At 38.4% G+C, this 72,089-nt stretch overlaps 3 protein-coding genes, 1 long non-coding RNA gene and 1 pseudogene across 4 annotated transcripts; 3 read left to right on the top strand and 2 right to left on the bottom strand.

Annotated features, from left to right (window-relative positions):
- The first annotated feature begins 1,587 nt into the window (after positions 1-1,587).
- Positions 1,588-2,843, top strand: LOC125470926 (transcription factor MYB44-like). Its single transcript, XM_048570732.1, has one exon. It carries the CDS (start codon positions 1,719-1,721, stop codon positions 2,625-2,627), a length of 909 nt encoding a protein of 302 aa, XP_048426689.1. The 5' UTR covers positions 1,588-1,718; the 3' UTR covers positions 2,628-2,843.
- Positions 2,844-6,673: 3,830 nt separating this feature from the next.
- Positions 6,674-7,607, bottom strand: LOC125470918. Its single transcript, XR_007253287.1, has 2 exons — positions 7,230-7,607; positions 6,674-6,921 (listed from the first exon to the last, which is right to left on the bottom strand). It is a non-coding gene; the product is annotated as an uncharacterized LOC125470918 (long non-coding RNA).
- Positions 7,608-21,284: 13,677 nt separating this feature from the next.
- On the top strand, positions 21,285-26,792 carry LOC125470996 (protein unc-50 homolog). The gene is made up of 10 exons (XM_048570852.1): positions 21,285-21,538; positions 23,246-23,313; positions 23,431-23,456; positions 23,667-23,757; positions 23,968-24,063; positions 24,702-24,770; positions 25,000-25,058; positions 25,144-25,266; positions 25,953-26,024; positions 26,113-26,792. The coding sequence occupies exons 1-10, from the start codon at positions 21,449-21,451 to the stop codon at positions 26,181-26,183; spliced, it is 765 nt and encodes a 254-aa protein (XP_048426809.1). The 5' UTR covers positions 21,285-21,448; the 3' UTR covers positions 26,184-26,792.
- A 2,653-nt stretch (positions 26,793-29,445) lies between these two features.
- Positions 29,446-31,681, bottom strand: LOC125471013 (cinnamyl alcohol dehydrogenase 1-like). Its single transcript, XM_048570864.1, has 5 exons — positions 31,420-31,681; positions 31,114-31,227; positions 30,773-31,000; positions 30,092-30,531; positions 29,446-29,871 (listed from the first exon to the last, which is right to left on the bottom strand). The coding sequence occupies exons 1-5, from the start codon at positions 31,506-31,508 to the stop codon at positions 29,669-29,671; spliced, it is 1,074 nt and encodes a 357-aa protein (XP_048426821.1). The 5' UTR covers positions 31,509-31,681; the 3' UTR covers positions 29,446-29,668.
- Positions 31,682-47,561: 15,880 nt separating this feature from the next.
- Positions 47,562-48,917, top strand: LOC125470950 (annotated as a pseudogene).
- Positions 48,918-72,089: the final 23,172 nt, after the last annotated feature.

Below are 72,089 nucleotides of genomic sequence, written 5' to 3' on the forward strand. Positions count from 1 at the left end.
AAAAAAATCAATTTAGGTTCAAGAACTGGACCTAATCGTTTATATCGATTCCGATTACGGTTTTCATCTTGAAAGAACTGCCAGAATAGGATCAAACCGTTTTTTTATTTTTTAAAAATCTAATTCACTTATCCCATTTTTTATATTTTCCCAAAATTAGAATTTATTTTATTTAAGAGCGTTGCAAGAAGTAGTGTCACATCCCGGCTCAGGGCGGATCATTTCCCCCGCCCGCTCTACCACCGTAGCACGATATTGTCCGTTTTGGGCTTACCATTCCCTCACGGTTTTGTTTTTGAGAACTCACGAGCAACTTCTCAGTGGGTCACCCATCATGGGATTGCTCTCGCGCGCTACTCGCTTTACTTCAGAGTTCCGATGGAACCCGAAGCTAGTAAGCTCCCAAAAGGTCTCGTGCTAGGTAGAAATAAGAATATACATATAAGGATCACTCCCTGGACGATGTGGGATCTTACAAGTAGTATTGTTAGATATTAATTGAATTTATATTTCTTTCTAGCACATATTTATGTATTTATGGCATGCTCTAGCTCAGTATTGGGGTGGAGTAAAATTAAATAGGGGTGGGCATAAAATATGGAGAAATAGAAGATTTGTCTAAATATATATAATTTTGGTTGAAACTGTAAACTAACATGAATTGAACCAGAATCATCGTGAATCGAATTGTATGATTTTATCAATAAATTTGAGCAGACTGCACTTATTTGAACGGTTAATATTTTACGATTCCAATTCTTATTTGAAAGGGGATTGAACTGAACTGGATCGTGCCCTCTCCAAACCACATTCGGTAGGCAGCTGTATCAACTCAAATCTGGTACTAATCCCTTCATGCTTATCATCTTTTAACTACTTAACCCATTAATTAATTAATTAATTAATTAAATTCCCCATATTTGCACGCCCCCAACCCAATTCAAATTTTAAACGCAGAAAAACGCCATGGCGTGGACTGTTAGAATTTAAACCATGACCGCCTGGTGTCGGTCGACAGTGAAGGCCGTTGGCGTCTCACAGTCTCATCCCAGCGCCAGGTATACAGCTGGACTGACAGCTTGTCAGTCACGACCCGATTTCCCATTTCGCGACCGCTCTTGTCGTTTTCTCCACATCAGCGGTTTCGTGCGCCCCAAAAGAACAATAAAAACAAAATAAAATAATAAAGTTTACGAAACCGAACCAAAAATCTTAAAATCTTTCTCACGTAAATGCTCTCCAGCCTGGCTCAGTCAAACTTATCCTCAACTGACACTCCAAAATCTCCCCAATTTGTCGCGATATTATGATAAATTTGTTTGTTTTTCCTTTAAGTAACTTAAGCCAAAACGGGAAACGAGGTCCTAACGCTGTCACTGGAGAAATATCGTGGCGCCGATATTTTAGGGGAGGAGGATTCTCAGCAATCCAGAGGGGCCGACGTGGCAACGCGTGGTGGTTATACAGCTGTAGAGTGATGTAACGGGTAACGGGTAACGCAGCAGTACCGGTTGCCATAACGCCTTTTACCCGATTCGGTTACCCTAGGCCCCTCCTTTATAAACCCCTCCTACTCGTCTCTGCCTCTCTCACAACTCTCCGAGCCTCCACGGCCGAGACTCTCTCTCCCTTTCTCTCTCCTCCAATTTTGTAGATTATTTATCCCCTTTCAAATTTTGATTTCGTTTTTATCTAGGGTTAGGGTTTTTCATTTATTCATGGATCAACAAGAGTCGGCAGCAATGGAGTCTTCTGCGATGGTGCAGAGAGAACTGGATCGGGTTAAAGGTCCCTGGAGCCCCGACGAGGATGAGAAGCTACGGCAAATCGTTCAGCGTTACGGCGCTCGCAACTGGTCAGTGATAAGCAAGTCGGTGCCGGGACGATCGGGCAAGTCCTGCCGGCTGCGGTGGTGCAATCAGCTATCGCCCGAGGTGGAGCACCGGGCGTTCACTCCCGAGGAGGATGAGATCATCGCCGGGGCCCACGCCAAGTACGGAAATAAGTGGGCCACCATCGCTAGACTCCTGAACGGCCGTACGGACAATGCGATCAAGAACCACTGGAACTCGACGTTGAAGCGGAAATTCTCGGCTCTCTCGCCGAACGAAGACGGCATGGCGATCGACGAAGGTTTACTTCGTCCGGATAAGAAAACTGCGACGGCGGCGGTGTCGTTTCCTGGTCTCTGTTACAGTCCGGGGAGCCCGTCCGGATCCGACGTCAGCGAGTCTGACGTTCCCGCCACCTCATCCTCTCAAATATTCCGGCCCGTGGCAAGAACCGCCGCTATCGTAACTCGGGAGTCGCCTCCGAGTCAGACTGAGTGGTGCGAGCCGTCGACTCTGCTGACTCTGTCATTACCGGGAGCGGAGGCGGCGATGCACGAGTTGCCAACCGATGAATCGGCCCCTCGCCGAGGACAGAGAACGGCGTCCTTGCAGCCGGAGAAGGAGACGAATGTCAATAACAGCAATACGATGTCGTTTGGGCCGGAGTTTATTTCAGTGATGCAGGAGATGATTAGAAAGGAAGTGAGGAGTTACATGGATGGAGTAGTGTGCTCACAGAGTGAGGGCGTGAGGAATGCTGGGGTTAAGCGCATTGGGATTAGCAGGCTCGATTAAAAGTCTAAAACCAGAAACGAAAACAGGGGATTAGGAAGTTAAGTAATCAGGATTAGGGAGTTGATGAGAAGACGACCCAGAAGAAAATTTTTAATTTTCCCTTTTTCCTTGGAAAAAAAAATAATTTTGAGAATGTACAGAAGGCTATCTATTACTTTTTAGAATGTACAGAAGGCTGTAGAAATTTGAATTTTCTTTCGATTTGTTGGACCCAAATTTCGGTTGTTGATTTGATTATGGCACTGTTTCGAAATCTCGAAATGAAGTAGCTCACTGTTGTTTTAATCCTATCCCATCGCTTCCACCCCTTTCTCCATTCCACCGCACTTTGCCATCTCAATTGAATCCAAAATTCAATTGTGGAGGAGAACGGGCTTCCGATCTTCACGACGGAACTTCTCTGGAGCCTTCATTCTTTTCTCCACGTCCACTAAGCTCATGCAGTTATCCGTGCATAAAGCAGTATAGGCTTGCTGGAACTTGTCAACAGTAGAGTTGATCTTCAACATAGTATCTCATACATGTTCCATAGTATGGGGGGCCTATTAGCATGAACATCGTCACTCTCTGGGGTGGTTGCGGCCTTAGGAGTTTGATAGCTCACTCTCGGACTGGCGGTAACAGTGTCGCTGGTGTGGTTACTGCTGACCTGCGCAACAGAGGTATATGCAGCTGAGCCGCCATCATGTGTTTTGTCAATGCCAGCGTTGACAAGCTTTCTTCAAGGTTCATCTTTAAGGGGTAAAGTGATCTGGTCGAGAGGTTCTTGAGTTCAACTCTCAATGAAAGCGTCAATTGTTGGAACCAAATCCCTGCACCACCATGAGTAACAAAGATGCTCGAATCCATTTACTTGTAAAAGAACACACAACCGTAAGTAAGCCTAGAACGGGGGGATGGGGGTTGTGGTGGTCAAAAGCTGTCTGACGGTCAAGTTAGTAAGCAATATTATGATTCAAGCAATGGGTAAGAGAATAACTATGTAATACATTGCCAGAGATGAACACTAGAAGGATGTATCTATACTAGTCGAGGAAAAGACCTTTTAGGATATTAGAATCCATATTAAACCGAGAGAATCTATAAGGATATCTAAGAAATAAATATTGCATCCTCTTAGGAGTGTGATTACTTGCGGTGCACGCCAATCCTTATACAATAAGGACTCCAAGATTATAGGAAACATGTTGATTTCTTGTTGGATTAGGTTCTCGAATCTTGCGGAACAAGAATGGTCTCTCTTAACAAAGTCGGCGGACTTCGCCCATTGATTCCGGAACAAGATGATGGTGGCATCAATGACCAATTTAGTGAACAGGATGATGGTGGCATCAATGACCAATTTAGTTAACTCCATTATACAAGTTGTTTAGTCCATGACCAGACTTTAAGGTATGACCATAGAAAATCATGGTGTCCACAAGGTGGGAACCTCTTGTGATAGGGTCGGACGGCTGATGTAGTAGAGAATTCTTATGTTAAGTCGAGCACTATTTATAGTCTTGAAATCAATACAATCTGAGTGACACAGTGGATGTAGCCTAGTTATATCTTAAGTCCATCCCACTTTAGTTTCTAGCCGCAGCTTACCAAGGGCTTGTTGTTTTAATTTGTTAACTAGCAAGTTTTGAGCATTAACATTCTCTTCTGTTTTGAAAACTAAAGCGTTTGAGATGCGACGTCATCATCCTGCCGATTTGTCGCCATTTTTCTAACAGTTGTGATTAGTTGATCAGGGATATATAAACTAAGCTTCAGAAGTTCTTCTTTATTTTCCTCTTCTTTTGAACCGAAACTCTGCCAAATTTTCTTCTGCATTTTTCTTTGATTATGAAGAACTTGTGCCTACAAATCTCCAACATTCTTTATCAATTTTCTTTAGGTTTATCCCACAAAATGGTATTTTTCTTAGCCACTATATAATGTAAATCAGTCGTGACTTTAAATTGTTCTCTTGAATTTTGCCTTGCTGGTTGTCATCGGCGAGGATCACCATCGTTAAACCTTCATAAGATCGAGTCTGGGTAGATTGCCCAATAGACCAACTAGAATTATGACCTTCTCAATCGTGCACCTATCAGCCCTAACACTTAGGAATTTGTAATTTTGAATAGACTACCTTCATATTTCTCTTTTCTTTTCTAAAGTTAAAACTATTTGTAGATACCGAGCACACACAATGTTGACCATTCCAGACTTTAAGAATTGTTAATGGTGGGCCCATTTAGGCCCACCGACAAGCATAAGCCCAAGGAAAGGTTAAAGAGCGTAAAGCCCAAAGAGTTTAGAGATGGCCGACCCAAGTGCTCAGGTTAATTGAGATGAAAAAAGTCCTACTCGACTGAGAAGAACACGTGGGTGTGCCGACAACTTTATGGCACAAGTCTCCAAGAACAGAACTACTCAAGTACTATTTAGACTACTCAACAACGTGTAGACAGTAGTAGAGGCCTAGGATGGGACATAAGAGCAGTCAGGGCAGTGCTCGCCAAGGCAATTCAGAGTAACTAAGTTTCGAGCGGGACGCTCGGGCCACCTCAGCCTTAAAAGACATGCAATCTGACTACTAGAACGTCACTTCGTCAACAAATGCTAGGGTAAGTAGGTGAAAAGCTGTTAGTAAGCTAGCAAAGGTGGTTGACACATTAAATGCTGGTTTAAGAGGCCTTAAGAGGGAAATACCTATATAAAGGGGTACATAACTTCATTATGGAGGTCAGATGAATCAAAGAGGATAGACTGAATATATTAGCCGAGTGCTATTTAGATTTGAAATCAATATCTTGAGAGCAACATAGTGGGTGTAGCCCAGTTTTGAAGGGTGAACCATTTCTATCTTTGATACCATCTTATGTCATTTAATTAAGTTTTTTAACCTTACAATTTTGATCGTTAACAAGAATGATGGCTGAGAGGCCCAAGATTACGAGCACTTAGTTGGGAGTTAATGCATTGACTTTGAAGCCATAACGGACCTCACTAAAGCACTCAAGGATGATTTACCGTAGAAGACCTGAGTTGCTGACTTCAACTTCTCCAAGTTCCTCCGCTCATGGCAAGGAGCAAGGAGAAAAGTCAAAGGATTTAAAGACAAGATTAATAACTAATCCCTATTTTAAGCTTTCCTTATTTAAGACGAACTCAATTAAGGAATCACAATCAAATCCAATCAAGGATACTACGAGATAATCCCAAGATATTATTATTATTATTTATTAAAAAAAATGCCAATATATTATTAACTAGACAATATCTTCAGATTAATTCTCTACTCTATTTAGCAGACAACACACCTTGGCCAATTGGATGTCGACACGACATGAAAAACCTTGCAAATGTGGTCGGCCCTATGCTATATAAATACCCCATTATAATTAATTTATGGTAAGTTTTTACTATGCAACCTAAACTCTCTTAGAAAAAGGGGATAAATTTGTATGTAAATCTTCATTGATACCAAACTCACATCTATGGAAGCATTTCGACTTTGTCAAGAATTAGATTCAATGATAATAAATAGGGTATATATATTACAAATGGTTCCTAAAATTGACCCACACCATCAAGATGATCCCTGAAATTGAAAATCCTAAAAATCACAAATCAACGTGGCCCTTCCATCATAATTCTGTCAAAAATTCTGTTATGTATTGATGTGGCTAGGGGTGGGCACGGGTCGGGTTGGGTCCAAATTTGGAGGGATGAGACCAGACCCGTTTTAAAATGTAACAGGCCGAGTATAAGAAATCTGAACTTTAGAACCGAACCTAACCCGCCCCGAAAAAAGTGGTCGGTTCGGGGCAGATCCACGGGTCTTTTTTTTTTTTTTTTTTTTACAAAGTTTCGTTTCCATAAATAGCTATATATAAGTATATTTACAGCCATCTTCCCTTACATATATCGTTGCCCAGAAAAAAACCAAACTTATTGATTGACGTTTATGATCTTTAAACGAATTCATGATATGGACTGAGATTAATCACCAATTGATTCATGTAAACATCTGAAAAGAGATGCCAAACAAAGAAGACAACATGAGGAAGGACTGGGAAGAGAAACCATATAGCATTTTAGAAATTCAAAACTTTGAGCCTTGTAAACCGAGTCTTTGAATTATAGTCTCACAAATAGTTTCCACTATCAATAAAATACTCAATTTACTTTCAAGCTTGTAGATTCAAAGCAGAGATTGCACATTGCACAGGTTGCTGAACACTTAAAGATCGTAGCAAGGTGTTGTACATTTGTAGATTTGGACAATAAATAAATTCCCATTCAGTGCTATACAACAAGTCTGCAAGTTTGAACAATACATTAATTCCCAATTCAAATTTCAAACATTATGGAATGCCCAGTAGGTACGATATGAACATTTGAACACTAAATCCCTAAATTCCAAAATCCCAATTTCTACGAAGGAAAATTTATGGATTGTGTTTGGGGTATGAAGAACTACCCAATAGACTGAGAGATTGTAGAAAACCCTAACTCTCAAATCTAAAAATTGATCAGAGAGAATTAGAGATTGCAGATAACCATAAATCCCTAAGTTCAAAAAATTAACTAGAGAGTTAAAAATTAAGAGTTCAGAAATTATATTACCTTAATTTGTAAGGAGATGAGATGACGATGGTGGTCTCAATTCGGAAAGATGATGGTGTTGGTGGTTGTTGGGTTACCACCACTGACATTTGAGGGAGACGAAGATGGAGTTGAGGGTTGTGGAGTCTAAGATGTCAAGGACTCATCTCGAGCCCAGTCTCATGTTCTTCACTTTTCCCTCTTTCTGTCGAGAAAAGTAGCAGCGGCTGCGAGTCCAAGGTCAAGGACATGTCCTAGGCCGACTTAGGCCGCCTCGAGATCGAGCTTGCTGAGGTCGAAATGCCTGGCCTCGTCTCATGCCGCACCGAATTTGTCTATTGTTGTTGCTACTTTGATGGATGGCTGCTATCGAAGACTCGACTCGAGCTCAAATCGTGAATAAATGGAGAATGGGAGACTAAATGACTTAATCTGTGAGATGAAAATATTGCAATTAATGGTGAAAAGTAGGACCCAAACTGCAGGTACCCGCCCCGACTTGTGGGTACAGAACCCGTTTACCCACTCCTAGATGTGGCACATAAATAAGGTCCACAAGATGCAAGAGTTTTTATCACAAATGGTCCTTAAAATTAATCCACAAGATCAAGATGGTATCTGAAATTAAAAATTGATCAACGTAGTACCTGAAATAGGTGTCGTAAATCAATATGGTCATTCTGTCACAATTCTGTAAAAAAAAAATCTGTTATGCACTGATATGGGTTTAATAATTAATTAAAAAAGTTGTCAAAACACCTTTTTCAATAGTTAGATTATCTCAAGGCAGAGCTTGCCGTTCTTCGCGTCACCAAGATCCAGGGAAGCACCCAACAAACTCTCCAAGGTTAAGGTTGTGAAGTTGTCAATCGTCCTAATTTTGATGATGAAGTTACAAAAGTCGTCACCAGTCCAAGCTGTCACCAAAGGTAGTCTCGATTCTGGTTCAATTTGACAAATGATCTCAACGGGTGTCAAGGTAAGTGTCTTAAGAATTTTCTTTTTCAGAGACAAGACGATGAAGGCTACCATAAATAGAGGTAGAAGAGTATGGGTTTGGATTAGAGGTGATTGTGGAACCAAATTTTTGGATTGACAATTTTTCTAATTAATTATTAAATTATGAGTTTTTATCACAAATGGTCCTTGAAATTTACCCACCCCATCAATATGGTCCTGAAATTAAAAATCAATCAATATCATCCCTGAAAATGAGTCGTGGAAATCAATGTCGTCTTTCCGTTTAAATCCGTTAAAAAAATCTGTTAATGTGCTGACGTAACACATTATGAACCTCTCACTTTAATATTATAATGACATGTGGATTAAAAAAAATTAATTTTTTAATTTGGCCTTTGCATTAATTAAATAGAAAATAAAAAAGGAAAAAAAGGGGAAACAAAACGACTCTATTACAATGAATTGTTTAGTTTAACCTTTGAATTCCTCCATTTCCTCCTCTTCTCATTTTCGTCTTTTCATCAACAATGCTCAGAAATCAACAATATCCATCCCAGTAACAATAATAATAATAAAAGCCATCATACATAAAAGAAATCTTTATACATCCATAACCACCAGCTACTAAAACAACATTTGCTTCTAAAAAAACGAACGCGAACTCAAACCGTGAATGCAGATCTGAAGGCCAGAGTGGCAACAAAGGCAGAGAAGAATGAGGAGGAGATGGATGCCGTGGGGGAGACTAGGCTAGGAGTCGGAGTCTCCTAGGCGGCGTCGATAGCCGAGAGGACGAGGAAGAGGACTACCATGAGGGTGACGACTGAGGATGCCTTTGAGACTACCATTGTTGATAGGGTTTGGACCTCTGTGTGCTTTTAGGAATCAGGGGTTTTTTTAAGATGCAGAGAGACTGAAAGCACATGTATATGAGTTGAGGTGAGAGGTCGAATCAATTACCCAAAATAATGAATAACGATTAGGAAAAAGAAGACTGGTTAAGGTTGCGGAAGAAAGGTTGCTAGAGTAGCTGCAATCTCTAGTCCTCGTTTCATTTTTTTTATTTAAAAATAAACTTTATTTTCGTAAAACAAAGGTGAATTAAAAATAAACTTTCCACTAATCCATGTGGTATCATAATTTAGAGTGAGGGCCCACAATGTGCCACGTCAGCACATTAACAGATTTTAAACAGAATTTAAATGGAAGGACGACATTGATTTACACGACCCATTTTCAGGGACGACATTGATCGATTTTCATTTTGAGGGACCATGTTAATGTGGTGAGTCAATTTCAGAGACCATTTGTGATAAAAACCCTTAAATTATTAGACATATTTCTAATTCAATTTTTATTTAGTTAGACTTGTAAGTCCATTTTGCCACATTAACACATAACAAAATTTTTGATAAAATTAAGATGGAATGACCACATTGATTTGAGACATATATTTTAGGACTACATTGATCGATTTTCAATTTCAAGAACCATCTTGATGGGGTTCAATTTCAGGGACCATTTTTAATAAAAATGATGACTTGTTGGACCCATTTATGTGCCACATCAACACATAACAAAATTTGATAGAATTATGACGGAAGGATCACATTGATTTGCGACACCTATTTTCACGGACTAGATTGATTGATTTTCAATTTCAAGGACCATCTTAATGGTGTAGGTCAATTGCAGGGATCATTTGTGATATCCCTTAATAAATATATAGAGTAGTGCTATCCACACACCTATTTTTATTTCTCACATGCACTTCTCTATCTCCGGCCATTGGAAAGAATGAATGGAAGAAGATCAATAACCAAAAATTAATAAGGGTACGTGGAAGCTAAAAATGAGTGTGTGAAAAGCATTATCCTAAATATAAATTCTCCTCACCACCTTCCCTTTTATCTGAAATCACTTTCAGGAAATGATGTATACAAACATTTTTTTAACCTCACACTCCCATGTTTAATTTTGTTTGTTGTTTCCGTATGACGTATTTAAACAGATAACTAAAAATAAAGAGGTGTGTGAGAACCTAAAAACAATGTGTTAAAATAAATCATTGCCTCAACAAATGGTTTGGAATAGAATGCAAATTTTATAAGCTACGCTATTGTTCGAATTTTCTCATTAATGAAAGCAGGCACATGACCCTAAGAGCGTTTCTACCCCTAAAAGCCCTATTGAGTTGTAGGCAACTCAATCCTCCAAATGAATTGTAAGTGTCTGTAGTAAACAGTAACAACCTAAGTGCATCTCTACCCCTAAACTGAATAACTTAGACAATTTGTATTAAAATATATATATTTTATATAAAATAATTTATTTTTAATTTCGAATAGGATTTTCAACCAGTCTTGTCATACCACGTGTTATTATCCTAAAGTACAATATTTATGGATAAATTTTGAAGGAGTTTTTTAACCAATTTCGTAGCACCACGAGTCATGATGTTGTAAGAATTTTGTGGATAGATTTCCGATAAGATTTTTAACCAATCCCGTCGTGCTATATGTCACTATCTATTTATAATCTTTAAGAATAGATTTCAATAAGATTTTTAACTAATCACGGTGTGCCACGTGACATTATCTACAGCCTCATCCTTTTTTTTTCTCCTCCATATAAACCTTACATCCATCCTAAAGTCATACACGAAAATCAAAATTTCTTAGATCCTTCTTCATAGTTTATAAATATTGAGTTCTTACAATGTCTTCTTCAAGGAGATTGTTAGAAATCGATGAGTAAGATAAAGAATTGTTTAAGTAAGATGAAGATTGTTCAATCTCAAGGAGGGAGAAATGAGGTGTTTGAAATGGAAGAGGAAGAGGATGAAGAATGTAGAATGAGAGATGACGAAGCAAGAAGCGAGAAAGCCTCACATTCCCATCATGTCATGCAAGCTGTGGGTGAGATCTTTAGACCCAGGTGTTATGCAAACCTCAATAGAAAGAGGGAACAACAAGGTAAAGATCTCTTGAACGATTATTTTGTCCCGAACAATGTATACCCTAATTGCTGTTTGCAACCATGATCTATATTTTGTGCAAAAGAAGAATGCTTTTAATGCTAGAGGTCACATTCCCGAGCAAAAAAAATTACTGCTGCCTTGCAAATGCTTGCATATGGAGCCTCTGCAAATTAAGTGATGAGATAGCGAGGATAAGGAAATCAACCATTCTAGAGTCCCTGATGAGGTTTTGCTTCGCAATCGAAGTTATTTACACCAAAGAGTACCTCCGGAGACTCATGACAATGGACCTGCAAAGGCTTCTAAACAAGGGGTGAGATGCACGATTTTCCTGACATGATTGGAAGCACTGACTGTATGTAATGGACCTAGAAAAATTGCCTAAGTGAGTGGCAAAGAGCTTATGGAGACAGAAAATAAGCCAAAAGTATCATTTTGGAGGCGATGGCATCATTTGATACATAGATTTGACATTTTTTTTTCAGTGTTCCAAGAGCTCAAAATAACCTCAATGTCCTTACCCAATCCCTAGTGTTCAATGATGTGCTGCAACGAAGAGCTCCTCAAGTCACATATACAATAAGTGGAACCGTATACTCGAGAGTATCTAGTAGACGACATTTACTCAATGTGGATATCATTTATCAAAACAATGTCACACCCACAAAGTGAAAAGAAAAAACACATAGCAAGATGTCAAGATGGGTGTAGGAAAGATGTGGAACGTTGTTTTGGTATCCTCCATGCTCGTTAGGTGATTGTCAGGGGTGCTGCCTGATTGTTTGATGTAGAGGTGCTTCGAACCATCATGATGATGTGTATCATTCTCCATAATATGATTGTTAAAGATGAGTATGATTATGATGCCATTGATGAATTTGAACCAGACACGATGAACAATTCTATGACACAAATATATTAAGCTTATGATGCCACCGAAGGCCCCGTGCAACCTGAAAACATTGGAAAGGGATGGACATTACAATCAAAGACTCATTGAACGGAATACTTCAATGAAATCTCCATACATTCACAAAAGCCGCCAAAGTGACTTGATTGAGCAATTGTGGGGATTGAAATAAGCTCAAGAAACTTACAACAAGCTTGTGGTGGAAGAAAATGCTCTTAGTTTATCTAGTGTATTTCTGTAATTTTATTTGGTGTGTTTTTTTTTTTTTTCTTTTTTTCTTAAGCTTATTTGGTGTGTTTTTATAATTTTATTTGGTGTGTTTTTATGATTTTATTTCATGTGTTTTGTAATTTTATTTGGTATTTTATGTTGTTTGAATAAAGATGCTCTTAGTTTAAATAAACTACTAAATTAAATAAAGTACCAAATTAAAAAAATACGAAATTACATAAAGTACTAAATTAAATAAATACAAAATTTCAACTCAAGGTGCATGGAAATTTATGGGCTTCGATTTTACAACAAATTCTCTACAAATCACCAAACCAATTCATGGTGCTAGGACCATCTCCATTTGTTCCCTCGTCTCTTGCATGCCTCCTTCACACCACGCTTGCTTTTTCCGATCTCAAAAGATATTTAGAATTCAATGATATTCTTTCTAGAGGCCTGTTCATAATTTCACGATCTTGTTGAGCCCTCCTTTCTTCTCTAAGCATCTCCCTTTCTTGCCTAAGTAGCTCTCTTTGTCTATCATTATCCGCATCATGTCTTTCAGTAGCAGCATCGCGTCTCTTAGTAGTCGCAGCTCTAGCCTCATCTCAAGCCTTCTCAGCCTCAATTCTAGCCACGTCCCGCACCAAACTCATTTCACCTAGGGGGGCAAGTTCTTCCATGTACTTTGTATAATCATTCTTGGAAGAACTCACTTTTTTCTTTGCAGCCTTCTTACCTTGAGGTCTAAGTGAATGATGAGTTGGTTGCGGCATTTTTTCAATTGTCGTTCTCGACACTTCAAATGCGTCGCCTTCCTGAACATGTGAGTCGTCTTATGGCGTAGAGTGTAGGGTTGGAAAATTTTCTCAAAAATCCCAAACCAAACCAAAATAATCCCGGTCCCATATTGAAAAATTCTCAAACCGATAATACCGTAATTTTTGGGACCCATACCGAATTGGTCCCGAACCTTTTGGTACAGGAATTAGGATTACATATTCAATGGTTCGGGAATCCCGAACCGAACTGAAATATATATATATATGTATGTATGTATGTATGTATGCATATTATTTTGATTACATGCATGTTGAATGTTGAATGTTGAATGTTGAATGTTGAATTTAAGTAATTTGAGAGTAGACTATATTAGAAATAGAAGTGTGAAATTAAGTAGTTTGGAACTATGGAACGTTAATTTTGACTTTGTAAGAATGATTTGGTATTTCAATTGTTAAGAAATTTCAAAGTCAAAGACCCAAATTTCAATTGATATGACATTGGGTAACAAAATTTTAAGCTGAAGACCCAAATTTTAGCCCACAATCCAAAAATCTCAAATTTATGCCCAAAAGCCCAAAACCCAAAACACAATCCCGAAATACCAAAATCATTTCGGGAATCCCGAAAATTAGGAATACCAAAATTTCGGTTCGGGATTAGTCTTCAAATTCTCGTCCCGCAAATTTTTGGTTTGGGATTCGGGATCCCATTTTCAGTTTGGGATCCCATATCGAACTACCCCTAGTAGATTGTGAAGGGATGTTGTTCATGACAACTTCCGGACCGACTGGCACAATTCTTTATTTGGACAATCTTTGACAACATTTGAACATTTCCAGCAGTATAATGAACTAATTAATGTCAATTTAGGTGTAATACAAATAAATAAATAAAATATTGTCAGCTGATTCGCTAAATTTTAGCCATTTCGAAGATTAGAACTAGATAACAGGAGGGTGTCTCTCCAACAAGTAAGTGATTGGCTGAGTATTCTCCAACAACTTTGAAGAGATTGATCTATTCTTCTGGTGCCAAGCTTCTCGCAAAACAAGGTACGAACCGTCTTCCAAAGTTCTCGTAAGTGCATCTCATTACCCGTAATCGGGCCATGAGTAGCTTGAACCCAATATTCACACAACGTAACATCTTCAATGATCAACCAATTCAAACCTGCATCATTAACCTTTTTTAAAAACAAAAGTATATGAGAACTATGAGACAAAGATTGGTTGAAAGTATTTGAAATATTGAAATGTGGTGTAAGGTGGAAGACAATGGTTAGGTATTTAAAAAATTATAATTTTTGAGTTTTTAATTAATTTTTTTATTAACTTAATTAATCTGGACCATTGGATTATAAAAAATGGAAATCCAACAATCCAGATTAAGACATGTAGCCAATGGTAACATTTCTGAATTTTTTTTTAAGTAAAAAAATCTGGATCATTGATTGAGAAATCAAATGGTCCAGATTGTGCTACGTTATCTAGCCGTTGGGTTAGATTTCAAATTTTTTTTTTACCTTTGGAAATCCAATGGCTTGGAATCAGCACGTTGTCCATGTACAACGGTAACATGAGTGCGCTACACGTGAGCCCCATCCTCTGTAAACCTGTTGGAGATGCGCCCCTACTCGCTCGTGTTTTCCATTGCCCGGCGCAAAAAAAAAATTGTAATGTGGTTGACATCAACTATGCAGTTACATGGCCTCAGACGCTAAACCCGTGGATTAACTCATGATTGAGAAGTTGGGTTCGCCTGGAGCCCAATGCCCTAGAGTGGGCTGGAAGGGCCTATCCTCTAGGGCATTTGTAAGGCATGGAGCTTAGGGGTGGGCAAACGGGTACATGAACCACGGGTCGGGAAGGGTAAACAAGGTTCGAGGCGGGTATGGGCCGGTTCCTAATTTTATAAAAACAGAACGGGGCGAGGCGAGCCTTTGAAGTTTTCGGTTCGGGTCGGTTCCAAAAGTATAGGAACCGCGGGTACCCGGACCGGCCCGTTTGTTATTACAATGGATGGACGAGATTTAAGATATCATCTTTCCATCCAATCTCAACCATTGCTTTCAACCCTAGCCAATTCCACCTGCCGAGTTCCAGAATTCACCCTCAGTCTCTTACACTCTCATACTCTCCCTCCCTCGACTCCCTCCTTGTCTCTCCCTTCGACTCCAACTCTCAGACTCTCACTCACAGTGTTCACCGCCGTCGGGACCAACACAACAACACCACCTCCTCCGTCGCGACCACTATCACCCCATCACCACCATCGAGCTCCAACTCTTAGACTCTCACAGCGCCGTCGCGACCAACACAACGACACCACCTCTGTCGTTGTGACCACCATCATCCCATCACCACCGTCGAGAACATCAGTGGTCCAATACCACTACCAACCATTATCCCTCTAAAATTTAGGTAATTTTGAATTAGGTTCTATTATTAATGTGAAATTGTGAATATCTGGGGTAGGGATTTTAGGAGTTTTAAGTTAGAATTTGTAGACTGATGATTTAATCATGTTGCTACCATTTACGGTTTTCTTAAAATTTGAATTGCATTTGTAGAGTGATGATTGATATGTTGCCGCCATTTAGGGTTCTTCTCTTCGCATCTACCAATTTTTTCCACTGTAATACTGATAACAAAGTTTGGGTTTTTTTTTGGCTTGGCATATTTTAGATCTAAAGTCTGAGCGAAAAGTTTTTCTGGAACAGCCATCAGCCATGTCTCTGGTGAGTTTTAGTTTGTTTATTCTAATGTTCCAATCTCATTTGTCATCCCTGATTCATTGTAGTCCAATTCTTCTTAGTTCTTATCGTTCACAGTTGTCAATTTGTGTTTCGATTGCATCTCAAAAAGTTCGTAATTCGGTGATTGTATGCGTTTGGTTTCACCAATGGCCAGCGTAGATTTGGTTGATGATGATACAATTCAATTTTCAATGTTCTTATATTGATCTGTTTTTGAAATTAGATTTGATTTTGGTTGATGATTATATTAGAATGTCGCCGCCGCTGCAATCTCATATTTTCTTCTCGTTTATGGTTAACCAAATTGTCGATTCGATCAGTTGATTTCTTGAATTTGAATTTGGGTTTTCTCTTTCTCTCTCTCTCTCTCTCTCTCGCTCTCTATGATTCATTGAGTTTGGAAATAAGGTGCAACTTTGAAGCTCTGGTTGTCTAAAGAAAAGGGAAACATATTTGGATGAATTATGATCTGGTTGGGAAGGTGGGAAGGCTTGAGTTTGGAACTAGAAATATCATCACCAATATAGTTTCTTACAAGTGATTTTTGTACGTCAATTTGTGCTCACATACGGCGTGGATAATTATGATATTTGAATTGAATAAATTAAAGTAGAATTAAGGGGCAGAAATAAACAGGAATGTGCATAAAAAGAAAATGGTTGTGGAAATTATTCTATTTATGATTTTTTAACCTTAACCACGTTAAGTTTTTGAGTGTGTACAATTAGTATTACTAATCCAATGTGCATTACAATCCATAAAAAGAAAATCGTTGTGGAAATTATTCTGTTTATGATTTTTTAACCTTAACCACATTAAGTTTTTTAGTGTGTACAATTAGTATTACTAATCCAATGTGCATTACAATCCATGAGAACCCCTCCAACTGGCACAAATACTGCTGCCAAAACGCATCAAAATTGTCCGATCAGAAGGAAGAGGTTTGCTGCAGGCCCAAAAAAACCTGATCTTTTGTTTCTCTCTTATGCCCTTATCTATTCACTCAGTAACTTCCATATGCACCACACACCCACGCACAGATCAGAATGAGCAGCTATCCTGTTAGCTTGAACATTGACACAACCTTAGCTAGTTTTCTCATACTGTATGAATTTGAAGGGTGAAACTCACACACCCCCGCACAGATTAATTAACTTAATGTGTAGCAGATGAACTGCACATTGACAGGTTTGCTACTGCGGATTGTTACTTGTGCTCGGGAGTCAGACTCTTGACGAGTCGCAGCCACAAGCTTGACTTGATATTTGTACATTTTCAAACCTTGTCTATAGGATTGCAAATATATTACCTATGTCCTTCAGTTACGTGATAAATTTGTCTTAAAGAGTTTGAGTTTTCACTCATAATTGAAGTAAGGGGATCTTCTTCATTGTAGGAATAAGGAAATCTTCTTCATTGCAATTGATGTAAACAAGCCATTTTCAGATCAAGGACCTTTTGATGTTGTTTTGCATAAGGTGAGTGCTCATATGTTCTTTTAGATGCATAACAGCCTCTGATTTGGTTTCTGTCTTCTCAGACAAATTTAGCATGGTTTCTGTAGCATACGGGAATGTGTGTAAACTTATAGTTTGCTTCTCTCCTTATTCCTAATTATTCCTAATCATTCTGCAGGTAAGTGAACTAGAAAAGTGGGGCTACTCTGTTGATTAGAAGAAAGTACTAGTCTTCTTCTTTGGAACCCAACAGATCACAGATGTAATTACTTAATAGTTAATAGATCTGCATGTTTTTCTTTAAACTAGTTTTCCTTTAAAATATTGCTAATGTAAGACAAATTTAGCATGATTCGAAATTGCACTCTTCCACTTTTTAGCATATAGTTTCTTTCTCCTATTTTCATTTGGTTTCATATCGAGTATTAATGGGGATGGATTTATTTAGCATGTCTTTCATTTGGTTTCTCTTTGTTTTCATTTAGCACGTCCTTCTCTTGTTTTCATTTGGTTTCTTTCTCTTGATGGGGATGGATTTAGTAGTTGGTTTTATTCATGATCTGAACTCTGAAGTTTTAATGGATTCTTGAGATTATTTATATTGTGTGGTAATTTCATGAAATTGGTGTGCATATTTCGAAATATCTTTATTTGATTAATGAATATACTTCCATTATTTAATTTTTACAAATTTTTACATAATGTCTCAATCTCAAAGTCAAAGTACCCCTAGTACTAATGTAGCATCATCTGCGGCTACATCACCATGTCTTCCACAACCAACACAAGCACAACCCACACAGTCAAAATCATCAATGCCTCCCTTAAACCCCTCCTCCTCCAGAAAAAGAAAAGCCCCACTTATTCCAAAGACAAAACAACCAACTATAATAGCTTCACTAGAGAGATCTTGGGTTTGGGATCATGTCACTAAGTGTACCGTCTCGGAAATACAAGAAGTAGAAAAGGATGGAAAGAAAGAGATGGCGGAGGTATAAGTATTGAAGGCTAAGTGTAACCATTGTAACGCCCTTTTTGCATGTGATACTAGTGGGGGTGGAACTAGTACTTACATTAAACATATCAATAAACATTGCAAGTCATATAAACCAATTGATGAGTTGCAAAAGGTTCTAGGCAGTTCTGGACCTTCTGGGGATGTCAAAAACATGCTTGTTGCTAAAGGGTGGAGCCAAGAAGAAAGTGTGGAAGGTATTATTGAGTATATTGTGATCGATGAGGTACCTTTTAGTGTTGTGGAGAGTGAAGGGTTTAGGCGGATGATGTGCAAAGTCCAGCCTAGATTGCATGTTTCATCTCGAAGAACTATCGTGAGGGAGTTATTCAATATTTATGATACCATGAAAGATCAGTTAAAAAGAGAGATACACAATCATAGAGTGAGCTTGACTACTGATACATGGACAAGTGTGCAAAATTTGAACTACATGGTGCTAACTGCTCATTTTGTGGATGATGAATGGAATATGCACAAAAGGATTCTAAACTTTTGTTTGATTTCAAGTCATGAAGGCAAAGAAATAGGGAAGATGATTGAGCAATGTTTGGTTGAGTGGGAGATTAAAAAGGTAATGTGTATCTCAGTTGACAATGCATCGGCTAATAAGGTGGCAATTGAGTATGTTGTTCGTATAATGCATAAATGGCCTAATAGTAAAATTATTATGAATGACAAGTTTATGCATATGAGGTGCTTAGCTCATATTATCAACTTGGTAGTAAAAGATGTATTGAAAAGATTAGATACAAGTGTGGATGTTCTTAGAAATGCCGTGCGGTTTGTGAGATCAAGTTCTCGAAGGTTTAGTTATTTCAAGAAATGTGTGGAGAATGAGAAGTTGGATAGTAGGGGTCTAGTTGTTATGGATGTGCCTAATAGGTGGAATAACACATACATAATGCTAGAATCTTGCTTGAAGTTAAAAAAAAACATTTGAAAGGATGTCCGAAGATGATGAAGCTAATATATACTCCACCTATTTCAAGGAAAAGGTGCTTAATGATGAAGGAGAAGAAGTGGTGAGTAAAGGGAGGGTTGGACCATCTAAGGAGGAAGATTGGGATGGTGTAGAAGTGTTTGTAGAATTTTTGAAGGTCTTCTATCTTATAACTTTGAAAGTTAGTGCAAGTAAGTATCCCACATCTAATACAGCTGTTCATGATGTCATTGCTGTGGAAAACGAGATTGAAAAGCTTTTTTTGCCTAAATATATGCAAATTGGAGGAAGTGTAGAGTTGGTGCTACGTGATATGGCATTTAGCATGCGAGCCAAATATCGAAAGTATTTTGGTTCAATTGAGTCCCTTAATCAAATATTTGTAGTTGCCCTTGTCTTAGACCCAAGGTTCAAATTGAGGCACTACATGCACTTGTGTAGAAAGCAATTACAGCTTCCTAAAGAAGAGATTCAACAAAAAAGTAATGAAGTGAAGACATTGTTGAATGGCGATGTGTGATGAATATGCTTACCAAGCTTTCAGTTCACAAACACAACAAAAGGATAGAGAAGATTTAGTTGTTGACACTACTTGTTCAAGGGTAAAACAATCATTTTCTAGTGTGCCAATAGAAAATCCAATGATATTTAGTCAAATCATGAATGATTGGGAGAATGAACTAGAAGACACCGAGGATATTGCAGCTTGCACATGAGGTGGATAGGTATCTCCTTGACACTGTAGAGAAAGTACCACATGGTTCACAATTTGACGTTTTGAAATGGTGGAAGTTGAAAGGAAGAGCACATATCCCACGCTTGCTTTGATAGCGAAAGATGTTTTACCAATTCAAGTGTCAACAGTTGCCAGTGAGAGTGCATTTAGAGGAAGAAAAAGAGTAATTGACCCTTTTAGATCGTCTCTCCTTCCTCAGACAGTGGAGTCATTGATATGCCTCCAAAATTGGTTAAGCTGCAATTAGCAACATTAAGTATGAAGCAAGTCCTGGCGGAGCTTGAATTTTATTAAGAGTGTGAAGAAGGTAATTATTTTGTTTTGTATAGTTTGATTTATAACTTTATATTAATTGGTTTACAATTAACGTTTGTTCTTTGTTGTAGAATATAAAAGAAGAAGAGCAAATACTATATCTACAAGTTCAACCATCTCACCAAGTGTTTCTGAAATTGAAGCTCCTCAAACAACTCGAACAAATAAAGGAAAAGGAATTGCGGTAATATTTTAAACTCAAATGAATAAACTTTAAATTTCAATGATTCAATGAGGATAAGATGATGTTGGACGTTAAAAATGTCATGTTTATATTCTATTTTTGCTTACGGATTCAATAAGGATTGTTGTTGGAACTTGGACGTTGGATGTGGTTTTGGATGTGAATTTGGAATTTATTGCGGATGTCTTGGACTTTCGGATATTTTGTATGTTGATTGATTTTTAGATGTTGGACGATGTAATATTGTTATTTTGGATGTATTGTTAATTTGTGAACTTCAATGTTGGACTTTGTATTTAGAATTTTAGATTGGATGTGAATAATGGTGAATTTGTGCAAAATTTGCATAAATGCAGTTTGTGACTCTGTGCAGTTTGCAATCTGTGCAAATTTTATCATTATTTTTTTCAAAAAAAAAAAAAAGGGACCCGTGGACCCGGCCCAAACCACCTTGTTTCAACCGGGCCGGTTAAGGTCCGGTTCCTATATTAGAAAATGTAATCCCCGCCCTGCCCCAACCTGTTTTCTTTAAACCTAGGTTCGGTCCGGTCCTTTCAAAATTGGGCCCGGCCCAGCCCGTGCCCAACCCGTGCCCACCCCTAATGGAGCTGATCTACATATGACCCGTTAAGAAAGCGGGTCTTGCCACCTTAGTTTGTGGATTGGATAGAGGGAACCAAGTAGTCGTCATTTCTAACAAGCTCCCTTGGCCGAAGCCCAACTCATATTTGAAAAGCAGGTCTGGCCCAATTACACAATTGATCGAAACTTGGGCCGTAAGCATAGAGGGAACCAAGTAGTCGTCATTTCTACGTTTTACTTCCTGCCATCTGAAAATTCTCAACTCGTTCAAGAGGAAGGGAGAGACGGAGAGAGCTGGTGGAAATTCTAGAGATCTTGTAGATCAGCCAAGAGGAGGTGCATAGAGGGTTTAGGCGAAGAAGCACAGAGAATTCGAGAGAGAGAGAGAGAGAGAGGAGAGAGAGATGTTGCCCACAACGTCGAGAGGGCGGTCGTCGTCCTCTGCATCTCGGACGAACCCCATGTTCATTCAGTACCTTCGGCGAATAATCAAGGTGCTTTCTTCTTCTTCTGTAATTATCTGGCTTTGTGCCTTTTCGATCTGATCTGCGTACTAATTTGTTGCATTTTGTATGATTAAGCATTTTATAATTTGTGGATTGGATCTAATTCGACGATTAATTTTGTAAAAACTCTGAATTCTGGCAGATTTAGTGCTTTTGATTGCTCTGGAATTTGGATGTGTAACCGAAATTTCGGTTCTTTTTTGGTTTTCAAGTGGGTTCGGGGTTGGTTGCTTAGAGTTAGTTAGGCAGGTGCTTATATGGATTTAATCCTCATTTGTGTCTTTTAATCAATTTTTTGAGGGGCTGGTAAGGTTTGTGGACCTCGTTCTTCGAAGACCTTGGGAATTCTTTGACTCAGTGGAAGTTGGAGAACATCACATTTTTACATGGGGAAGGTATTATAGGGAAATGTGGTGCATTTGAGCTACTTTTTTTACGTAGAGAAGTAGCCCTAGGTTCAAATAGTATGACCATGGTGTTTTTTAAGAGATATTGGAGTGAAGTCGGTGTGATGTTTGAGAATTATGTATCGTTTAGTTGAATAGTTTGGATGCTTATTTTGATTAAAAAAAAGAAGGGAGCTAAGAGCTTAAGATTTGGACTTGTTAGCCTGGTGGGCAAGTTTGAAAGTTCTTGCAATGTTAAGATTTTTGATTCAGTGTCTTAGGCTAATGTGTGGCTTTGTTGGGGTTTCTATTGTTCCTACGCTGGTGGATTTAAGTTGGCGTATCTTGGGTTGTACCCCCGAAAATCATCCGTAGCTATACTGTACAAAACTAGTGACGTTAAAAGAGAAAACTTATACATGAAATGGATTTAGAGTTGAGAAGGAAGCTCAACAGATGACAGAAAATCTAGATGGGTTCTGGAATTCAGAACCCAGCAGTTAAGTGTTCCACCATTGTGGGTTCAGAGCAACAATATATAGTTTACATTGATATCGCGACATGGATTTAGAGTGGAGAAGAAAGTATGAGAAAGGAATCTGACACCATGATGGGTCCAGAACAATAATATAGAGATCTAGGAGCTTCTGTACTGATTTGAATCAGGAGTTGGCAACTTAGTATCTTTAGATAAAAGGGGTTGATAGACTAGAGAAATGATTTTATATTTTGTTAAGGGGAAGGGGTTGAAGATATTATGGGCTCTCGTGTCTATCCCCCTAAGTCAATCATGCTTTTAGCCTTGCACTTTGATGTGACCCACACTGCTTGATGTCAATTTTTAGTCTTACTTGGAATCCCTGTTTTGCAGTGGCTTACATATTAATTGAGACCATGCTACATTTATATTAGTCTGCATGTTATGAGGACATCCTGATTTGCTAAATAAAGGGTTGTGTACTGCGCAATTCACAAGCTAAATATCAATTTCAGCAACAAGAAATATTCTTGGATGTTATACAAATCGAACATTGATAGGATATATAATCACGTAATTTTCAATTTTAGTCCCATCTATTCCATAACCAAATGTTGGGTATAGGTCTTAAATCTGGATTCTTTTTCAGCACATCCATTTCTGTTTTGTTGTCTTTTACCTAAACCTTTGAAGTCTCTTTTAACTTTGGTTCTGGAAGTTAGAACATTTTCATCAGCAGCAAGTTAGTATGCTACTTTTATTATTTTGATTTCGTGGGCATGCTTTTATCAATGATTTTTCTTTTGATTTTGTTGGTTTTTAACCTTTTAGTGGCAACAAATGGATATTGAATATACATTTTGGCAAATGCTTCACCTATGCAGCTCACCGAAAGTTGTGTAAGTATTCACCTTTCAAGATCATCAGCATTGTCATTACTGTTTTTTTTTTGTTGCTCCTGATTTCCTTAATAATGGGTTTTGTATCTTGCATGTGTAACTGTACGACTAATGCAGCTATCAGCACACTAAGTATCACAAGCGTAAGTCCTCGTTCCATAAAGTATAAGAAGCAGATGTTCATTAAGTTTCTTTCCCTTTCCTTTTCATTTCAAAATTACTTTACAAAGTTAGCATCTCTAAATTCTATGATTTACTTGCGTGCATGTGGAGTGATTACATGTCAAGATTGTCAAATATTTCTGCTACATCTGATGCAATTGAAAATTTATTTACTTTCCTTTTGGTCTCAGAAACTAAGAATCAATGGGCACGTGACGACCCTGCTTTTGTTGTAATCTGCAGCCTTCTACTTGCTGTTGCAACTCTGGCATATTGTGCGGCGTAAGTTTACTGTTCACTTAATCATACACTCTACAAGTAAAACGGTTGCATTTTGGATTTTGTAGTTTCACTGAATTTTATGTTGCTTTGCCTCAAAAGTTCTAGCCTAATTGAGCTGTTATATTCTTTATTTATCTGTATATCTTTAGACTCTGGCAAGAGTTCTGTGAGGAATCCTTTTTTTTGACTTCATAATTGTGCTTATTTCAGGTACGACCATAGTGCTGCACATGCTGTTTTTGTAGTTATTTCTGTTTTGCTTTTTCATTTTTTGTTCCTCGGGATGCTTCTGGCTACATTTTGTTGGTAAGAACTGGTGCTTTCTAATAATAATGTGAACTTTTATTATCTTATTCTGAAATATGTCAGTGACTTCTTGCATCTTATTCAGGCTCAAATATTTCATGAAAAATTTTAAGGAACAAATAAATTCTGTGGAACCAAATTTTCTGTGTTTTCTTACTCAGTTTCTTAGATAAAGGAAGCTATTTTCCATAGAAGTAGGGAAACATGTTTATTTGATATCATCTAGTGATGCCAAGCCAGCTTGAGTTTGCTGAGTCATTTCAACATCCAGTAAAAGGCTTCTATATAAAGAAAAAGCGACTACGAAACAGTCTATCTAAAGAAAAAGAACATGTTAGTTGCATGAACATAGAGAGTGAAATGTTTGCTGATCTCATATGTTTTCGTGTGCATGCGAATATGGGTTTTTTATAAATAGCTAGTTGCTGGTGACAACATGTTAATTTCTCAAAAGTCTATGAAGGAAACACATATTTGAGAATTCGTTAGTCTAAATAATTTTAGTTCCGAGTCTCTTCCATAACTGTTACAGCTTTTAGTCTCCCTATTTATAGAGTTCTCAATCTTCATTCATAACTGAAACCTTAGTGTGAAGTATTGATCATCGTCTAATGGCACACTTCTCAATGCTCATGCAGGTTTTTAACTAATTCTTACCTTCGTGAAGAGGCTCCGAATAGCCATGTTGTTGAGCAGCGTGTTGAATGGTGAGTCCATTATCCTTTATTTCCACTTTATTAGTAATATGATTCTTACTGAACAATTAAACTTAGCCTTTTTCCCCATCCTATATCATCAACGTGTACGTTCATGTGATGTTATATGTGTGAATATAATTTTAGATTGATTGAATGTCGAATCAGTCAAACGTTTATTTTTTTTCCTGCTTGATTACCTACTGAGCAATGATTTTGTTGTGATTTTGGTCATTTGAAGGCTGTACGCATTTGATGTGCACTGCAACTCTTTCTTCCCGATGTTTGTTCTGCTTTATGGTAATTAATACAAAACATTGTTTTCCTTATCGTATTGTTAATCTCAAATGTGTGAAATAATGCTTCTGATCTCTTGGTTCTGCAGTGATCCATTATTTTCTATCACCAATTTTGGTAGCTCATGGCTTCATTCCAGTATTGCTATCAAATTTGATATTCATGGTGGCCACTTCATACTATCATTATCTCAACTTCTTAGGTTATGATGGTAAGCTAAAGATTTTGTTATGAGCTCAAGAGTTTTCATTCAAATGTTTAGGTTCAGATGGTGTGATGGGTTCATAGTTCATACCCATGCTGTTTATGGTGGATAGCATCTTTTAGGAGTCACCACAACCATGTTATATATTATATAGTTGCGGTTTTGGATGTGGATACAAAGTAATGTTGGTTAAAGGCCAAGGTTTATGAATTCAATCAGCTATTTTAATGAGCGAAAATGTGCAATTGATTTGTCAAACAAGGACTGGTAATCAGCTAAACGGTTCACCTCATCATTTATGCATAGTCCTTTCACCGCTTATGCAGTGGAGAGAGGTGGCCAGCATTACAGATCCCTACATGTCAATTCTAGCATTCTCCTCTATAGTCAGTAATGTTGAATTCTCTTCAAGTTCTGCTTTTCTGTTTTTTGGAGTTCTATTGCAATTAAGTTGGCTCATCAGCTTGTAATGTAACGCAATGACTTTAGAGTGGAATACAACTATGTTGAGTTGTTCAGTTGGTTTTTTATTTCCATCTACGATAAGAATTCTATGAAACAAACTTGTCAATGATATAATAATATGTTAGGGACTTGTGGTAGAGCGAAGTGATGGGTGATTTATTTTGAGAAAATATCAGTGCTAGTATGCGTTCATGCGTCATACTGATTACATGTCCTATTTTTCACAGTACTGCCCTTTCTGGAGAGGACCACTTTCTTCCTATATCCAATCAGTGTTGTCATTGTCCTCTCTCCGATCTGTAAGTGTTGCATGAACGTTTTCCTTTGATTTTACTTTGCTTTCCAGTACACATTATGTTGAAATTCTTTGTTTCCCCTTGTCTGCAGTGATTTTGAGTGGCTTCAATCCTTCAAGATATTTTATGAACATGTACTTTAGTCAACGAGTATGGATTTAATTGAGGCAAACATTTAAGACAGCACATATGTTAAGCATGGGGTACTAATTCAGAGGCCACAACTCGAGAAGTCATTGGCGGATTCTTGATTGCTTATATATGATATGATTATCAGCAGCAGGTCACATAGGAAAAAGCTTGTGTGGCTTCCTTTGTAGGCATTTTACCACTGTGAATGGAAATCGGAACCAACAAAGATAGGGCATCAAGTGTGTTTTTAGAGATTTTAGGTTATGAATATTGATCCAGAGATGTATCGAACGCTACGATTTGTCTGCATGTCAAATCTATGCCTTGCATTTACATAAATTTTTGAAAAATTTCAGTCGACATCTATTGCAGGTACTGTACCAGTTGTACCAACATATGCATTGGAGTCAATTGAATCGTTCCGATTCAGTGTACGTGTTCGGTTGGTAATCTTTCCTTTCGTCATGCCGAGTGTTGTATTTTACATGTATGATGGATTAGCAACTAGAGAGAGTTGAAACCAATTGTGGCAGGCTCGGTAAATATTTTCAACATTTGTTCAAGATTTAGCTCTCTGCTAACATTGAGTATGTTATTGCTTTTCATTGGAAATTACCATTTAAGCCGTTTGTTCCTTTATTGTTTTTGTTCTGTATATACATTGTACTGCATATTCTTCGATAAGATGGAATTTTGTGATTCTCATTTTATTGGTCAAGATTGCTACTGGCTGCGTCGACGATGAACCTGTACCTAATGTTGGTTCTCTCCGCCCCTTCGAAGGCTGTGTTGATATAATCCATGTTAACCACTTCGATCATCGTTGTCAATCCTTTCTCTTTGCAGAATTCAAGCACCTCCTCTGTCCCTTCATGCTCCCCTCAAAGCTCCCTGTGCTTGTCTTCCTCCCTATACGTAATTGCACAGCATGGAAAGTGTAACACTATATCAGTTACTAGTCTTAGAAACCTTAAGAGGTTGGGGAATGAAATAACAACAGGTTTCTCGCTTAGGGTTTAAGTTTACCACTTCCGATTTCTATAAGACCAAAATTTTCGACTTGAAACCTAAAATCTAAGTTCGTAAGATTATTCTACTCCTTAAAAATAAGCAAACATGCTGAGGAAGGGATTAAAAAGAGAGACAATTTTCGCACATCTTTCAATAAGGGCCAAAATTAAGAGCGGTGCAGAAAGTGGAAGATCAGACTCACTAAGGTCTTGTTTGGTACTGAGGTGATTCTGAAAAAAGCTGATATAAAAAAAGTTGGGAGCTGTTTTTGTGTTTGGTAAACATTCAGCTTCAGTTTTTTTTCCACAGTTTTGGATGAAAAAAAGCCAAAAACAAGAAGTTGCAAAACCCAGCTTTGAAAAACCGTTTTTTTTTTCACATCTGTTTTACATAAAAGTTTACCAAACACTATAATACTGTTTTTTTTTTCTTTTCAAAAGCACTATTACAAAAAAGTTTACCAAACACTCTGCTACTTTATTTCATTGCTACTTATTCTCAAAGCACAGTAGAAGCAGCTTTTTTTCAAAGCACAGCAATACCAAACCAACCCTAAGCATGAGCGTGGGGGATAAAAAATTGACTATACTTAACAATTTCCCACCTAGATCTTTGTTCTTTCTAATATATTTGGCAATGGACTAAACGTAGTAAAATAGAGAATAACTATAAACACACGAGATTTACATTAGTTCAACAAAATTTTCACCTACGTCTTCTTTGAATTAATAATAAATAAACAATGTTTTAGTAAACCGTAGAACTACTTCTTCTCTTCCACTCGGTAGAACTACTTCCTCTCTTTCACTCGGTTGTTTCTCTGTTCTCTCATGTTTTTGCCCCTTGCAGCACCCTATTTATATATATAGGATGCGGTTTACATTCTTATTTTCTGATTAAGTCTCTTAATCTATTTGGGATAGGAAAGCACACTTCACTTCTGTTATGTTTCTGCTTTTAAGATTCATAATCTACTTGTAAATAAAACTTATTTTTCTTAATCCTTATATGACAAGAATCTGTGCACATTTAGCTTGCCTTGTACAATCTTAAACAAAATAGGACACCATCATTGACGAGCCAATTCCTAACAGCAAGACCCATCATTGAAGGATAGTCCAGACGGCAAATTGGTGATGGTCTTAATGTTAATATTTGTAAGGATAAATACCTTCTCTCGGATGTAGGAGAGATGCATGCCACCAAAGAACGTAGTTAACTCTTTAGTTAACCCCTAAGCATGTTGATTGTGGCTTCGAACTAATAAATGATCTGATTGTGGCAGGCCAAAAAATCTGGGATTTACAGCTGCTGCAAAATACCTTCTCTCGGATGTAGGAGAGATGCGATTCTCTCTTCCCATTGAGCTTCTGAAACGTGGAGGACCGATTAATCTAATGACTTTTTAGGATAAAAACTCTAGAACAGTGTATTTATAGCATTCGGGAGAGAGACTTTTTAGGATAAAATTCTTATTTTAAGGCGGGAGAATCCTAGAAGATATCTAAAAGTAGATATTGCATCCTCTTTAGGAGTGTGATTACTTGTGGCGGATGTGAATTCTTGGATTGTAAGAACTCCAAGACATATAGGGGATCTGGTTGATTTCATACCGGATCAGATCCTCGTGTCTTGCGGGACAAGCATGGTTATTTTCAGCGAAGTTGCTCGGATTTTGCTCACTGCTTCTGAGCAGAATGATGGTGGCACCACTGATCCGTTAATCGAGCTTTGCTTGAAGCTGTTGAGTCCATAATCGGACGTTTGATGTAACTGCATTTTGATCCACTTACTTTGGCCCTAGAAAATCATGGTCCCACAATAGTAATTTGCATAACCTTATCTTCAAGTTATAAAACCCAAGATCGACGGTGTTCCATCCTCGGTCGAAATCGATCACTTCAAGAGTTAGAAGCGCATTTTACCGAGTTTGATAGCTAGTTGACATGCCCGCATCAGCAATCAATCACCAAAGAACGTAGTTAACTCCTTAGTTAATTCGACATGCATGCCACATAGGCTGTGTGATTTTTAGAGTCAGCACTTAATTATAATGGTGTTTAGCATTCCATTATCATTCAGACATATATGTCATCTTGAGTTTTTTGCTTTTAGAAGGAGCTTATGTGCTCAGGACATGAGTGATTGATATAAAAATAATTGTGAGACTTAGCTAAAACAAAATATCTGAAAGTGACCAGCCATGTGTTTGGTATATTTCTCTCGCACCTAGGTTTGGTATATTTCAGAGTCATCATCCACACCAAACAAGATAAGCCCATCACCTCAATCAATTCACCAAAGCATCTTGATTCAAAGTAAATTGAAAAACAACACAAACATCCAATTATATTAAAACAAAACACTATTTCATCTCTCTCTCTCTCTCTCTCTCTCTCTCTCTCTCTCTCTTTTTCTTCGTTATTATTTGTCAATAAAACAAAACAGCAGATAACTCTTTGTAGAAAAGTCAGGATTCTGTGTTTTTTTTTTCTTTTTTCTCTTTATTCAATAAGGTTGCTGCCGGCCACATCCACAACGAACCTATACCTAACATCGTTCTTCTCCAACCTCTCAAAGGCTGTGTTGATGTAATCCATCTTAACCACTTCAATCATTGATGTTAATCCTTTCTCTTTGCAAAACTCAAGCATCTCCTCAGTTTCCTTCATGCTCCCCACGAAGCTCCCTGTGATTGTCTTTCTCCCTACAAAATTAAGTAACCAACATGATCAGAAACAATAATACAAGCTTCTTCTAACCAATCCACTAACACAGTAAAAGATTATTTCAGCGCAAATTTCAAAGGGGAGTGCTTTTTGTGCTTCGTTATTCTTTCGAGCCATTAAATTGAATAATTGAGAGGAAAATCAACAGACAGATTTAAGGAGATTCGATATTGATGGAAGTGAGTGGAGTGGAATTACCAAGCATGACCATTGGGGAGACAAATTGTAATGGGGTGTTAATTACACCCATCAAGATCAATTTCCCATCAAGCTTCAACAAAGAGAGGTAAGGCTCAAGTGGGTGGCCCACAGGAACTGTGTCAATGATGTAGTCCAATGAGTCAGCAGCTTCTTGCATTTTGGTGCCATCAGTGCTAACCAAGAACTCATCAGCCCCAATATGCTCCAAAGCCTCCTCTCTTTTCCTATCCGATGAGCTTATCACAGTCACATGGTGCCCCATGGCCTTTGCTATCTTCACCCCCATGTGTCCCACACCTCCAAGCCCCAATATTCCTCCTCTTAACCCACTCACATTCAGGCCAAAGTGCTTCAGCGGGCTGTACACCGTCACCCCGGCGCACAGCAGCGGCGCTGCCTGTTCGGGTACCATGCCCTCCGGTATCTTCACCACAAATCTTAACCGAACAAATAAAAGTCAGTAAAAACCGTTGATTTACCAGGTAATCTAAAACCACAAATGACCATATATATGGTTGTATGGCGATATCTAATCTTCATTTTGTCGGATGAAGTTCTGAGGTCAAATCTCATGTATGATTAATCACAGTTGTTGAATAAGATTTGGCCAAGAAAGTGAACAAAGTTTTGTGTTGGTGAATTTTATGCGAGAAAAGTTATTTAGGGTTTGGTGATTACTTTTGATCAGCGACGAGGGCCCCAGCAAAGCCGCCTTGGGTGGTTTTGCCGTCGGTGTAAGTATCATTGTAAGACCAGATTTTCTTGTTGCAGTACTGCTCGTTGTCCGTTTTGCACGGGTAGCAGTTTCTGCAGCATCCAACGAGGAGGCCAACTCCAACCACATCTCCTGCTCTGAACTTGGTCACATCTGATCCCACCTCCACCACCTCACCAACCACCTCATGCCTGGTTCATATTGCAGATTTTGTAAAATATTAATTACAAAGATATAAGGAAATGAAATTAAGAAAATAATTGGCGGGTAAGATATGGAAATCTTATTTATTTATTATATATACCCGGGAACCATGGGATAATTTGACATGCCAAGGTCATTTTTGATCTGGTGAAGATCCGAGTGGCAAACTCCACAGCAGAGAACCTTGACGTAAACATCTTCTGGCCCTGTGTTCCTGCAATTTTTAATTTTTAAATGTTGGATTGAAAAATCACTAGACAAAGGAATCATCACATATAAAATATAGGACCGTTGCACTAAGCCTAATTTATTTACCAAATGAGGTAACAATATTTCTGACTTAGATCATTTGGTGAATAAGTTTAGAACACGATCAAAATATTCGAGATAAAAGGTTTTGGTTTACCTGAGATTGTAGGTGTAGGGTGAGAGAATTCCAGATGAGTCTCTTGCTGCCCATCCTCTAGTCGTTCTCTCCGCTTCAAGGCTGCCCATTTTTACTTCCGAATGTGTTTCGGGGAGAGAAGGAGAGAGAAGGAGAGAGAGAGAGAGAGAGTGAGTGTATTGGAAAAGTGAGTTTTGGCTTTGAGAGAAGGGGATAGAGAGAGAGCGAGAGAGAGAGAGAGAGAGAGACTGAGTGTATTGATAAAGTGGGCTTTGGCTTTTGGGGAATCAGAAACGCAAATGAAGCATATAAATAAATATACAGGAAGGAGAAACAAAGCCATCTTGTGGTAGGTGAACCTCCCGCCCTTTGGTACAAATAATTTAATAATACACCAGAGCCACATATCCTCTTAATAATGGGTCCCATGATTGAAATCTTTGTGACCTTTTCTTTTGGTGCAAAAATGTTCTGTGACCATTTGTTGCGTCATTTGTACGTATGGAGGAGTTGGTGGACGACAAGACAGTTTTTTAAGAAACTCTGGAATAACGGATGTCGTGGGTTTATTTTTAATTTTTTTTTAATTTTTTAACGGTTCAACTATTCAGGTTCAAAAACATAGATTATTTTTGAAAATGAGTTTAATTACCTAATTATATGTATTTATTTTTTTAATGCTCATTTTATATTTTCTAAAAATATTAAAAATCAATTAAAATCTTCTAATATTATAAATTTTCAACCCCAAAAAATATAATTAATATCTTATAACAAAAAAAATAATGATATATTGACATAAATCTATTTGCAAATCATTCTACCCTAACTCAAGTAACAAATATATGAATGTATATCATATCTATAAGTAAGATATGAAACTTAACTAAAAGATAGGAAAAAAAACATAATATATCTCCAAGCAAGACACATGAATCTTACTTGATTATAAAAAAGAATCTATCATATAGGTAGATAAATATAATTAACTTGTGATATATGTTGATTATAAAAATAAAAAATAAAATCTATAAACAGGGTTTAAAACGGGATAAAGAACAAGAAAGAACAAAAAAAAAAAAATAATCAAAGAGATAATTAGGAAGAAATTTGATTTTTATAACAAAGCTTATCATTTAAGAGATAATTATTGATAATAAAACAATAAGATTTAAGGAATTAGACTTATTTTAATAAATTGGATTATTCCTAATATTGGCTAAAAAAATTGGACTATATCAAGTTTCCCTTAAAATAAAAAACTAATTTTTTTTTTCATAGTTTTTTTAATAAGATAATATTAGAGAGATTAAAATTTGAAATTAAACTTGTAAGTCAAATGATATGGTTGTGGATGGTTGAATTATTACTCAACTGTTAATTAACGTGTTTATTTTCTATTAATGACATATTATTTAATTTTAAATTTGATTTCAAAATTTGGTCTTCATACATTTACTCTTTTTTAGTAAGATAATGTTAGGGACCTCCTTTTTATGACTTTTCGTTTTTAGGGAAATGCTACGGAGATCAAATATTTAAACCAAATTGATAAACCAAATGATGTGTCACTAATAAGAAAAAAATATATTAATCGACACTTAATTAATAATCCAATCATTTACAACCACATCATTTTGTTTGCAAATTTGGTTTCCCTAGCATTACCCTTTTAATATTCTCATTCCTGTCCCAATAAAGAAAAACAATTTTGCATATCTAAATTGGGGGAATCGATCCGTCGGCCTTATATTTAATTGTAAATTCCCATCGACATCCAAAAAGTTTTTTTACCCTTGGGCAACTCCATTATTTTCCAAGTATTATTTTTATGCAATGCCAACGTTTCTTCATCCATCGCTTTTGCCCACTTTGGATCCTTTAGAGCTTCCTCCAATCAGGTTGGAACTTCAATGGATGTGGTTATGCGTATTTTAGCATATTTGAAATTTGCTCTAGGGAAAGGAATTTTGTATGAGAACCACGGGCGTATGTGGATTAAGGGATTTACTAATGCAGATTAGGCTGGTGATGTAATTGATAAGCATCCTACTTTCGGGTATTTTACTTTTATTGGAAGGAATTTGGTTACATGGCGAAGCAAGAAATAGAAAGTGGTGTTACGGTCTTCAGCTGAAGCTGAATATAGAGGCATGTTTCAAGGGATTTGCGAGATTCTTTGGTTACGGAAGCTCCTTTGGTGTCTTAGTTTCAAGCAAATGGAGGCTATGACATTGTATTGTGATAACATGTTAGCAAGGGATATATCAGAGAATCTACTACAGCATGACAGGACAAAACATGTGGAGGTTGATCGACATTTTATTAAAGAGAAGCTTGAGAGGAAAATTGTGGCTATACTGTTTGTACATTCAGAAGAACAACTTGCAGATGCTCTTACTCATGCCGTGTGTAGTAGAAGATTTCGTGACTCACTTATCAAGTTGGGCATGTGTGATATCTATGCACCAACTTGAGGGGGAGTATTGACATGAGTCAATCTAAAAGGAGTATGCAAATATTGTGTAAATATTAGGTATCCTTTATTAGGAAGGATTGTTTTATGTTCTTTATTGTTTCCTTACTAGACAAGGATTGTGTATGTGTGTGTGTATTCCTAATTATGAAATACAATATAAATTAAGCCGTATAATTCTATTTATTGATGTGAGTCAATCTAAAAGGAGTATGTAAATATTAGATGTCCTTTATTAGGAAGGATTGTTTTATGTCCTTTATTGTTTCCTTATTGGACAAGGATTGTATGTGTATATATTCTTAATTATGAAATACAATACAAATTCAACCGTGTAATTCTATATGGTATTAGAGTCAAAGAGCAGGTCTGTACTGTACTACCACGTGATGGATGGGTCCTTTTGGCCTCGCTCTATGATGGTGTGTCTCTAGGCCTCGCGTGTAGGGTGTCTCATTGGCTTCACGTGGTTGTCGATGTGTGGATTTCCCACATGTGACCCATTAATTGAGTCCCATGTGAGGGGGCATATTGAGTCCCACATTGGCCATAGAAAAAGAGAAATAATAGTTTAAACATTCTAACCCCATCCAATTAATACCAATGCCTTTTGTGATAAAGCCCCACACCTAACGGATTGTGTAGGTGATAATTACCAAGTTGGGGACAATATCGATGTTGTTGGAAGAGGGTCTTTGGCCCGTCTTTCTGATAATTCTACAGGTAGAGATTGCTATTTAAACACTCTTATTAATTTTTTAACATTGATTCTTCTTCAATTCATTCGATCTGACGACCAAAAATTAAAAGATGTGTGATAAGTAAAAATGAGTGAGTGAATAACATTACCTGTTATCACACATGTTAATCAACCTTACCAATAGGTTTTTATGTCAATACATCTTTTTTGTAGATGTAATCCACACTCTGTGTTTGAAAATTGAGATATGTTTTTCATGTGCAGGTTATAAATCATCGGATGTATCCATTTTCTTCGAATTCAAAAAAGAAAGCAAAGAATAATCTAAACAAAAAACACCCCGCCGTCCCCCCCGGCCGCCCTCCCCACCACCCACCCACCCCAAAAAGAAAAAACAAAATAAGAAAAAAAAAATCCTGAAAAAAAAAAGCTTTTTATATTAACACCCACAAAATGTTGAATGCACCTCTCATTAAAATTTAAAATTAATGACTTATTTATCCTACTATGCAATGACAATTTTGACCTTATTAGGTTTAAAAAAAACAAAAATTTTCTAAATACACCTGAAATCACTTTTAATGTATTACTTATCTTTTTCCACCCTCCATTAGTGAATAAAACCCTAACCAATGAAACTACAAACATGTTGATTGAGAACAATTATTTTTGACGAATAGAATACAAAATCGGTGTTTTGAAAGCTTCACATGAGGTAAGACCTTATATTTTTCATTGTTTTTGTGACAGCCCATCCCGAGAATTTTAAAAACGTACGCGTGAAAAGATGATTTTGCCCCTAGCTAGATTTTTCGTTGTGTGGTTGTTCTTTTGATTGGTGTGGCCAGTTGTGGACCACACACACACTCCCAAATCCCCCACACCCTTTCCCCCTATCCCTGCACCCTGTCCTGAGTCCCTTTCCCTTCCCATTTTCCTTATAACGTACGGACACACTCCAAAACCACCCAAATCTCCACAGATCGAAGGAACAAAATACATATCCATGCTCGTGAGGCTCGTGGGAGTCCAACTATACCTATTTCAGGTAAGGTTACCTTCGTTTTCACGTTGAACTCGTGATGTCCGATTTGAGTTACTGTTCATGCACACGTGATTTCTCACTTTTTAGGGAATTTCAAGCTTGTAGGGAGTTTGGTGAGGTCCCTAGGAGGCTCGGGGTGGTTCGTTTGAAGGTTTTAGACGTCGGGATCACGAGTTTCGAGGTTGGCCGGAGTTGGGGTGATTTTTCAGGGGAGATTTTGTGGATTTTAGCACTTGAAAGTGGTATGATTGTGTTCTTCTCATTGTAAACTTCATTTTGGTACCAATTTTGTGAAATTTGGGTGAGAAACGAAGAAGTTACAAAGGTTTGAAATTTTCCTGATTTTCTGGCGCTGGCGACGGCGCCGGAGGCTAGTCGGAGAAGACGACAGAATATTCCGTCAAATCTGACGGAATATTCCTGACACCGTTGACGGAAACTGTTATAGATAACGGAATATTCCTGATGGCGTCAGTTGATGCCGTCAGCGTGCCAGGCATGTGCCTGCGCGTAGCCGGCGCGTGGGGGCGCGTGTGACGGTGAAAAATTATTTTAAAAATATGGGGATGTTCCTGAGGTTGAGTAGATCACGTTGGTGTATTCATACACCCCATTTGAGCAATGTATGAGAAGTTATTTCTAAAGGTTGGTTATGTGCTTTAAAATTAACGTTTTTATAGTTGTTTCGCATATAGGTCAGACGTATCCCGAGGACGAGCGTGGTCACTCGAGGCAGGGGGGTTACAACCCTTCCACTTACCAGTGAGTGGGCTTTTGGTTTTCCGTATATACCTATATACTTATACTTTTTCCCAGAAATTGATTTTGAATCGTTTATTCGTTGTATGCCATGCATTACATTGCCATTTGTTATGCATTATTAGTTATATATATATATATATATATGCATGTGTATTGGTGCCGCGGACGCACAGGTAAGTGCCAGGTGAGTATGACTTTATGTTTACATCTATTAGTGATTTAGAGACTTAGTGAGCTCGTAACCTGCACCTCTGGTGTTAGTGCTCCCGCCCAGAGTAGGGCACAGTTCTTCACGTGATGTTCACCTCCCGCACCACACGCTCATCTTGGATCCAAGTTAGGTGCACAATCCTGTCGTACAGACCACTTTAGGTGGTTTCGACTCGTAGGTGACCCGCTATTATTCGCCCAGCCTTCACGTGATCGTAGCCCTAGAGCATACTTATATTACACCTAGGCCTGTCGTACAGACCACTTTAGGTGGTTCCGACTCGTAGGTTACCCGCGATTATTCGCCTAGCCTTCACGTGATCGTAGCACTAGAGCGTACTTATATTACACCCAGGCTTGTCGTACAGACCACTTTAGGTGGTTCCGACTCGTGTGCAGGTATAGTTAGTGAGATGGAGATTCGAGCTCTAGATTCAGCCGTACAGGTCACGTTAGGTGACTCCGGCTGACAGTTACTTGTTATTGATTGATGTTCCCTGAGCATTTGCATAATGCTTCGAGGCATATTGCATGGCACGCTTTTCGAGCATGATATATATATACATATTCTATTTTCTGGGAAGTATACAGGTTTTACGGCGAGGGGTTAGAACTTATTTATTGGATTGGTTTTCGAAAAGCTTTGTTTTTGCCCACTCACACTTTTGTTTTGCGCCCCTCCAGGTTCTAGTTGGCTAGCGCGTTTGGTGGATTCCCTGAGGACTCTCCCGACATATCTGATAGACCACCACCAGTGTAGGACCACCTTCGGGTGTGCTTTTGTTGTCATTGTTTTCTTTGGGACTGCATTAGGCTTTATGCTCTGAACTTAGTGTCGCACTTACGCTTGCACTTGTTTTATTACTTGGTGTAACGCTAGTTTTTATTTATTCGTACTATTTACATTATTTTATTAGCTTCCGCACTGTGCACATGGTTACGTCACTTCCACGTGACGGCCAGCATGCCCTGATCTCGATCGGGGTGTGTCAATTTGGTATCAGAGCCTAGGTTTGGCAGTCCTGTACTTTTGTGAGTATTCTAATGGTTTTGGTGTCTTCTGTCAGAACTAAGCCACCTCGTCAGGAACCACGTCGCTCTGCTGAGCCTAGTTTCCCCGATATTGTTCAGCTTGGGGAAGTTATTGCTACAACTATTCATTCGGCGATTCGCCCTCCCCAGAGGACTCCTCTGGAGACTATGTATAATTTGAAGTTGGATAAGTTTGAAGGTAATGAGGGTCATGAGGGTGCAGAGTGGTGGCTAGAGCATATTGAGAAGACTTTTCGTGTTTTGAATAGTCAGGGGAATCTTCCTGTCGAGAAGTGGGTAGAGACGACCTCGTGGTTTTTAGGTAAGGATTCTGCCTCCTGGTGGGAACAGGAACTTCGTCGTTTGACTCCAGCTGAGAAGACTGATTGGGATGTTTTCAGTGAGTTGTTCAAGAGAAGGTTTGTGCCCCCTGAGTACATTGACCGTAAGAAGCAGGAATTTACTGAGTTAAGGCAGAGGAAGCTGACAGCGAATGAGTACTATCGGAAGTTCACTGATTTGTCTCGCTATCATCATGAGATTGCTGGTAATCCGGCGGAGATGCTTCGTCGTTTTCGTTTAGGCACTAAGAAGAAATGGCGTTCGATGGCGACCACTACTCATTGTGATACTTACCAGGATTTTTATGAGATTCTGCTGAGGATTGAGGATTCAAAAAATATGTCAAACGAGAGTGATGAGGAAGAAAAAGATGGTAATCAGAAGAAAGATGATAAGGGTAAAGGTCAAGCGTCGCTCGGGCCTCGTCAGACTCAGAATTTCAAGAGGGGTGGTACTAGTTCTAGCTCTTCTAGCGATGGTTTCAGCGCCACTGGTCAGGGACGTGGAGGTAGATTTGCTGGTGGTGCTAGAGGCCAGAGACAGGGTGATGGTGGTAGAGGTAGGGCCCCACTTTGCCGCAGGTGTAATAATCGGCACTTTGGTGAGTGTAGGCGTGGCAGCAGTGGTTGTTTTACTTGTGGGGAGATGGGACATTGGGCTGCGAATTGTCCCCAGAGTCAGCAGCAGAAGCCGCAGCAGACTTTCTCACCGCCACCTGTACCAATCCAGCAGATTCCTGGCCCTGGTAGTTATGGGCAGACTGGTCGAGGTGGCCTTCTACTATCAGGGCGATGCTGTTCCTTATGCCCCGGGATAGTACTAGTATCCCCAGGACCCATATTCTCAGGGTGGTTATCCTCCGTATTCTGGCGGCTATATGCCGTATCCTCCAGCTCCAGCAAACGGTTCTTAGTGGTTTCAGGGAGGACAGATTCAGCAGGGAGAGATTGCTTCGAGTAGTGCAGGGTCTTCGAGGCAGTCTAGTCAGCCCAGTTAGGGGCGTGGCACTCAGAGTCATGGTGGTCAGACGAGCAGAGGTCGAGGTGGACGACAGCAGACTTAGGGACGTATTCACAACATTTCTTTGCAGGACGCTCAGAACAATCTGGATTTGATCATGGGTACATTAAATATCCTTGGTTATTTTGCTAGAGTATTAATTGATTGTGGTGCTACACATTCCGTGATTTCTCATACATTTGCTCAAATGACGCAACCTCGCCCCACGCCTCTAGGGTATGATTTAGAGTTGGCTATGCCTAGAGGGGAGAGATGTATCGTAGATTATGTGTTCCCAAGGTGTCCAGTGATAGTGGAGGATGTGGTTATGCCAGCTGATTTTATCTCGTTAGATATTGTTGACTTTGATGTGATTCTGGGCACAGATTGGTTGCATTTTTATCGTGCCAATATTGATTGTTACGGGAAAATAGTGACGTTCCATCGTCCTGGACTACCTGTGGTTACTTTCATGGGTGAGCAGAGTGGGGTGAGACATGGCGTTGTTTCTGCTGTACGAGCGAAAAGATTGTTATCTAAAGGTTGCCAGGGGTACGTAGCTCATATGGTGTTGGATGAGGCTGCTCCTAGTAGAGTTGAGGATGTGAGGGTAGTCAGACACTTTCCCGATGTTTTTCCTGAAGATTTACCTGGCTTGCCGCCTGATCGAGACATGGAGTTCACTATTGAGTTGCTTCCAGGTACTAATCCTATTTCCTTGACTCCTTATTGTATGGAACCCGCTGAGTTAAGGGAATTGAAAGTTCAGTTGCAGGAATTAGTAGATAAGGGTTTTATTCAGCCTAGTACTTCACCTTGGGGAGCTCCAGTGTTGTTTGTGAGGAAGAAAGATGGAACTTTGAGGCTATGTATTGACTATAGGCAATTGAATCGGGTGACGATTAAAAACCGTTATCCATTGCCGCGTATTGATGATTTGTTTGATCAGCTTCGAGGCGCTTGTGTATTCTCCAAGATTGACTTGAGGTCTGGATATTATCAGTTGAAGATTTGTAGGGATGACGTTCCTAAGACGGTGTTCAGGACTCGTTATGGTCATTACGAGTTTCTGGTTATGCCATTTGGTTTGACGAATGCACCAGCTGCTTTTATGGATTTGATGAACCGGGTATTCCAGCCATATTTGGATAGGTTTATTATTGTTTTCATCGACGATATTCTAGTGTACTCTAAGTCTAAAGCGGAGCATGTTCGACATCTTACCTTGGTGTTGAAGAGGTTGAGGGAACACCAATTGTATGCTAAGTTTAGCAAGTGCCAGTTTTGGTTAGACCAAGTTACGTTTTTGGGGCACGTCATTTCAGCTCAATGTATCTTGGTGGATCCTCAAAAGGTGGCAGCTGTGGAGAAATGGGAACAACCGCGAACCGTCACTGAGGTGAGGAGTTTCCTTGGTTTAGCAGGTTATTATCGACAGTTTGTTAAGGATTTTTCGGTGATTGCTTTACCACTGACGAGATTAATGAGGAAGGATGTTAAATTCAAGATGGATGATAGGTTTGAGTAGAGTTTCCAGCAGTTGATGTATTGTCTCACTCATGCACCTGTTTTGGCGCTCCCGGACGATAGTGGTGACTTTGAGGTCTATATACTTCTTTGAATGGTTTAGGATGTGTATTGATGCAGCATGGTAGGGTGATTGCTTATGCTTCACGACAGTTGAAACCTCATGAGTTGAATTACCCTACACATGATTTGGAGTTGGCCGCTATTATCTTTGCGTTGAAATTATGGAGACACTACCTTTATGGAGAGAAATGTAAGATCTTTACAGATCACAAGAGTCTTCAGTATCTTTTTACGCAGAAGGAACTTAATCTTCGTCAGCGGAGGTGGATGGAGCTGCTTAGTGATTATGACTGCACGATTGATTATCACCCTGGTCGTGCAAATGTTGTGGTTGATGCACTTAGCAGGAAGTCTCAGGGCCGTATCAATGTGTTGTACACTAGTCGTATTCCTCTTCTGGCAGACTTGCGATCCACGGGAGTGAGGTTAGATGCAGAAGATCGAGAGGTAGCTTTACTTGCTAATTTTCAAGTTAGACCAATTTTAGTCGATTGGGTGCTTGAAGCTCAGGTAGCTGATAGGGAGACTCAAGAATTGATTCAAGCTCGAGATCGAGGGAGGAGGAGAGACCTTAGAGTTCGTGATTCGGATGGCATGCTGATGCAGGAAGGTAGGATGTTTGTGCCTAATAATTTGGATTTAAAGAAAGCAATTCTCGATGAAGCGCATATCTCGGCTTATGCGTTGCATCCAGGAGCTACTAAAATGTATCATACCATTCGACCATTTTATTATTGGCCGGGTATGAAGAGGGAGATAGCTGACTATGTGAGTAGGTGTGTTGTTTGTCAGCAAGTTAAGGCGGAAAGGAAGAAACCGTTTGGGTTGTTGCAGCCGCTTCCCGTTCCAGAGTGGAAATGGGAAAATATTACATTTTGTGTACAAGCTTCCGCGTACACATAATGGCTTCGACGACATTTGGGTGATTGTTGATCGGCTTACTAAGTCAGCACATTTTATTCCAGTAAGGGAAAAGTATTCTTTGGGCTGATTAGCGGAGTTGTTCATCTCGAAGATTGTGAAGTACCATGGTGTCCCTATGAGTATTGTCTCGGATCGTGATCCACGATTTACATCTAAGTTTTGGGTGGCGTTTCAAGAAGCTTTGGGTACGAGACTACTTTATAGCACGGCGTATCATCCTCAAACAGACGGACAGTTGAAGAGAACCATTTAGACTTTGGAGGATATATTGCGAACTTCAGTGTTACAGTTTGGTGATGCTTGGCACACACGGTTGGATTTAATGGAGTTTGCCTACAACAACAGCTTTCATTCGAGTATCGGCATGACACCATTTGAGGCATTGTATGGTAAATCTTGTCGCACGCCTTTATGTTGGTCAGAGGTCGGAGAAAGAGTCTTAGTGGGTCCGGAGATCGTTGAGGAGACTACTCGAAACGTTCAGGTAATTAAGTCTAATCTGAAGGCAGCCCAGGACAGACAAAAGAGTTTAGCAGATCGTCATGCTACTGATAGAGTGTATGAGGTTGGCGATTGGGTATTTCTGAAGCTTTCACCGTGGAGAGGTGTTGTACGGTTTGGAAAGAAAGACAAGTTGAGTCCCAGGTACATTGGACCATACATGGTCACTGAACGGGTTGGTGAGGTAGCTTACAGGTTGGAGTTGCCTCCAGAGTTGGCTAGAGTACATAACGTTTTCCACGTGTCTATGCTTAGACATTATGTTGCTGATTCGTCTCATGTGATACCTCCTCAACCTTTGGAAATCAATCCAGATTTGACTTATGACGAGGAACCAGTGACGATTCTAGATTGGAAGCAAAAGGTTCTGAGGAACAAGACAGTGAACTTGGTGAAAGTTTTGTGGAGAAATCATTCCGTGGAGGAAGCTACGTGGGAAACAAAAGACCGGATGAGAGATTTGTATCCTCGCTTGTTCTTTGATCACTAGGGGTTGTTATATGGTTGTTTTGAATTTCGGGACGAAATTCTTGTAAGGTAGGTAGGTTGTGACAGCCCGTCCCGGGAATTTTAAAAACGTACGCGTGAAAAGATGATTTTGCCCCTAGCGAGATTTTTCGTTGTGTAGTTGTTCTTTTGATTGGTGTGGCCAGTTGTGGACCACACATACACTCCCAAATCCCCCACACCCTGTCCCCCTATCCCTGCACCCTGTCCCGAGTCCCTTTCCCTTCCCATTTTCCCTATAACGTATGGACACACTCCAAAACCACCCAAATCTCCACAGATTGAAGGAACAAAATACATATCCATGCTCGTGAGGCTCGTGGGAGTCCAACCATACCCATTTCAGGTAAGGTTACCTTCGTTTTCACGTCGAACTCGTGATGTCCGATTTGAGGTACTGTTCATGCACACGTGATTTCTCACTTTTTAGGGAATTTCAAGCTTGTAGGGAGCTTGGTGAGGTCCCTAGGAGGCTCGGGGTGGTTCGTTTGAAGGTTTTGGATGTCAGGATCACGAGTTTCGAGGTTGGCCGGAGTTGGGGTGATTTTTTAGGTGCTCTGTTCTCATCCTATTACCCATTTTTTACTTTGTGATTGTTTTTTTTTTCTCTTTTCCTAACTGCTTTGAAAATGTTCAAATTTTATCTTCCGGTTCATGATAATGCCACACAAGCATGCCTCAACAAAACACCCCCCACACCACCCCACCCCCCCCCCCCCCCCCCCCCCCCCCCCCACAACCACAAAACAACAACAAAAAAGAAAATTCCAATTCTACCTACTCTTTCTTTAATTTAAAATATAGCTCAGATTACACTATGGCATTTGAAATTCATGATAGTTAAGAATATTTTATTTGAGTTATTTTGTTATGGTCCTTGTTAGACTGAAATCTTATTTATTCAAATATTTTGATCAAAGTTCAATATTTAAATGTTGCATTTTTTTTTTTTTCAAAAAAAGAGACAAGTTGGTGGCTTCTCCACCCTTCCAGGGGCTGAGAAGACTTACATAAGCATTTCAGCTCTCTTTAGCCACCATCGTATGATTAACTCCTGCATTTATGGATTTCATAACCTTCAAGTTTTGAAGTTAAACAAATTCAATAGTATTTTTGAAATATTTTGTTAAAAAAAAAAAATTCTTGAAATATAATAATTACTTTTTTTTTTTTTTTGAACAAATGATATTTTCTACATTAAGGAGAAAGGGGTGGACTTAGCCTCACATTGTGCTAGCAATAATCAGTGTTCTAAAAAAAGGCATAGGCGGCCACCTAGGCGTTGGACAGTGGTGACCCGATGCGTTTTCTTGCAAATCGGTTGGGCTCTTTATGTGGTTTTAAATTGTGAACTTATTGTACATGTGTCATCCTACAATACTCCTCACTATGGTTATATGACATATACGCTTAATGTGTTTTTAAATTTTGGACTTGTTGGATACTCTTTTTGCAAGTGTAATTTCATACAAGTATAATTTTTTGTAAGTGTCAATATGCATTTATTTACAAGATATACAAGAAATTTATCTAAATCCACCTAGGCTGCCTAGACCCCACCTAACCTCCTAGGTGCTAGGTGGTAGCCCACCACCTGACTAGTGCCTAGCGTTTTTTAGAAACTTGGCAATAATATAGTAATATTGTTCTTCACATAATTTTAGCTAACAAATAATATACCCACTGTTATGAACAATATTAGGACATGTATAATTGTGTAAATCCTTTTAATCAATTCATGTAATCCACGTTCTTCTAAAACACGGTCTTAGTTGTCGATATTATTCATCCTTGAATGCATAAACCTTCACCATTATGCATGAACCTAACATTTATGTGTTTCGAATTATAGATTCTGCTTAAATTGTGTTTTCATTACTTTCCGAATATATTATTTAATATATTGCGAAGAAAAAATAAAAAGCAAATTTAGGGTTTTCTTTTTCAAACACATGCGAGCCGCAGCTTCGAGCTACGCCACCAAACCCGCACACCTGTGCAGTTGAGCAGTGAGCCACACTTAGGTCGCGTTTAGTATGCGGGACGGGACAGAACAGAGTGGGACGAGGCGTTCCGTCCCACGTTTGGTGTGCCTAAAATGAGTGGAACGCGCTGTTCCACGGAACAACTTTTGGATGATTTTTTGTTCCACACCCCCACCCTGGAATGGGTTGTTCCATGTCTGTGGGACAGAAATTTCCAAAATTTTAAGACAAAAATGCCCCTTGTCTTTTTCAAAATTTACATAAAAAATCATATAACAAACCCTAGAAACTATCCCTCTTCTTCTCAGCCGTCGTGCTCCTCCCTCTGCATCTTCCCTTTCCTCCTCGTCTTCTTCCCTGTAGCCTCTTCACCTCTACATCTTCCGTGTAGCAGCTCTACGAATCTTCCTCCTCATCCTCTTCCGTAGCATCTTCAGCTCTGCATCTCCTTCCAGGTTCAATCTGTTTTTGTGTAGCTCTCGGTCTCTCTTTCTTCGATTGTTCAAATGTTTTTTATTTGTTCTCTGTTTATGTGTTTGACATTTCCACTACCCAGTCATCTTCTTCTTATAATGAAAGTTAGAAAACTAGATATATACTCGAGCAGCAAGACTCTTGCCTGTAACATACGAATACGAATGTTAACTGCCTATTAAGGGGACAATTTCCTTGTATACATAGCTCACTTACCTGAATAGATCTATGCTCATGATAGATAGTACCGAGGCCTAGGGTCCTGGGGTCACTATTGCAATTTGAAATTTTATTCAAAAAGGTTCATACATAATTACTTCTATGAATCTGATTACTAGTTTACCTGTTTACACAGTTCAGCTACTTGTCTTTGAACTTGCTGAAAGGTTTCAGATTCTTTATTAGGACCTTATTAGAGTATCAATTGCTACTTCTGTTGGTGTGGTTACGCCTTGCTCAATGTCCTGCGGCGTGTTACAAAGTTCTATTAGATTTCTAAAGGTTTATTAGCACGTTGTGTGACTTCTTGTTTCCAAAGAGATTTTCTTACCTGCTCAAAATCTTTGTTTATGGTCTTAAGGAAGTGATCCGATGCATTTTAGAGACTTGGGCATGGGAAACCAGTTAAAGTGAAAAACTGCAACCAATTAAGAACATTAGTACATAGTTAACAATATATTTAAATAACTCTTATTATTGTCTATGTATATGAGGAAGCTATAAAAGAAGAAGGCTTCATAATCAATTCATAAATTTTATGGAAATACCACTAACTTGGTTATAAAGCCTAATATTTAGTTTTGAATTCTAACCATAAAACTAAGGGGTTGTAACATTCTATAAGAACCATATCTGACTCATTACAAATGAGGTCTCAGGGAAACATGAACTTTCATTTGGAAATTTTATCCTTATTTTTAGGTTGGCGCTTTTCCAAATCAAGCTTCCCTCATTGCTTTACCGCACTTTTAAAAAAAAAATCCTTAGAGATCCACTCTGTTTACCTAAACAAACCACTAACCCTAGCTATATGCTTTGCCTTCAAGGCATTAATTTAATTTATAGCTTTGCATGTAAGATGGAAGACTACATAGTGTCATCTTTTGTTGATTTTTGACTGCATTTCATTGGTGACCACCTTAGTTTAAGGCTTATCCAAATTGATTGAAGAACATAGAAAGTCCTTGCTTGATTATACCCTATAATTCAAACTTTATATCCATGAAATCACAAGGAAACTTTCTGAAATATGATAAGGGCATATGCCACTATCATTTCCATATTGGCTCCAATGCCAATGGCATAAAGAAACACTTGGTCCATCTATAATAATTGTCTTCAATAGACTTGTCTTTAATATATTAGTCGCTTACACATCCGTAAATAATTGTCGCTTATTTGTAGTGCATTGACAACTTACAGTCTTGCAATCGTTACAACTACATGAATGATTGACACTAGTATTGCTTAAAGTAATATCAAACTTCTAATGATATGCACTAGCTAGTGTTGTGATTAAAGAGGATGATGTAAAAGGCTAGGTTGTGTAGACTTAGCAACACCATTTTTAAAAAAATAATAATAATTATTCATAGTTCTAGTTCCTCAATACGTGAAAGCATGTCAAATTCCTATGGACGAGGACCTATCAAATAAGAAGAGCCAAGTCTCTAGAAGGATATTAAACGGTCTAATCACGTACCTCATAGTGAAAATGGTTGAATAAAAAAATTAGACCTTCCATTACACATATTCACTGTAACAATTCTATTGGGTAACCTATTTAAATATGTGGCCCCAAATAATCTTGCATCTAATTTCATCTTTGATTTTATAATTGGTCATGTTCAATTAAAAAATAAATTGTATTGTTATTGGTCTTGGGAAGATTAGTCTAACCTTACTACTGAAGTGCTCAGTTGCATCAACTATACTATTGATGAAATATCATATTTACATGTCATTTTATACTGATGAATATTAAACGGTCTAATCACGTACCACATTTTGTACGTGTGCATTCGAATTGATTAATCGTTTCATGTTTGCGTCGACATGATTTAACATGTTACTGTGTTTTGATTTACTATTTTAACAAACTTTATAAATCAGGGCCATATCCTAAAACATGATTTCTCATAAACAATAGCTTTAAGTAATGTAAAAACATAACTTAGCTAGATATGTGAATATAAATCTCATGTCAACTTTTTTGTTATGCAATCAATATCTTATTTGTTCTAAAAAACTTAAGGTTTGTTATCTATAATAGGCTTATCAAGAGTCAACCAAAGAAAAGCAGCGTGCTCAAATTGCTCAAGGTTTCACTCCATCTCCCTTCTTTTTTCTTCCTTTACATATGATCATCGGTTCTATGTGTTCATAATTCTTTAGATGGATGGAAAAGTGAATATAAATTGAAGTTAGAGAAAAATTGATATGTTGTTGAGTAGACCATTACCCTTGCAAAAAGTGTGGGATCTTGTTGTCATATTTTTCGTGTTGAAGCTCTTGTACGTGTTTGCTTAATTTTACCAAGTCCAAGTATCTAAAATGAATTTAGCGTATGTTGATGCTCCACTCATTCATGTGTTATTTTTTTGCATGTGAAGGTATGGATGAATATGAGACTCAATTCTTTGTTCTTTTGAACGTTTGGATTATAATGGCACAAGTTTTTACTATGAATGCACAATTGTTGAGGTATAGACAACAACAAAGGAGACAGCGGGAAATAGCTAGTTTAGAGCAGAGGACATTTGTTAGACTTCATGTTAGGAGAGAGGAAATAAATCGTATCACGCGATTGAGTGATACTAACTGTTTGTGGGAGTTACGAATGGATAGGAATGCATTTGCAGTTTTATGTGATTTACTACAAACTCGTGGTGGATTGGTAGATGATGGTCATGTTACAATAGAGGAGCAAGTAGCTACTTTTGTTAACATATTAGCCCACCACAATAAAAATAGGTCAATGCAAGTTAGATTCTTTAGGTCTGGTGAAACTATCAGTCGGTATGTCCGTAGAGTATTGCGTGCGTTGCTCAGTTTGCAAGATGTGTTGTTTGCAAAACCAACCCCTATCCCAGAGGATTGCACGGAATCGAGATGGAAATGCTTCAAGGTAATAATCATAGCAAAATCATTAATAACATAATTATTTGTAGTTGCTAATTAATATAAGTTTTTCTTTTGTCTAGGGTTGCTTAGGAGCACTAGATGGAACATACATAGGGGTCACTGTGCCTGATGTCGATAGACCAAGATATAGAACAAGGAAAGGTCATATAGCAACTAATGTGTTAGGCGTATGCACACACGACCTCAAATTCGTATATGTGTTATCTGGTTAGGAGGGATCAGCTACTGATTCGAGAGTTCTTGGTGACGCTGTTACTAGAGCTAATGACCTCAAGGTCCCAACTGGTAAGATAGACAAGCATCTAGTATTTTTCCTTACCTTTGTTGGCCAACAACTAAAATTTATTATCAACTAATATAGGTACATACTATTTGGTTGATTCCGGATATACGAATGGTGAGGGTTTTCTGGCACCGTATAGAGGCACTAGATACCATTTGCAAGAGTGGGAAGACAATTCACGTGCACCTAGGAATCATGAAGAATATTTTAATATGAAACACTCACGTGCTAGGAATGTCATTGAGAGATGTTTTGGCCTCCTCAAACGACGTTGGGCTATCTTACGAAGTCCTTCCCACTATCCAATCAAGATTTAGGGACGAATGATCACCGCATGCAGTTTACTTCATAATTTTATCAGAATGTATATGGCAGTTGATCCTGAGGAAAATGCAAGGCTTGCATTTGATGAATTACCTATAGGGGAAGATTTACCAGAAGTATTAGCCTACATTGAAACCGTTGAGTCAAGCCAGATATGGACTCAATGGAGAGATGATCTTGCAAGAGAAATTTATGATGAGTGGAGAGGAAGGAGGGCTTGAAAATTGGTTGACATGGTAGTTGTTGTAATTGTCTTTTATTGAGATGTGGACTCAATTTAGTTGTAATTGGCTTGAAAATTCGTAACATCAAGACTATTGAGATGTTTGTTATTGTAATGTGGTAATTGGGAGTTATATGGATGTTATGGCTTCTTTGATATGTTTATTTGTGTTACTAAATTTTAATAAATTTTAAAATTAGGGTGTAGTTAGTACAACTAATATAAATTTAGTCATTGTCATTTGATTGTGTTTCTAATTTAAAGATTTCAATGGAAACAACAACACATGAATGTGGTTTTCTATTCATTATATCTATGTTTATTTGTGTTACTTATGTAATATATGGCTTCTTTGATAGATTATATGGCCACCTCACGTAATTGGATTGATCATGAGGAGGATGTACTACTTACCATCCTCGAGGAGATGGTTGCTGATGGTGTTAGGTGTGAGACCAACAGTTTTAAGGCTGGTACTTTTGTAACGGTTGCCTCCAAGATGAGGGAACAGATTCCTGGCATTAATATAGAGCCGAAACATATACAAAACGAATTGAAGCGTCTGAAAGAAAAGTATTCGTCTGCATATGACATGATGAATACATCTGGATTTGGTTGGGATGATGAGAAAAAATGTGTTATTGTAGATAGTGATGAAATACTACAGGAGTGGGTGAAGGTAATTTTTTTTTTTCTTATTCTTTATCAATTAGTTGATTTGAAGGTTTTAACCTTGATTTTTTTGGGTTATTGTAGAAACATCCTAATGCATCTTGCAAACCAAATAAGCCATTCCCGTTGTATCCACGATTATGTACGGTGTCTGGGAGAGATCGAGCCATGGGTAGTATGGCTGAATCAGCAGTAGATGCAATCGAAAATATGGGTTTGGAAAGTGAGGATTGTGAGACTTCCGAGATGCCTCCACTTTCACCCACCTCATCTCCTTCTGTTGCTACATCTAGTGCTTCTCAACCTGTTAGGAAGAGGAAAAGGAGTAGGAATGATGGTGATGCAAATATTGTATCTGTTATCAGTGAAGGTTGGAATAAAGCTGTTACTGAAATGAAGAAATTAGGTGAAAGTTTTACTTTTAGAGAAGCGAAAGCTAGACTACCTTCTGAGCTTCAGGCCATGGGTCTTCCATACAATCAGGTGCTAAGAATTTCAATGAAGTTAGTGAAAGATACCGATCTGATGGGTATTTGGACCACCTTGGATGACTCACAGAAGCCAGATTTCATTAAAGTGTTTATGGAGAGCCTTTGAGCATTTGGAGTTTTAGTATGAGGAACTTTATCAACTTCTAGTGTTTTCATTATTGCTTTAGCACGACATTATTTGTTTTTTAAGTCAAGACAAATGTTTGATTTCGGATATTTCATGTTTAAGTTATGCATATTTCATTTTCTTTGGTTAAGTTCTAAATGTTTAAACCCTAAAACGTTTACGATATGCATGATCATTAAACTTATATATTTTTCAACATTTCTCATGTGCTCTTGTGTGGTTTGCCTTGTTCCTGCAATGGGGAATATTTAGAGGGGTGTCCTTCTAAACAAGGCCAATTCTAATGTTTGTAGAACCTAAACTTCCTAAACAACAACAACCCACAATTGAAAAGACCAAAATTAGGGACTAAAAATTGAATTGGGGTGTGGGTTTTGCAATTTGCATAATAAAATTTGATGGGTTTGTGCTGAAAATTTGAATGGAGGTGTAGAAAACGGGAAAAATTACAAATTTTAAAGGGATTTGCATGTGGAACACAACATATACCTATTAAAATTTGGACCAAGAAAAACAAATAATGGATAATAGTGTTCAAATTTGAACAACTTACAAAAAATAAAAAAAATGAATCTTGTCCCGTTCCGCACATAAAATTGTACCAAACAACAGACGAAACATGGGTATTTTAGTCATTTTAATCTTTTGATTCCGTTCCATCCATGTGTTACCAAACGCGGGACGGAACAACCGTCCTGTTCCGTCTTCCGCGTACCAAACATAACACAGAACATCCGTTCCGTCCCGTCCAGTCCCGTCCCGTCCCGTCCCGTCCACATACCAAACGCTACCTTATGGAACCAAAATGATGCCTTCTTGCGTCGTCCCCAAACCTAAAATTTTGGCTCACTTGAAGCCCAGGCCACCACCATGGGCTCGTCATTTTTTTTGGCGACACCACATTCGACGACGAATTGTAGTCATCAAAGACGTTTTTTTCACTATCCTGAAGGTACGACATATTTGAGCTTATCCCAACGCATCCCCGAGGGATATGTCCTCATGATCCTTAAAATGATGCATGACTTGTTTGTTATGCTGATACTGGTTACTTATCAAACTCACACAAGGCATACCCCCAAATAATTATATCTTTACTTTTAGGGATATTGCAATATCTTAGACAGCTACGAAGTAAACCTTAGTTGCGAAATCTTCGAATCGTTCCAAGACTCACCCTCACTACGCCATGCATGAGACATGGTTGAGAGCTGTTGAGCATATTTGAAGTACGTATGGTTTTCATCCATCGTTGAGTCCCAACAACGATCCATGAAGACTATGCCGCATGTATTGACTAGATCAAGACATGATACATCAATGACATCAACGGCAAGACATATTGCGTCTCCATCACATTAGCAAAGCATCAGGAGATTGAAGTCGATCAATCCGATCCCACACAACCTTGCTGACTTCTTCACGATGTCACTGCCGAAGACTACCTTCCAAAATCTTGTTCTAGGAATTGGCATGCATAACTATTCATATGCAATGCTTGTAGTTCTCATTTGGAAGTTTTGTCAAACTCAGGGAGAGTATCTAGAAGTATACTCGCTTAACCTTAATGTAGTTTTCCCCTACGATTAGGAGCATTTTTCCAACTAGATTTTTGCTACCTAACTAGGTTTTAATGAGGTACCCATCTTGGACTGGTCATACCCTTGTGAGCTTGCTACTTGCATCCATAAGATGTACAGTTTTGACTTAAAACAACTTCTCACATTTCTCCTTAGTCAATGAGTTTTTATCCTACCTTGGTTTTACCATAGTGAGGTTTTGTGAGTTTTATCTTTTATGCATTCTTCCGTTTATTTGAGACTTGCATTTACTCATTGTGCCAATGACTTCATTAACTGAACTTAATTCATTGTTGAAGACGTGACGCACCATTTACTTGAGTAGTTACACACTTAAGGGAGACTTGCAGTCCTAATTAACTTAGGAATGAGATTGTTTAAATTCTAGAAAATCCTTGTGGGATTCTACCATCTCTTATACTTTAGATATTATCTTATTAGAGTTGTAATCCTATTAGGATAAATAAATCTTCCTTACCACTATAAATAAAGGCACAATGAGCTAAGAATACACACCTTGGAATTCAACCAATTCTCTCTATACTTGCCGCACCCTATATATCTCTCAAGCTCTCTATAATTTTTCAGGCAAATAAGCTTACAACACTTTATATTTTTATAAAAAAAATTGATTTTAATCCAAAAGTGCTAACGTTAAAGAAAACAAAAAAAATTATTCATCTTTGGATTAAATTCTTTGACCAACAGTCCACGTAAGCAAACTTTTCTGTTTTTAATGTGATAAATCAGATTATATTGGGGAAAGACAAAGTTTGAACTGATTTTTCATTTTTAATTAACCCTCCAACGGTTGTAGCTTATATTTTGCTCATTAGTTATTGTATGTATTTAATTTTCTGTGTTAATGGTTATTTATATTCTTCTTTCATAACTTTGGCGTTGGTAGTATCTATTTCACTTTCGTTTGATTATTGGAATGTTGTTCCGATTAAAATGATAGCTCTATATGTACAATGCATTTGCATTCTAGGGTCTTCTCATAACCTTTCAGAATATGTGTTAAAGCTATGAATTTGAGACGAAGGAGAGAGGTGGGAAGAGAGAGATTTGAGGGGGAGAGAGAGAAATTGTAAACTTTGCATAGTTCACGTTAATGTCAAATGACTAATACACTGGTTTATAGAAACCATTGTTACAACAGCAATGAATATATTTCCCTCTAAATGGTTTATAGAAACCATTGTCATCATCTTAGTGTAGCTATTACTCCCCCCTCAAACTTAGCTAGGAGTTCCTAAGCTAGCCCTTTTGTAAGAACATCTACCAGTTGTTCACCTATTGGAATGTACTGCATTGTTAAGTCACCCTTTTGAACCTTTTTCAGACAAAATGATAATCAGTGTCTAAGTGCTTTATCCGAGAATGGAAAACATGATTTGAAGTTAGAGCTAGTGCAAAGAGGTTATCACAATGCAAACATGGAGGTACTGATATAGTTTCATGAATATCTTTGAGTAATGACTTTACCTAATACACATCTATAGCACAATGTGCAAAAACTTTGTACTCTGCCTCTATTGAACTCCTTGAGACTATGGATTGCTTCTTTGACTGGCACGAAATATGATTAAAATCTAAGAATACCACATAACCAATTATTGATCTTTTGGTGTTTGTATTAGCAGCCTAGTCTAAGTCTGAGTACTGCTGAGATATTGAACTCATGTAACTTGGTATATCTCAGACCACATGTCAAAGTTCTTTGCAAATACCTCAGAATTCTTTTAACTAAAGGGAAATGCAGTTTTGTAGGATTAGTCATAAACTGACACACCATATTGACTGAGTGTGCTATGTCTAGTCTAGTGAAAATAAGGTATTGTAGGGCTCCTATAATGCTTCTATAGTGAGTTGGAAATGCAACATATGCGTCTTCATTGAGAAGTAATTGAGTATGTGGCTTTCATGGTGTTGAAGTGGGTTTACAACTCTCCATTCCTACTTTCTTCAATAGTTCTTAGACATATTTAGATTGATTAATAAACAAAGATCCATCTTTCTCATACTGAATTTGTAATCCCAAGAAATATGTGAGTTGCCCCATATCCTTAAGATCAAATACCTCACCAAGACTTGAGATTACACATTAAACTTTGGCAGAATTAGACCCAGTTAGGATGATATCATCCATATATAAGTAATATGATATCACCATTGTCAACTTTAATGCATAAACTAGAACCAGATATTGAAGTAGTAAACCAATTGGTAGACAAAAAACTTGTGAACTTGGAATTCCAAGCTCTGGGAGCTTGTTTAAGCCCATATAGAGATTTAACAAGCTTGCAAACATAATCTGGGTACTGTGAATCTAGAAAACCTTGTGGTTGCTTCAGATAAACTTCCTCTTCAAGGTAACCATTTGGAATGCATTTTTAACATCTAATTGTCTTATTTTCCATCCATATTGTGCTGCTAGAGCCAAAATTAACCTTACAGTTTTATGTCTCACCACAGAACTAAAGGCTTCTAAAAAATCTAATCCTTGTTCTTGATTGAATCCTTGAGTAATTAGTCTTGCTTTGTATCTTGACATAGTACCATCAGGGTTCTTCTTTACCTTATACACCAACTTACTGCCAATCACAGCCCTATCACAAGGTGGAGGAACTAGTTTCCACGTTTCTTGTGCTTTCAGAGAATCAAACTCATCTTGCATAACACTTTGCCACAATGTGATAGATGAAAGAACTCTATAATTCTTTGGTTCCTCAATCTCATGTACATCAACCAAGAATGAAAAACCATTGTAATTGTATTCATTATCTGTATCATCAATTGAGTCCACTAATTGTAAAGAAATCAACTCAGGTAATGTAGCAATATATGTGTAAACATGAATTTTCCTGAAGCAAGAATACGTGTACAAAATATATTTTGTATTAATGATTTTGGGGTTACAATCCCTTTGTAATTTGATCCTCTGATTCTATCTTCATAAGGTGTAGGTTTGTGGATGAGCTGTTGATCCAAAGGACCGTCGGGGCTTGATCTTAGGATGAACAAGTGATGAACGATGAACACTTTCTTCAAGGGCCGTCATGGCTTGATCTTGAAGGTTGAGGGAAGTGTCTTCAAGGGCCGTCGGGGCTTGATCTCAAAGGTTAAGGGAAGTTTCTTCAAGGGCCGTCGGGGCTTGATCTTGAAGGAGGATTTGACGAAGAATGAAGAGGGTTTTACTGATCATTCGGGATTTGCTTGAGAGCTTCAGAGTTTCAAAGCTTCAAGGTTTTGGTGTGATGTAAATTCCTCATTTTTCTCTTGATGGAGAAGCCTATTTATAGGCTTTGAGAGTGAATCACCACCATCCATTTTTTTGGTGAAGTGAGTGGATGTGGTAGGTGAAATAAATGGAGTTGGTAGGTGAAGTAAGTGTGTGATGTAGGTGAAATGAATGAAGTTTGTAGGTGAAATGAATGTGTGATATAGGTGAAATGAGTGTGTAATGTAGGTGAAATGAATAAAGGTTGTAATTTTAATGCATTGGTCAATGTTTGTTTTCCTGAAATTTCGATGTCTACAAATGCCCTCACTTCAAGGCGCGTCGTATACATGTGCTTGTCATATGTAGAGGATGCATTTTTGAAGTCCCTTAATGTAGATGTTGATCTAAGGGCTGTTGAGGCTTGATCTTGAATTGGGCTCAAAATTTCTTCAAGGGCCGTCGGGGCTTGATCTTGAATTCGACTGGAAGATTTTCTGGTTTCCTTCAATCGTTGATTTTCCACAGGCTTAATCTTGAATTGGGCAGGAGGGTTTTTGGTCTCCTTCGAAGGTTTGAACTTACTCATTTTATTTGGAGTTGAATTTCATTCAAGTGTTGTGAACACTTGATTTTGAATCGGACCTATGATTTCTTCAAGGGCCATCGAGGCTTGATCTTGAATGAGATTAGGACCATGAGCGGTTTCACGATTCAGACACATGGCAGCCAAGCACAAGGTGGAGGTGATGGCCTGTTTCTTTGTTCAATCTTTTTAATTCATATTGAAGATGGTTAGGGGATGAATCAGCATGTGCAGTGTTGTGTTTGCTGACGATCCACACGATTGATGTTTCATTGTCCCTCATCTTGTCTGTTCTCTAGGCGAATGTGGTATCTTCTCTAGAAGTGTATCAACCATTAAAGACGACTACTAGAAAGTAACGCTAGGTAAGCAACCAGGGAATAAGTTCCAGGCAATTGGTTCTAGATCGGAAAGCTGATTCCAAGTGCCAGCTGATTGCTTTCTTTCTCCTTGCCCTGCAGGTAAGAACAAGGACAAAGGAAAGGACATGAAGAAAGCATGATATGAGATACTCTTGCTTTTAACCTTGATGATATGAGATACTTTTGCCGTAGAATCAACCGTCTTCGAAGCACCTTTAGTTTGGATAAACAGCACTGCATCGAGACCGATTGGTTACCTATCCAAGCCTTGGTCAAGAAGGGTTTTCGAATCCTTATTGGTAGAGGTCATCTTATTAGTCTTCTCGGCGAAGTAGGGTGTTACGAGTTACAACATTCGGCACATTGGACGCCAAGTGGTTTTATGATTGGATACTCCCAAGTGAGTTTCAGAGTTCGACATTCTGAGGGCCAAACCAAATTTACCATTAAGACAGACATTACCTTTGAATACTTGTGTCCATATAGTTTGGTGTCGATTCGACGTGCTTATACTCTCACGAATATAATCACCGTGACCAAATCTGAAACCGACGATTCGTGAACTTCGCAGAACTAGCAACATTGTCTTCAGGCTCAAGAATCCAAAGGCTGAGATTTGTTGCTTTCTCGGCAGCAATCGCAAGATAAAGAAGTCAGCAACGCGCTCAACGCGACATCAACAAATTTTACTCCTCGGCCAAGCTTGGCCGATGAGTGGGCTCGCCCCGCATTCAACTGAAGGACGTAGTTAGCTTATTAGTTACTCGGCATGTGAGCCACGTAGGCTTTGTAATTTTTAGGGTCAACAATATTATTGGGCCAAAATCAAAATGTGAGTATATAGGGTGCTTACTAATAAGTACCTAAGTATTATCCATTGTAAAATACATATTAAATGTGGATCTTGAATATTGGTATAATAATTTATAACTTTTAACCTTGGTTTTCTTCTTGAGGTTGGTGTGCAGAAGATCATAGACATCGTTTTGGCGAGAATATTTATTTTAATTAATTGAGAGCCAATTTAATTTTGGAAATGAATACGTTTGGCTGAAACTTAGGTTACCACTTTGGATGAAATTTTGAGGGAGTCAGATTCTCTACCCTCCCACTTTCTGTGCTTTCTTATTTTGTGTGATCACTGTTAAGTCATGTCAACATTTTATATTGGTTTGTTTATAGAGATAATAAGACAAAAAGGAATAGTCATATAAAATATTGACGTGGCTTAACCGTGATCACACAAACAGGAAGGTAGAGAATTTGCCTCCAATTTTGAGAGGTCTTGTGTATTGGCAATATTTGTAATTTGATTAAAAAATGTTACTAAACTATTTGTCTATGTGGATTGTATTTACTAGCTAGTGTAGATTGCAGTGTTTTTTTTATTCGAGAATATATATGTATGGTTCACTGGCATTAATAAAAGAAAATACTCGTGTTATATGTTGAAGATTAATATATTAGAAGTTTGCATAAGTATTGCCTGCAATGACATTAATAAAAAATACGTTTTCCATGAAGAAATTAAATAGCACAAAAAGTTCAATCAATCAGTTAGGTATTTAGAAACAGTACCTACCTGGAAAGAAAATATCTATATATCGGTTTTGCTTCCAAGATTTCTTTCGATTTAATTTCCCACTTGATTTTGACAAATTCGTAAAGAATAGGGTTTCATTAATCTCAGACCAAGGACAACCAACCACCTCTCATTTTAGAAGAATAATCCAATTTTTCTATACATGTACGACTTGCCATAGATGCAAACTTGCAAAATACGTTCTCTGCTTGTTCTGTATGACTTGTGGACCAGTTCCCTGTCGAAGTCTAACGCGTAATAAGGTAAAACAGCACATCACACCCACCTACCGAGTTTATGAATTAGATGATGACGGATGATAAGCTTGCACGCAATCACATAACAAGTGCGTAGAAGAAAAAAGTACGAAGAGTTGTATTCTTTTTAAATTAGCGTTCGTTTGATCGATAATCTAATCTATCTGTAACGGATCTTAAAGTTCCTTTTACACCATAAATAAATAAAAATGGATAGTAATAACTTAATTTTAACATTGAAGTATGACAAAATTTATTGAAGAAAAGTTTGAAGGTTGAAATAGTCGAGAGATGCTGCATGACAAAATTTATTGAAGAAAAGTTTGAAGGTTGAAATAGTCGAGAGATGCTGCATGCTGTATTCACATGTATTTTTATTCTGATGAAGCCAAATCCTTGACTAGCAGACACAATCAGAAAAAAAAATAGATGTAATCACCGCCATGAGCCAAATGCCAGTGGTTTATTTGACTAATTGATAAAATTGGGTTTTCCTGTAAAATTAATTGGTAATATGAAGAGTGTTTAAGATTGTATAAGTCCTTATCTAACCTTGTTTCTCACTCATGTGGGACAAACTGTCCACACATATTCAACTCTCAACATGCCTCCGTACGTGTGGTCAACTTTCAAGCTTATAAGTGGATAACAAGTGGGTGATGTGTGGGCACGTGTGTCCTTTGGACTTTCACAGGAGGAGCACGAGGGATAAGCCGCTCTGATCTATGATGAAATTATAGTTTTATCATAAAATCAATTGAAAATATAGAAAATAACCTAAAATCATATAAACCCTTAACTAGCCTTGTCCCTTATCGATGTGGGACAAACTATCCACACATATTCAACTCTCAACACTAATTAAGACTAAACTTCATTTCGAAGGTCATAATTTGTGGATTATAATCATCATTAATTTAGACCAAGTTGGTATTTTGTTAATTTGGAGCAAGTTGGCACCAGAACCCCAATGTTTAAACTTTATTTTTATTATTTTTATTATTTTTTTGGTAGAAATCCAAATGATGGCTTCGTGATCTTTGGTATTGGAATCTCTCCTTTTATATTTCTTCGGCTTCAAGAGACCGTCGGTCAGAAGTTGTTTTGGATTTAGTGTTTAGGTGAGGTGGGTCCAAGAAACACTCCAAACGTGATTAAGAGTAATCAAATAAAATTAAAAGAGAAAATAAGGTCCTGATGTCGGTGAGACTTTTGGGCTCTATTTAAGGAAAGAGGATTCTCGTGGGATCCTCTTTGTGAAAATTTCAAAGATCTTTTAATCACATCGTTTATTGTACGTCGTGCGATCAATTTTTGTCACGTACTGTTTATATTTAATGTTAAATAAAAAAAATTTACAATGATTTCTGATCGCACAATGTACGATGAACGGATGTGATTGGAGGATTATACTATTTGGACTCAGGCGATCATTAGATGTGGTACTAAGAGGAGGGGGTTGTACTATGTTGATGATATTGCACAAGGCCAGGTTCATCAAGTTCATGGTCAAGACAGTGGAAATTTGAAGATTGTTCAATTGTAGCATCGTCGTCTTGGTCATGCCTCCTTTGGTTATTTACGAAAATTACTTCTGTCATTGTTTAGTAATATTTCAGATGCTTCTCTATAGTCTAATGTTAGCACATTAGCGAAAAGCCATCGAGCTTCGTATCCTCCAAGTCATAACAAACAAACAGGTCCTTTTGAGTTAATTCATTCTGATGTGTGGGGGCCGTCTCCGGTTACTACTCAGTATGGTGTACGTTGGTTTGTAACATTTGTTGGCGACTGGACTAGAATGATTTGGTTATACCTCATGAAAAATAAAAGCGATGTGGGTGACATCTTCAAAAAGTTCTATCACATGGTCTATACTCAATATTCACTCACTGTTAAAGTGCTTCGATTAAACAACGGTGGTGAGTATCTTAATCAGGATCTTTCTCAGCTTTTTTTATGAAAAAGGGCATTCTTCATGAGACTACTTGTCTTCAAACGCACACCAAAATGGAGTTGTCGAACGAAAAAATCGGCACATACTTGAGATTACCCGTGATCTTATTGGTAGTTATGCACCCAAGACATACTAGGCTAATGTAGTCACATATGCTATTTATCCCATCAACCGAATGCCATCACGTGTCCTTTCTTTTAGAACACCTTTAGCCATACTTGCCGATCATGCTTTACTACCCTCTGCTCTTCATCTTGAAACTTGGGTTTTCGGTTGTGTGGCATATGTCTATCTTCACAAAAATCAAAGAAGCAAGCTTGATTCATGTGCGGTGAGGCGTGTGTTCCTTGGCTTTAGTCCCTAACAAAAGGGTTATAGATGTTATCATCCATCCACTTGGTATACGTACGTTACCATGGATGTTACAATCTCAGAAGACAAGCTATTTTTTCCTCCCAGGCATACTCCTCAGGGGGAGACAACCTTAATTGATGATTATGGTGGGTTTCGACTTATTTGATGCACAACCTGCAGACCATTACCGTGCGACCCCAAATAACACAGCAACCCAACTTGCAATTGGGTGCACAGAAACTGAAGAAACTGAACCCGAACCTGCAATTACTGCTCCAGAACCTATAATTGGACTGTGTGCAGCAATTGGACCGTGTGCGTCAGAACTTACAATTGGGTCGTGTGCTACTCCAGAACTTGCATGTGTTAACAGCCCACGTAATCATTCTGCTACAGCCAGCCCAAGAGGTCCTAATAATCAAGAATATGGTACCAACCAAGTGGGCTAAATTCAGTTGTCAATAATGCTGGCCTGAGTGGGCCTAGTTCAGTATTTTTTTATGAAGGCCCGAGTGGGCTTACAAAATTGTTTAAACAATGCAATAGCTCCAGAGAAGCAAAACACGACAACTCTCCTCATTTTCCTCAAGTACATATCCATGACCAAACAAATATCTCTAAGGTAAGTGCTCACTCAAATATTAATAAACCATCTTATGTGTTACCTTATCGAAAAAATCGAGGAAAACCACCAAACAGATACTTTCTAGAAGGAAATATGCGATACTCCATTGCAAACTACGTCTCTACTCAGCAACTCTCACCAAAATACTATGCATTGGTTTAACAGATGGAAACTATAAAAATACCCACCATAGTGGAAGAAGCTTTAGAAGATTCGAAATGAACAGAGGCAATGCAAGTTGAAATGGAAGCATTACAAAAGAATAATACTTGGAGTGTGGTTGCACTTCCTAAAGGAAAGAAATCAGTGAGATGTAATTGGGTGTTCACCATCAAACATAAGGTAGATGGAACAATTAATAGGTACAAGGCAAGGCTAGTGGCAAAAGGGTTTATGTAGACCTTTGGAGTTGATTATCACGAAATGTCTGCTCTGGTTGCAAAAATGAATACCCTTAGAGTTTTATTGTCTTTTGCTGCTAACCTTGACTGGCCTATGAGACAGTTTGACATAAAAAATGCTTTTTTGCACAAAGATTTAGAGGAAGAGATATGCATGGATATTCCACCAGTGAATGGCACCACGAACTCTAGTGGCAAAGTATGTAGACTTCGGAAGGCATTGTATGGTCTTAAACAGTCACCTAGAGAGCGGTTTGGGCGGTTTACCCAAGCAACGAAGAAGTATGGGTATCGACAGGGTAACTCAGACCATACTTTATTCATCAAACGCAAGGATGACAAGGTAACCTTACTTATCGTATATGTAGATGATATGATTATCACAGGTGATAATACAATAGAAATTGAATGATTGCAGGGTTATTTGTCTTTTGAGTTTGAGATAAAAGATCTTGGGGGACTTAAATACTTCCTGGGGATTGAAGTGGCTAGATCTCGGAAAGGAATATACTTATCTCAGCAAAGGAATATACATCTATTGTGCAGAACCATCATTTGGCGATATATTAGGATCAAGTTTTAGTGAATAGGGAGTGGTATCAAAGGTTGGCAAGGCGGTTGATTTATTTGTCACTTACAAGGCCATATATTGCTTATGCCATAAGTATGGTAAGTCAGTTTATGCATGCTTCTAGCGAGGATCATATGGCAGCAGTAATGCGAATTATGAGTTACTTAAAAAGAGCTTCAGGAAAAGGTTTAATGTATAGAAATCATGGACATATGGAGGTGAAAGGGTATACCAATGCATATTGGGCTGGAAATATTACTGATCGGCTGTCTACATCAGGATACTTTACATTTGTAGTTGGTAATCTTATGACCTGGAGAAGTAAGAAGCAAAATGTGGTGGCAAGTTCTTCGGCCGAGGCTAAGTACAGAGGAATGACGCATGGTATTTGTGAGTTTCTATGGATTCGAATTCTACTTACTGAGATAGGGTTTAAACCAAAATGGCTATATGCTGTTATATTGTGATAATCAAGCAACACGGGAGATAGTTAACAATCTGGTGCAGCATGATAGAACCAAGCAAGTTAAGGTAGGTAGATATTTCATAAAAGAAACGATGGATGTTAAGTTGGTTGATATTCTGTTCGTGAAGACAAAAGATCAGTTGGTAGATATTCTAACTCATGCAGTTTCTGCTAGAAGATTTCAAGACTCACTTGACAAGTTGGGTTTAGGAGATATCTATGCACCAACTTGAGAGGGAGTGGTGGCATGAGTCAACAATAGAATAGGAATGTGATTGTATTTCCTAGTTTGGGTAGAACTCTCCTAGTTTAGTGTCTTTAATATTCCTTGTGGTACAAGGATTGAAGTTGTATCATATATATATTGCCTCCAAAAGGGAGAAGAATAATATCAATAATTATGCCTTAAACACTATAATTTTATTTGATGGATTGCAAAAAGTTTCACTTGTTTGTGTCTTTCCCATCACTAGGATACCACTATCTCTGTCAAGCCTATGTACCAAAGAAACACAAACTTCTTAACCAAGAAAAGGGAAGGAAAGAGACAAACAATAACACACAAAGCCTATTCATGGAACATAGATAATCCATACATCGAATCCAGATTGTTTGGAAAATCGAAGAGACCATGAAAGCACACATTTCAACAATGATTGAAATTTAAAATACTATTATGAACTTTCCTAGTTTAAGTGTGATTGTGTAAATCCTAGATTAGATTTGATTCTAGTTATTCTTTCCTATATGAACTTGTATTCCTTGGGGATGAAGGATTTCTTATCCCTCTTATTACTATAAATAAAGGCACTACATAGGGAGGAATAACACACACACATTCCCCTACATTCTACAAGAACATCTCTCATTTCTCTCTTCCCTTGCCGTCGGCCCCTTCCCTTTAGTCAGATAAAATAGGTTATAACACGTTATCAGCACGCTCCTACCGCTGTGCTTAGGAATCCGACGAGGAAATTTTCTGCATTAAACTAGTTCATCCATATGATCATGCAATCAGGTTCTTCCAAAACAATGGTTTTTATCTCGATATTTTTGCGGCCCTGATAACATGAACATTCACCAAAATGCAGGACCCAAATTTAGGTTTTTCGAATTTTAGATCTACATAAATTGTGTATGCATTATATTCATAATTGTTGAATAATGTGAATTTGATATTTGCCATGAATTGCATCAAATATATGTACATCCATTAAATTGTTAAATTGTATATGCATACAATTGAATTTTATAATCTAAAAAAATAAATAAATAAATTGAAAACGCCATTTGGGTTCTTTGAACTCGTGACCCTGAGCAAACATGGAGCATTAGGCTCCTTGAAACTTGACGCCTATGACGTCCAACCTAGAAAACCCAACTCGCCTATAGCGAGACCACAACCTTGCCGTGCAATTTTCTAGCAAAATCTGACATGGTGTTGTGATTTTTGAACCAATATCATTGAAATTCCAGAAGAATTCCATCAACTTTGGGTGAAATTCCAATTTGAATTTCATAGGTTTCCCTTTTCTTTCCCCCCGATGTCGAGGTACTCCCTCTATCCCTAGGAATTTGCTTATGGCCCTGCAGCGAGAACCATCTTCCAAAACATGGCCGCCTGTAATGGCAGCACCAACCTTTGTCCCTAGTGACTGCACCTAGCTCTAGCTGGGTGTTTTTGGCTGAAACCCTAAGCCCAAATCAGGGTTGGCCTTCTCGGCCTACAAAGAAAAAAAAAGGTTTTTTTTTCTTAAACGGGCTTGCATGATATGGCCCAATTCTTGGGCTCGGCCTAACACCAACTTGTAGAGCTATGGTGCCCCTGCATTTGTATGTCGCACTGGATCTCAGCTCCGTTGTAGTATCCATATTCCCCCTGTGTCGCGTCACACACGATCGGCCCCCAGTTTGGGCCTCTGCTTTGGGCCCGGCTCCTTTTGTAGCCTACTATGTTATTTGGGCCTAATCCCCACGAGCCTATCCCAACCTATTCTTAGGCCTAGGCTGAATGGTTCCAATTTGCACAGCCTACCAATGGGCTTTGTGTCACATCCCGGCTCGGGCCTCCACCACATCTCGGGCATAACTCCACCGTAGCACGATATTGTCCGCTTTGGGCCTCGACCATGCCTTCACGTTTTGTTTTTGGGAACTCACACGAGAACTTCCTAGTGGGTCAGCCATCTTGGGATTTCTCTTGCACGCTACTCGTTTAACTTCGGAGTTCCGATGGAACATGAAGCCAGTGAGCTCCTAAAAGGCCTCGTGCTAGGTAGAGATAAGAATATACATATAAGGTTTACATGATCCACTCTCCTGGGCGATGTGGGATGTTACAATCCTCCCTCCTTAGGGGCCCGACGTCCTCGTTGGCACACATCCGGCCAGGGATTAACTCTGATGCCAATGTCACATCCCGACCCAGGCCCCCACCATATCACAACTCCACCATAGCATAATATTGTCCACTTTAGGCCTCGACCACGCCTTCACGGTTTTGTTTCTGGGAACACACACAAGAACTTCCCAGTGGGTCACCCATCCTGGGATTGCTCTCATGTGCTATTCGCTTAACTTCGAAGTTTCGATGGAACCCGAAGCCAGTGAGTTCCCCAAAGGCCTATGCTAGGTAGAGATGACAATATACATATATGGTTTACAGGTTCCACTCCTCTAAGCGATGTGGGATGTTACACTTTGGCCTATGTTTTTGGGCCCTGAGTTTCAATTGTTTATTATTTTTAGACAATTTGGGTTTTATATTTTTCACCCACACTTTTAATTTAGCTTGAAGTCCTAATAATTGATTCAATTATAATTATAGACCTGAAGTTCTATTTGCATATTTTCTTGTTGCATATTTTTGTATATATATTTGCGTTTGTCAGCAGGAACATATGAACCTGAAGTTCATAATTATTTCGAAACTTCAAGTTTCTAAAAACATGCCTTGTTTGAAAACCTGAAGTTTTACTTGAAAACATTAAGCATGAAAGCCCAAAGCTTTTTAATGTGAATTTTAACCAATACATGTCTATTAGAACTTGGATGTTCTATTCCTATGTGAATGGATTGATATTTTTCTCCATTACACTAACCACATCTTGTCCACCTATTTTGTGATAAGAACATGCCGAATTTGAACAAACTCGACTTCACCGCTTTGGAGGTGTCTGGAAGGAACTACCTCAAGTGGGTCGAAGATGTTAAGCTTAACCTCATTGCAAAGAATTTGTGTGCCGCCATTGAAGATGAGACGGACAACCTTGTTAGGCCATCTCCAACCGAGGGTTGGTCAGAAGGCTCGTTTTAGCCTTCTGGCCCTTCAAGATATTAATATTTTAATGAACAGTACATGGCCATATTTGCCTCCGTCTTCAACCGAGAGCCAAAGGGCCATAGGGCTCGTTCTAGCCCTGTTACAAAAAACCTTCTCCAACCGAGGGCCAAAGGGCCAAACATAATTTATTATTTAAATTCAAAAACTATAACAACTTAAATTCAAATCCAACAAAAACTTAAATTTAAAAACGACGAATTAAATTTAAAAACTACAAATTAAATTTAAAAACAACATTAACTTGAATTTAAAAATAAGAACAACTTAAATTTAATATCCATAATCAACATCATCTTCATCATCTACCACTGTAGGAGTATAGTCAGAGGTAAAGAACTGGGTCATAATTTCTTTTCTTTTTTTTTTCCTATCAAAATAGGTCTTACTCATTGGAGTGTAATTCGAAGTTTTCCTTTCCATATTCTTATCATCCTTCTCTTCTTGTATTTGTTTGGCCCGTTCTTCATGCCTAATTTTCCCTTCTTCCACCTCAAGGGCATTTTGCTCCGCCATTAATCACAAGGAGGCCGCCACTACATGTTGACAGACGTAATCATCATTTACCTTGCCCTTTTCCTTCAACCTTCGCGCCTTGTTTCATCCCATAGCCCTAGGTATGGAACCTTCACCCGATGGATTTTTTACCCTTGTTTGTTGAATGGTAGGAGATCCATCTTCATTGATATCTACAGTTGAGGATGCAATTCCAAACACCGGTGTAGGAGCTCTATGTGGTGAATCTTCAAATAACACCCACCATTTACAAATTTCCCAACAACTGCGAAACTGAAAGGGTTTCGAGCTGTTTTCCATATACAATTCCTCTGCTTGGCGTACCTAAAAAAAAATTAAAGGAAATTAATTTATGAAATTAAATGTAATATAATTAAATATTTAAAATAAATTGTGAAAACACTTACTTCGTTGTAGTAATTAGCGCCGCTTTCAAGTCTACTTGCGGTTGCTAACAATGCTTGATGCCATTTATTCAAACTTGGCTAAAGATGTTTCTTCCATCTTGAAGAAAAACTCTCGTGGTTTCGGATATTCACTGGAGTAGTGCCTTCATAGAACTCTAAGTATTTTTTGGACACACGAGTCCAAATACCGTCATTTGTTTGACAATTCCTCCTCGCACTATCTTCGGACACCCATCTATAAACCTTGCAAAGAGCTTCATCTTTTTTTTGGGTCCAAGCCCTACCTTTCATTGCAGACAAGGCCATTTGAAAATTATTGAAAAAATTGAAGGATATATTTTTGAAAGAGGAAAGAAAATATAAGAATTGAAATGGTGTAGGAATGGTGAAAATTTTATGAGGAATGGTGAATGAATGGTTTAGGTATTTATAGGAAAACAATTAGAATTTTTGAGATTTTTTTTTTAAAAAAAAAAAAAAAAAGGCCCAAAAATATATATATATTTTTTGAATCCAACGGTAACACAACGGCTAGTTGACGTCAGCTGGCCGTTGGATTCAAATTTCTTTTTAAGCATTCCTGTCGATTGTAACCGACATGATTAATGTTTTTTCTGGCCAGCCTCGGGCAGCCAACCTTCTAGCCTTTTAGCCTTTTAAGATTCTATGGGGCCCCTCTAAGATTCCATGAGCCCTCTGGCTTAGCCCTCGATTGAAGACAGTTTTTGGGCTATTTTCGGCCCTTTGGCCCTCTAGACCCTTCGGTTGGAGATAGCTTTAGCAAAGCTAAGAAAGCCACTGCCATGATCTTCATTCGAAGACATATTCATGACACACTGCAAACTAAGTATCTTGCTGAAGAGGATCTGCGAGCACTATGGGTTGCTTTGGCTGATCTCTTTGATCACCAAAAGGACATCTTCTTGCTTAAAGCAAGACATATTCGACATTTTCTGCTACTAAAATGACATCTTCTTACGGTTCCAAGATTTTAAGTTTGTGAATGAATATAATTCTGAAGTTTGTCGAATTCGATCACTTCTCAAGTTTTGTAACGAGACTTTGACTGAAGAGGATCTCTTGGAGAAGACCTATTTGACCTTTTCTACCACTAATATTGTCCTGTAGCAACAATATAGAGCTTAGAAGTTCACTAATTTCTCATATTTGATCTCTGTTTTACTTATCGCTGAAAAGTAGAATCAACTATTGATGAAAAATCATCAAGCTCAACCTACTAGGGTGACTGTTGTGCCTGAAGCACATTATAGCACAAACCAACACCAAAAGAGGCGTGGTAGGGGTGGCCAAAAGCCACCCCATCAAGGTCAACAAAGCTAAGGCCCATCTAAGGGAGGAAACAAAGGCCAAAAGCGCTTTAACCTTGCTCCCAAGGCTCCAAACTTCAAGAATAAGGCCAAAGCACCTTAAACCATAGATGCAGATATGTGCTATCATTATGATTTAAAGGGCCATTTGTCCCGTGTTTGCCGAGCTCCCTAGAAGGTTGTAGCTGAACATCATTCTCGTCGTAAGAATTTGAATCAAACTTTATGCAAGTGGACGAATCAGAGAGTACCAAGATGGAGGCTTCTGACTTTCAAGAGGCCGTTACCCTTATGGAAGATTAGAATCTTAGAGATAAACTATTTTTTTTAGGGGAAATAAGACAATGGGGCCGAATTCCACAGTAGTGGCCGAACCCTGCTTATGTTTTTTTGGTTAATTTTGAACAAATTTCCTTTATGTTTGGATTATGTGTTGGTGATTTGTTTTTTGGATATTAAGTTTTAATTAATTTCCGTGCTTGAATACCTAAAATTATTTTGAATGGATTTTTTTTTAAGAACTTTTATGCATGTGACCGATTCAAATTAATTTTTCATTCTAGGTATGACTAGTGGAAAAGTTAGTTGTCTGGCAGATAGTGCAACCACACATACCATTTTGTGTGAACGCATCTATTTGACTAACTTTATACCTAAGAATGCACCTTTGACAACCCTTTTAGGCCCATCCAACCTTATCGAAGGATACGGTAAGGTACGTATAATGTTGTCCAATGGTACAATTTTGACCATTGATAAGGCACTTTATTCTCCGCGTTCTGGAAGAACATTGTTAAGTTTTAAGGACATTAGAGATAATAATTACCATGCAGAAACCCAAGTAGAAAACAGAGTTGAATTTCTGTGCATAACTTCCTACGAATATGGCCAGAGGTGTATTCTAGAGAAGATGGAGCGTATCTCAAGTGGTCTATATACTACGTCCATGCGCCCTATAGAGAGCCACTATGTGGCCGGCCCTACCTCTGGGACCACACACAAAATTATACTTTGGCATGATTGTTTAAGACACCTTGGACGAATAACTATACGTCGTATCCTCAAATCATCACATGTGTGCTTGTTGTCCACAAGGAATGTTGCATTCTTTAAATTGTTAGCTTAGGTTATCAAGCTCAAGGCTCACCACCCTGATTATCAGATCAAATCTATTCGATTGGATAATGTTGGAGAATTAACACCTAAAACTTTTGATGACTATTGCATGTCACTTGGGGTTGAAGTTGAACATCTAGCATGTTCACACCCCGAACGGCCTAGAAGAGGCATTCATTAAGCGCTTACAAATCATTGCTCGATCGTTGGTCATACATACCATTGCTCGATCGTCGATCATTGCTCAATCTATTAGTTAAGACTTTGGAACAAATTTTGTATATAACATTACACAGACTAATTGGATGGAGTTGGGTCATAAACGTGGGATCCTTGTTCTTCAGAATAAGAGTGACATGAGTATAATTAATCTTTTGCAACATGCCACCCGTAGAGAGAAGAGACCGAACTCCATCATATATATCCTACCCCACAATCTCCCAGTGCTTCTGATAAAATCCAGGCAACATACCGTCCGGCCTCGATGCCTTCGTAGGGTGCATTTGGAAAAGTGCATACTTTATCTCTTCATTTGTAAAAGGCAACAATAATTCAGAATTCATGGCTGTTGTGACTTTGGGTGTTACATGTTCGAGTACCATTGGCGCGTCTTGCTGTCCTTGCGAGTCAAATAGGTTCACAAAATATTGAACAATAACATTTTCCATACCTTGTTTATCCTCATGCTAGCCACCCCTATCATTAAACAACCCATATAAACCATTCTTTCTTTGCCTTCGATTAGTTTCTGGTGAAAAAATCTCTTATTTTGATCCCCCAACCTCAACCAATTCTCCCTGGATCTTTGTCACCAATATGTTTCCTCTTGGGCTAGTAACGAGTGCAAACGATTATAAAGATCCTGTCTTTGAGCAATGGTAGTCTCAGTAAAAGGCTGACCAAAAAAAGAATTTAATTTATCTTCCATCTCTGCAATTGCCCATGGATTTGTTTTTTCCGTGCATTTTCCCTACTTTAACAACTGACACCTTGTGGCTTTAATTTTTTCTGTCACCTGGAACATGGGAGAACCCTTGAAAGTTGACTCCCAGCCAACCTTTATTGCATCAGCATAACCTTCTTGAACCGTCCACCTATCTTCATACCTAAAACTTCTCTGGGCTCGTATTCTTCTTTTAATCTCCCATTCCATCAAAATAGGAATATGATCAGATCACGTGGGTTTCAAATGGGTCACCCGAAACTGTGGAAACAAATCAATCCAACTTTGATTAGCTATAGCCCGGTCTAGTTGAACCTTAATTCTCCCATTTTGTGTAGTTTCCCATGTGTATTTGTTTTTGATAAACCCCAAGTCTTGGAGTTGGCGGCTTGATAATGCATGTCGGAAACCCACTATCTATCTTTCACTGTGTAAGTCTCCACCTTCCTGTTCGTCTGCTTGTAAGACTTTATTAAAGTCCCTTATACAACACCATGGCAAGGACGAGTTGGCATGTAATTGCTCTAATAAAGTCCAAGACTTATGATGGTCGATCTGTGCTGGGTAACAATAGAAAAAAGCAACCTTCTAATGTTGTGTATCAACCAAACATCCTACCTCAAAATCCATGTGATTATTAGAATATGTTTTGAGTGAAAGATTTGCCTCTTCCTTCCACATTGCACACAAACCACCTGATCTTCCTTGAATGGGTACCGTAAAAATAAAGTCAAATTGTAATTGTGATTTTAAGTTCTCCATATGCTCTCTCGAGCTCTTCGTTTCACACAAAAAAATCACAATGGGGGCTTTTAAAAGAACTAGTCTCTTTAGGGCCCGAATTGCATGGAGGTTCCCAAGCCCCTGGCAATTCCAACTAATGCAACTCATTACTCTTGGCGGGGCTGATCCTCGTCAGCTGCCGTCGTTGAAAATTTCATAGACTCCATCACCATCGCCCTTCTCTTCACTACATTTTCACTTTTCCCACCCTCTTGCTCACGTGTATATCTCTTACCAAGTTCAGGTAGCTTTGTATACACCCCTTTAGTTCACTTTCTCCCTCTGCCTCTAACCTCCATCTTCCTTTGACCCCTTCCTTGCATGGGACCACTAGGCCTAAAGATAAAGAGATCTAAGTTAAATGGGTCTGATCCCATTACCCAATCAATGTCTACCCTTCTTGCATTACACTGCATTAATGATTATTCCCGAATTGGGGTGGGTGCATTTAGTTGTCCCACATTAATAGGGTATGCCACCTGCAGCTCACCTGAACGAGCTAATGGCATAAGCCGAGCGTTATTCTCTCCCTGCACCCCCTCAAGATCATTCTTCATCCCCTGTTGATCCATAATAACATCATTGTTCTCCACAAATGGTATAATTGCCATTGATGTGTCAATCATCTCGTCATCATAGGCAATCTCATTAAGATTTGAAATGCTGCTCATTAATACATGTTCATCAATCACTCCTAGAGATTGCCCTAACTTACCAAATGAATCCATGGGAACCCCAATGATTTAGCTCCCATCTCCATCTTTTAGCTATGCCATATTTCGGTCCGTTCTGCCATTCTCTGTCCCGACATCGACTTCCCTCATGCATTCATCACCATCCTCAAAATCTGGCACATTCATGGACCACCTAGCCTCCGAATCCAGATCAAACTTCTTACCTTGTGGGTTCCTATAGTCTTTACCTGAGACATCATCTTGAAACCACCTCCCATATGGTTTTACACGATCATCATCTTTCTGTCCATTAAATTTGTCACATTGTTCCTCTACGTGGTCCATCATACGACATAGAAAACATGTAAGAGAAAACTTCTCATACCGAACATCCACCTGCACCACCTTCCCATCCAATTGGATCGACACCCAACGACGCAACAGTTTCCGAACATCAAATCGAACTCTAATTCTAAGAATGCTTTTGAACTAGAACTCTTTCCTACTTTGATCCGATAAGGCATATTCACCCAAGATATTTCCGATAAGTTTACTCATTTGCCTTGTCATGTAGCAAATCGGGAGCATTTGAACTCAGAATTCTTGAAAAGATAGTTGTAGCCTAGCAAGATGAGTTTAATCATCAGCCTCCTCAAGGACCAACAAAGACTGCTTATTGTATAGCCACGAGCCACCCCTTTGGATCATAGTCCGTTCTTGCTTGGTATTAAAGCCAAACGTGAATTTGTCAGCCTACAATTCAAATATTAGCACATTGGCCTTAGGTCTCCATAAGCTTCTCATCTGGG

The sequence above is a fragment of a genome, unplaced genomic scaffold (assembly GCF_019419815.1).
Source record: "Pyrus x bretschneideri cultivar Hongxiangsu unplaced genomic scaffold, Pyrus_bretschneideri_v1 Contig55, whole genome shotgun sequence".
Lineage (NCBI taxonomy): Eukaryota > Viridiplantae > Streptophyta > Magnoliopsida > Rosales > Rosaceae > Pyrus > Pyrus x bretschneideri.

Bases quoted from the DNA above. Each gene is read 5' to 3' on its own strand.
- LOC125470996 (XM_048570852.1), top strand. From the start codon at position 21,449: ATGTTGCCCACAACGTCGAGAGGGCGGTCGTCGTCCTCTGCATCTCGG. The intron at 24,064-24,701 runs GTAAGAACTGGT...ATGCTCATGCAG, and splicing joins CTTCTGGCTACATTTTGTTG to GTTTTTAACTAATTCTTACC. The intron at 26,025-26,112 runs GTAAGTGTTGCA...CCTTGTCTGCAG, and splicing joins CATTGTCCTCTCTCCGATCT to TGATTTTGAGTGGCTTCAAT.
- LOC125471013 (XM_048570864.1), bottom strand. From the start codon at position 31,508: ATGGGCAGCCTTGAAGCGGAGAGAACGACTAGAGGATGGGCAGCAAGA. The intron at 31,001-31,113 runs GTATATATAATA...AATATGAACCAG, and splicing joins AATTATCCCATGGTTCCCGG to GCATGAGGTGGTTGGTGAGG. The intron at 29,872-30,091 runs GTAATTCCACTC...TTAATTTTGTAG, and splicing joins CTCCCCAATGGTCATGCTTG to GGAGAAAGACAATCACAGGG.
- LOC125470926 (XM_048570732.1), top strand. From the start codon at position 1,719: ATGGATCAACAAGAGTCGGCAGCAATGGAGTCTTCTGCGATGGTGCAG.